Here is a 69,699-nt window from a genome sequence, read left to right on the forward strand (position 1 = left end):
GAGAAAGACATTATTGAATACAGTAAAAGCTATGAAAATAATTGGATCACCGGTCCAGTTGCACCTAATTAAGCAGCTAGCATTTTTCCATTTTCTGGATGACATAAAGCTGATGACATATTAGCAGATTCGAAACAAATTTACTGTCATGACGGATTTTTTATTGTATGATTTTTATGATTCAGAGTCAAAATTTGAGTTTGTATATCACATCTAGTATATTTCACTGTATATTAATGCCTTGATTTTCAAATTAGATGAAATGTCTAATTTGATTGATCATGATCATATTCACATTAGTGTTTTTTTTTTTTTTTTTTCTTTTGTCTGATGAACCCTGCTCTATGTTATTTCATTAATAGTAGTGTAATAGGGTATGCCATTAATTTCCGTAGCACTGGAATGATGATATTTTTATTTATATTTTTGTTAGAGCTGAGTTTAAAATTTGTAATGGGGGTGAGTTTTGTTTTTAGTTTGTTTATTTGTTTGAGTACGAAATTATAATGATTGAGTGTGTTTGTATGTGATGTGGGGTGAGTATATGCAATTGTTACACTTTTAGATCCCTTGTAATTTTTGTACTTTGAGTAGATAGAAAAGGTTTTGTAATTCGAACATAAATGAAAGAGATAAAATATGTCACTAACATAAATTTCCTTGGCTTGTTTCTCTAATAGGTTCACAATCTTTGAAGAATATTGATATAAATGTATACTTCGGTGGACCCGTTCACAATCCTGAAGGGATTGACGGATTCCCATTTAGAGGGGAGGGTATCGAATGCTACTACATGATGTTACGTCGTAAGTTGAAGACGTTGAATGATTTGAAGAGGAAAATAATGGACGAATTGAAATTGAATCCTGCTTGGTATGACATCAAGATTATTTATCGTTGCCCACAAGAAGTCCTTCATGAACGGATAAATTATGGGTATATGGCGATCAAAGAAGATAAACATGTAAAGATGATGTTTAATAGGATCCAGAAAATGCCCCAAGTAAATGCTGCTGAGTTGTATGTAAGTTTGGAGGCGCCTGCAGATAACACTACTGAGGTGGTGCAAGAAACAACTACGGCTTTACAATTTACAGCCCTAGATGATGGATGCACTACAATGGGAGGGTATACGATGGGAGGGTATACTACACAAGAAACAACGATGGGAGGTTATACGCTCCCATCTCAAGATCATGTTGCTAATACTAGTGAAACCCTCTATCGTGAAGAGACACATTTAGAGGAGGAAGACGAAGACGAAGATCATGTTGCGAATGATGGTGAAAATGTTGAGGTTGTGGATGAGTACGAAGAGAGGATTGAGCAAGGCGACTTTGAGAACGATGTGGATGAACATGAAGTCGTTCCCAATTTTGAAGAGGAAAATATGGAGGACCATGATGAAGGTGATGCAAATGATGATATTGGTGTCCAGTATAATAGAAATACGACCACTGGCTACAGACCTCCTGCTGAGTCATTCTACTCAAATACTTGGGAAGATATGGTTGATCCTTCACGTCTTCAAATACCATTTGTCTCTACTTGGGAAGATGGGATGCATTTTTCTAAAGGGTTGACTTTTGCAAATAAAGATGCGGTGAAGCATGCATTGATAATATACGCAGCAAAGGATAATAGAAATTTTATAATCCGGAGGTCGACCAAATCGAAATTGTGCGCCGCATGTGTTGATGACAACTGCATGTGGTATGTTGGGGCATACATGAAGACTAAATTCAATGGTATGTGGATGGTTACGTCTTATGTGGGTCCACACACTTGTATACCCTTTGGCCTAAAAAGAGATGGTAGAATGATGGATTCGCATTTTGTTGCATCAGAAATTGTGGGAAAATTGCAAAAAAATCACACTACACGTATTGATGACCTATGGGAGATCATACGTACTAAGTATAATCATGAGCTTTCTTACTATAAAGTATGGGACGCAAAACAAAAGGCAATTGCTAAGATATTTGGGGATTGGGAGGAGTCTTACCAAAAGTTGCGAAAGTTGTTGTTGGCATACTTGGATGAGGACTCAGGTACCCAGTACAGCTATCACACCATACCTAGGCCACACGAAGGTACTGCGTTACTACGCTATGTATATTGGGCATTCGCTCCATGCATTGCTGCATTCCAATATTGCAGGCCAGTGATTAGTATTGACGGGACTCATCTGTATGGTAAATACAAAGGGGTATTGATGATTGCAATGGCAACCGATGCTAACCAAAAGGTTTTGCCTCTCGCCTTCGCTGTTGTGGACAAGGAGTCAGGGGCTAGTTGGGGATGGTTTTTAGAGTGTCTCAGGATTTCCATAGAGCATGTCATACCTAACGATGGCATTTGTATTATTTCTGACCGACATAAAGGTATTAAATGTGCCATTCGAGAGTGGCCTAGACGTGAGGACGGAAGAGAACAGGTATATCATCGATATTGCCTTCGACATGTTGCTAGCAACTTCAACAGACACTTTGATAACCCGATTCTAAAGGCATTGGCCTTGAAAGCTGGATATGCGAGTAATGAAGCTAAATTTAAGTCCATAATGGAAACCATTAAGGAGGCCGAGATTAATTTACTGAGGGGTGTAGACCCTACTGATACGCGGATTGAACGTTATATGCCGTACACATATCTAGTGAGTGAGGATGTGGAGAAATGGACCCAGTCACATGATGGTGGAAGACGTTACGGGGCAATGACAACCAATATCTCCGAGTGCTTTAATGGGGTACTTAAAGGTGCCCGCGGTTTGCCCATTGCTGCAATGGTTCATTTCACTTGGTGCAAACTTGTTGCATATTTCCACGATCGACATAAACAAATTACTTCTGATCTCTCTCGAGGTAAGCTGTGGAGTGATTATGCAATGGAGATCTATAGCAGAAATGAGCAGAAAATTGCAGGACACACTGTGAGGAATTTTAATCATGCAGAGGGTGTATATCAGGTGGTTACCCCATACAATGACCATAGAGGTGGAGGGGGAAACCACAGTCATGAAGTGCGCATATTTGCTAGAACATGTGGTTGCAGAAAGTGGCAAAACTTGAAGATCCCTTGTTCACATGCAATTAAAGTTCTTCAAGATCTGCATCTCAATGCGACCAACTATATTGACCCATGTTACAGTTTGAACAACGCCATTCTCACATATTCACATAATTTTGTGGTACCAAAGTCAGAGTCTGAGTGGAGGGACGTTTCCGGACCACGATGGGTGCCTGACCCACTGCTGTTGCGGGGCACAGGTCGTCCTGTGAAGTCAAGAATAAGGAATGAAATGGATGGGGTACGGCGAGAACAGGGAAGCCGGAGGGAAGATCCGGACTTGAGGGAGACTCAACCGAGGCAACGATGCGGAGTGTGTCATCAAGAGGGGCATAACCGTAGAAGTTGTCCCAATTCCCGTGGGGCATCGACAAGTGGTACTGCTATAAACTAGGCAAGTGCCCTCACTGTTTTTATATAATATATTCAGAATTTCATTTTGTTATAGTTCTTTGCATTTGGAAACTAATGACCGTATTTTAATTTTTGGCAGGCAAGCGGAAACTCGATTTTGCTAAGTGACATTGTACGTGGGACTTGTGGTTATCTTCTGTATGGACAAGTGCTAGGTGACTATGTAGAGTCTGTTGTATCAGTATGGAGAAGTGCTTGGTGACTATGTAAAGTATGTTGTATCAGTATGGTTTAGTATGGACAAGTGGTAGGCAAATATGGGGACTATGTTGTATTTATTAGTTGTTATTTTGGTAATTATTGAATGTTGTTGTAATTGAACTATTTGCTGTCTATTGTACTTGTTACTATAGTTGCGTTGTGCAGCTTTTGCCTCTAATGCCAGCAATTATATTACGGCTGGCATTAGTAGCTACTACTTTAAAGCACATTCAACCACAGGGCCCTCCTTTGAAGCATTTTGTTGCTAGTATTGAATGTATTTTGTCCGTTAATAGGGAACCTATAATGGGTATGAATAGTAACTGTTTGAATCCAGTTGTTTGCATATGATGTACGAGCCATTTACCAGTATCATATGCTTTGTATCTACTTGTTTATCGCTGCTCATGTTATGTGTTCTGGATCTAGTTTACTGCTGCAGGGGAAGGGAAACCAATTATGGTTTACTGCTGCACGAGTGGGTGCCAACAACAAAAAAAACACAAAAAAACCCCAGTAGAAATCGACTCTATGATAGTCGATTTCCCATGAAAATCGACTCTCTGAGAGTCGATTTCCTATGGAAATCGACTATAAGATAGTCGACTTCCACTGGGGGATTTTTTTTTTTTTTTTTTTTTAATCCAGTTCGGAACTAATTTCAACAGGCAAGTCAATAGGATTGAAGTGGACTAAAATAGACTGAATGAACCTAATAGACCGAATTGGACTGCAGTGAACCGAATGAACCTAAATGGACGGAATGGACCTAGGTGGACCGAATTGGACCAAAATAGACCAAAACGACCAAATAGACTGAATTGGACCGAATTAACCAAAGTGGACCTAAGTGAACCAAATTAGACCGAAATGGACCCAAGTTGAAATCGACTATAAGATGGTCGACTTCCACTGGGGGATTTTTTTAAATTAGACCGAAATGGACCCAAGTTGAAATCGACTATAAGATGGTCGACTTCCACTGGGGGATTTTTTTTTTTTAAAATCCCAAGCATACACAATCAACAGGCAAGTGAATAGGATTGAAGTGGACTAAAATAGACTGAATGAACCTAATAGACCGAATTGGACTGCAGTGAACCGAATGAACCTAAATGGACGGAATGGACGTAAGTGGACCGAATTGGACCGAAATTGACCAAAAGGACCAAATAGACTGAATTGGACTGAATTAACCAAAGTGGACCTAAGTGAACCAAATTAGACCGAAATGGACCAAATGGGACTTAACATAAAGTCATAACCCTTGTAGGTCTTGCATGAAATACATATGCCAGATCAAACGAGCGCTAAAGTTGATGCCAAAGTTGGCACTTGTAAATAAAGTCATAACCCATGTGTTTATAGTTTTGATCTTCATGGCGGTCAACATGAGACCTATTATTCCCAACTATAAAATGCTCACTGCTTGTGACTAAAAATTAAAACTGGTTTTTCAAACACTTAGATAAACCATCTTGCTTGTACAAAACCATCAGTCACGAATTGCTGAAAATGAAGTCTGGAAATTTTCAAACACTATTTGAAAGAATCTTAACACAAGTTGATCGGACAAGTTCACAAAATATAAGCCAAACAATGTATAGAGGAAGTTCATACATCAAAAGGCACCATGCTATTCTCTCATAACTTGACCAATCAAAGACTTAAAAATAAAACGTATTATGCAGCTCTTATATTAGTTGCTGGGAAGCATAAGCAGGTCTCCTTCCATTAAGTTTACGCAGAATATGGTATCCTCAAGGCCATTCTTTGGGCAAGCCAAGGTCTTTCTGAATCTGGGTCAATGAAACGAGGCATGAGGAACTGTTCTGCTTCTTCGTCTATCAATTCTCTAGCCCATGCGACCCTCTTTGATGGGCAACTACCTGGCCCATAGCACCTGCATTTTTAATTGAAGCATTCCATACTTATTTAGTGTGCTATTAAGAATAAACTTTCATAAAGACAGCAGCATCCATTTCAGAAGAAAAGTCAAAGAAAAGAAAGTACAACCAACTCCACCAAAACAGTAATCCAACATGTTATCAATTCATTTTCATTTTCATCTCTACTCAGCATCAAAAAAAGGTTATCAATAAGCATCTGCACTTGTTACAAGCTACCAAATCATAATGGTAAAATTGCCGAAAATTTTATTGCAATTTATTAATTATATGGTAAAAAATGCGATGTTCATAATAAAGGCTTATGGTCATTAAGCACAGGAATTAGCAAGCAAATAATTTGAGAAGCATGGTGATGTGTGCTGGCAGCAGCCACACCAAATTGACTATGCTGGGATTGGACGCTTACCAAGTTAATTGAGTCATACTTTTCATCAGCATCTGTAAAACAAGAAAGGTATGTTGTAAGCACTTCACACACTAATGTAGAATGACAACAATTGAATTTAGCGGAAATTCATACAATCAATCTAGTATCAAGTAATTACATAATTTTTTAAGGTAAAATACAAGAAGCCCAACCTGCACTGTGCTTTCTGCTGCTTTTGATGCCAGGTACAACCAGGTTGGAGCCACAAGACGCGGATCATATTCTGTCATACTCTTTCTGAAAGCACAAAAAGAAGTTAAGCTTAGCAAGCAAAAGAGGTGATGCTATTTTTGTTTTTTGTTTTTGTTTTCTTGTTTTCACTTTCATCACTCACTTCATCAAATTCAGAATCCTCAGTGGCATGTTCACTTTCAGAGTCACTCAACACATACCTTGTTTTCTAACTTGGTTCACCCTTTGAGGTCTTGCTCTTGCTGGTGCAACTTCAATAGTTTCTTCAGTACTGGCAGAAGTAGAAGCAGAACCCGAATTTTCTTCATTTTCAGTCACTTGATTTACTTTACCAACCCTTCCCAACACAGAACCACTTTTCTTGTTGAATGGAGATGCCCTCATGTTTCTCACTTTCTTCTCCAGTGAAATCCTGGAATTTTCAGCAGGCTTTAACATGTCAGTTAAAAGCTTCTGGGCCAATGTCTGAGGCTGCTGCTTATTCGCTGCACCTCTCTTCTTTGCCGCTGCAGGGGCCTTAACTGCCTTAGCATTTGCAGCCAGTTTTCCCCGCCCTTTTTCCTCGCTTCTGGAGTAGCTACAACTTCTATCTCACTATCTTCATCATCATCATCATCATCATCATCATCAATGTCATTAAAGCCAGTTTAATCATCATCATCATCATCAGATATCTCCGAAACAGTTGCCAAGGGCTTCTTCTTCTGTGCAGCAGCAGCCCTTTTGCTAGGTTCTTTCTTCTTGGCTGGTACTTTGGGCACTTCAGTCTCCATGGCTGTCAGGCATAAAAACAAAGAGAAATTTACTGTGGGAATACTTACAGAAAAAACATTCCAACACATTCCCAATGATCACGGTAAAAGATCATGGAAAAATTCACAAGAGTAACCCATTATTTTTAGTGATGCTGAATCTCAAGTGGAAATTTTAGTTGGTGCTTGTAACATGGAAAATTTTTATCTATGTACATTACAGTATTTTCTTCTCTTATAATTGATTTTATGAAGAATATTGTCAGAAACACAATTTCTCACACAAGATCATATATTAACTGGTTTGCAAACAATATCCCCATATCATCCACTGTAATTTTTCTTACATTACAGCTGAGTTGTGTAAAGATCATAATAACACAACCTAATGAAATATAATAATATATATTTAACGGCTGATTGATCAGGAGATGCATCGAGGTTATAGGCAGCAAGTCGTTCTTTAAGCTCATCCTTTCCAAGGAAAAATAGAACATAGGAACAGAAACAGACCTTACCAGGAGCTTTCCTAGAGCCTGCTCTGTCTTTGGGTTTTGCTGCCTCAGGAGCTTTCTCTGGTAAATGAAGCAGAAGTAAACCAAAAATCAAACAAAAGAATCATATTCCCATATAATAAACATAATATTTTTTTACACTTACCAATTTCCCTTGCAGCCACAGATGACGAGACAGCTTCTGCAACAGATTCTGCATTATTTGCCTTCTTATTATTGTTCTTCCGTGGGTTCTTGGGTGCTTGTCTAGCAGACTTCATAGCAGCTTCACCCCTTGCTTTGCCTCTCATTTTCTTTCTTAACTCCTCTGACTCACATCACTTCTCTCTAGCTCCTAAATGACATAAAACTAAAAACAGTCAACAAATAGAAAGACAGAAAAATAAACAAATCATCACAAGGAATTGTTAATTTTTCAGTCATACATCGAGTTGCCCCTCCAAAGCATCAAGATCTGTCCTCCAAAAGGACTTTGGAGTTTCCTTTCTCAAATCATCAACCTCCTTATTGACCTTATCCCTTTCAGCGCATAACTCCTGAACCTTCTCAATGGTCAAGCTTCCAATTGCCATGGCCAGTAGATACTCATAATCACTTATCTGTACCCCATTACTACTGCTGTCAGCAGGAGATTTCACTTCTGTTTCTTCTGTATCATCAGTTGCACCAGCAACTTCTGCCTCAACAACTTTAGTTTTCTTTGGAAAAGGAGTGAAACCTTTTGTTTGCAGCTCAACAAACAGAGCAGCTCTCTTCCTATTACTTACAATGATCTCTCCCTTCACAACTGCAAGGATAAACCTAACCTTGTTTTCTAACTTCAACAACTCCATTTCACGTTTGTTCAGTAGAAATTTCTGCACAAAATACAAAAACTGCAATTAATAATTGTTTCCCTAATTTATGGCTGAAATTATTGAGTATCAGTGTTCTATTTGTGTTCACACAACAGGCCATGACATCAAAGGCAAAATAGACCCATTGTAATAAATTTGTTTTCACATACTCATTCTTCATCCCAACTATACACAAAACATTTTTTTTTTTTTTTTTAACAAGAAAGGTGTGTTCCAAATCACTCATCACTAATACATTGCCAATGCCAACTGCTCCACACCAACATTCTTTCAAATTTCCTCTCAAGATATAAATTCTATGAAGCAGCTTAACAAGCTTGCAATTTCTTAAAGCAACAAAGTTTTTCAGCAATTAGATTCTTCTGGAAAAAAAAAACAAAAAATAATAATAATAAACAAAATAGATTCCAATATGTTTGACTGTAAGTCTGCTATAAGATGCTTCCAAAAAGAGAATTTACTTACTACATTCAGGATTTCCTAGAGATTAATATTCATGGAGGAAAAAAATAAATAAAAATAGACCTATGTGGAATGTGGTCAACTTGTAAATAAAAATAATTCAGAATACTTGGGGATGTTGAACAAATTACTGGGAACTGTCAGCGGTAGAAGAAAAACATATGCTTGTCATGACGAATACCACCTCTATTTGGCAATAAAAATAAGTAGAGAAAAGAATGAAGCTGACATGGTAATCATCCATGTAATCACGACGGTCCTGCATAACAAATTAAACCTTGAACTTAGGACAAACTTTGAAACAATCATACAAGTCTTTTGAGTCCAAAAAATAGGGAGAGTTTTAGAGAGCCAGGTAGGGGGGGGGGGGGGAAGCTGTCTAAAACTCTCCCTATATGGAATGTGGTCAACTTGTAAATAAAACAATCATCAATCTGCATCAGTTTCCTATTATAAAATTCCATTAAAATATAGAACTGTTTCCATCAACTGATTGGCAGTACCATTCAACAGTATTTAGAAAAAAGGCCAAAACCTTCCAATGAAAATCTTCGTTGGACACAACCACAGAGGAAATTCATTGTATTATTATGACATCTTCACAAAAAAAAAATCTTGATATGAAAAATGTGTTTTGTCACGTCTGTAAAGAAGCCTTTGATGGGGAACAGCCATTAAATACACAGAAAATGCAACACAATCAATTAATTAATCACAGAAGACCAAAACTTTCCTAAAAAATTAAAGGATTGGCTGGCCCAAGCCTATGATAGGCTTTATCACTTTTATCATAAGGGTGATCATCAAACAACCAATCATAACCAGATGAAATCATAAAAAATTTAAAAGGAGTGATGCCAATTGTACAAACCCTTCTGTATCTGTCCTTATATCTATCCCTCTACCGTCGATCATAACCCCGCTCTCTTCTCCTCCTTTCACCTTCTTGTCTTGCTCTTTGAGCTTCCTGCATGATGTTTGAAGATTTACAATCACTTCGAATGAAATTCAAGTAAGACTAAAGAAATTGCAATCAGCAGTAAGTATCGTTAAGAACCTCTTCCTCTCGTGCTTTTCTCACTTTCTCTGCTTCCTCAAAGGCCTCTTTTTCAATCTGAAGTTACAGAAAAGATATGCAAATAAGGAACTGCTATTGATCTAGAATCTAAGAATAAAGTTTAAGGAGAAGGGCCACACCTCCCTGTTTGCAAATACTTCTTCCACAACTTGTGTTGCATAATCTGGGTCATCACAGATCAAAACATTGTCGTAAACTGACCCACCCTTTACCTGCATTATTTGACCCCATTAATCATATAGTTTATTCATAACAAGAGCAACATAATAATCAGTCTATCTAGCATAGTAGATTGAGACTTATGTCCTACCTGCCAAACCTCAATTCCTACATACTTAATTGGCTTAAGCCCATAAACATCAGGGTCATCTTCAAACTCTGGACATAGGAAAAAGGAAACCACTTAATGTCAACTTCAAATTTTTGTACCTGCGGTCCAAATTATTTTATATTTTATAATCAATGAAAAAAATTATATAGGTATGCTTCACAATACCTGGATTATCAATCCAAGGAGTCTTCCATTTTCCTTTATAATTGGGGTTCTTAATTTTCTGTCAACTCAAAAAAGCAAGCTCATGAGAAACTGCAAAGGAGAATCAAGCTTCAAGCATTTTTGTGTATCTCTTGAGCTCAATTGGCATACCTTGGGCTTCCATGGTCCTTTATACGCTGGATTAGGTACCTTTGGGGGTTTCCACGCACCATTCTCTTCATCATCCCAGTTATGAGGCTGATCAGGGAAACTAAATTATGAGATTTTTTCATCTTCTATCATATTTTTCGTTTTCTTTTATCTTTTCTATAGGCACCATATCACAAAATAGCAGCATTAAACAGCAAACTGGAAAATGGGAAATGAGGAGAGAAGTGGAACGTAAAGCAGCCTTTTGAAATATAGAGTGTACTGAAAAATAATGACAATTAGTAGTAGTGTTGGGTCCAACATCATTAAAGCCAGGCATTAATGATTATACATGGCTTTGCGTATGCATGGCTTCTTAAGCAATCAACTAACCTCTTTAGCTTTTGGGTCTGGAATTTCTTTTGGAATTGAATCATATCCCTGCAATACCAAGATAAACATTAATGGAAGCACATAATTTATATAGATACTAATGCCTGGCTTCAGTAGTTAGAAAGAAATATTTTTCGTTTTAATACCTCAGGTTTAACCTCACTAGGATCATCAATATATTCCCTATCCTCCCAGTCTGCAGGCTGTGAGATATGACAAATGACAGTCAAATTTCTAATGACAATTTCTAGAACTTGAATAGTTGTCATAAGAACAAGGTGAATCACAAACTATCGTAGGTCCACTTACAGATTTTCTGCTGTTGTTTCCAAAGTCCTCCAAGTCTTTAACAATTTCTTCATTCATCACACCATTGGCGCCAGCAGCATCACTATTCTTTTTCAAAAATTCATCCCTGTTCAACGAGCTGAAGATATCAAGTAATTTGCGTTCTCGAAACTTGTCCTCCTTCTCACGAACCTTCTTATGCAGCCAATCAGGATGTACTACCCTCTAGGGACGGGATTCGCAACCTGTTATAATCAACTCATCTTACTTCAGATCACACAAAAGAAAAAGGGAGATATACAAAGGAAAAAAATAACAATGAACAAGCAACAAAACCTGAAGCATTGCTGCAGGAATGGTAATAACTTTCTGAATTGCTGAACTAAGCCTTTGCTTGTAATAAGACCAGTCAATAATGGATCGAATGCCCACATCTGAGTATTACTTGCACCATCTCCGCACAAAAAGAAACCATTATTTCTGTGAATTCAAATGTGTACATGCTTTCTTTAGTACATAAACAAGAAGCAAATGAAATTACAGAAAACCATGGCAGAACTTTACCAGCATCAGTTTCAAATATTGCAACAGGAACAGCACGCTCACTTAAGAAAACCTTGGATGATGCATTTAAATTTGGCTACATGCAAGTGGTATAATTAAAATAAATGTCAGATAATTGATGAGGATTTTGACAGTTGACATAAAAAAAACAAACACCAATATGTCACTTTATAAAGCATGAAGAGCAGAATCGTACTTGGTTTTGAAAGTAAAGTTCCCCGGAAAAGATCCAGGGAGCACACACCAGATACCATCTCTATCTAATTCAAGTGGTTTTCCAATTTTTTCAACCAATACGCGAGCATTCTGAATTATTTTTGCTCCTCTATACGTAACTACTCCAGCCATTTCCATTGAGTACCATCTTGCACCCCTGGAAGAAATAAATGTTTGAGAGATAACACAAACACAGAAGCCACTGTAACAACAGGCTCCATGCAATTAATACATTAAACCAAATGGAAATCACCAAACTCAGTTGCGCATGACGTAACCATAGAAGGAATTCAGTATACACTTATGGGCAAGTTGTAATGAATCATAAAGCACTACCATATCCTGCAAAAACAATACGAGACTTTGTAACTCATCATCACAAATTGACTATATTCCAATTGTTCCAAAAGCTGATGAATACAACAACCACCTTGTGCTTCCTGGATTTTTATAGAATTTCCACTAGCCTTGGCTTCTGACAACTTCCCTTTCCAAACCTTGTGAAGTCCTTTGTATTCATACCTTCTGTCCCGAAAGCTTGAACAAGATCAAAAGAAATGCGACTTAGTGAAAAGAAAATGTAATTCAGGAATACACAGACGCACACAAAAGGACTTTCCTTTTGAATATTACAAATTCAGAATTTATAGCATACCAAAATTTTGAAACCCAAACGATTCTTTGTTAGTCACTACTACACATAGAAGCTTTTCTGGGCTGGAACTCTTTCAAGCTGACTTAGGTTTTCTATTATTTGCAAATCATATTGTAAAAGGGAAAATAATAATAAAGTTACCATAATCCATCTAGGAAAACACTATTTATTGGCCAAAAGTATTTAGCACAAATGCAAATATACGTTTCATTTTCTCTTCAATTCACCCCATCTGATTGCTCTAGTACAAAGTTGCTCCACCCTCTTGTGCAGAGCATGTGATTTTCCTGCAATCACATTACATCGTTAATTAACCCTTAAGAAAGAGGGCATCTGAGATAGAGTGTACTGAATTTGATGGGAAACAAGACAAGGCAACAATAAAACTACTTCAGCTCGTGTAATAAAACCATTTAAAATAAAATGTAATTTATGGTTAAGTATATGTGAATCTGTACTTGTTTTCAGAAGTAAATACTGCACTTGATTTAAAAAGCTGAGGAAGCTTTTGGTTTTTTCCTGAGAGCATTTCCAAGGTGATGACTTAACTATAATCAGACTATATAAGCAATAACAATAAAATGAAATTCCAACAACAATAGAAATAATTGATAAGGAAGATATACTTGCCTGTTCTAGGATCCCGACCGGCAAAAACAATGGGCTCCATGCCTCCATCTAGCTCTGGCAGAGCAACTTGCAAAGCTACCTGAATTGGGTGAAGCCCCAAGGTACTATTCAACCATTCCTCAGTTGTCTGAAATACCAGAGGCAATGCAACAATATAAGGCACATCAAGCTTCCTCAGTGCCTCAACAGCCCTGGGATGATCCTGCCTGGCTGGCCCCCCGACAAGTGCAAAACCAGTAAGTGATATCACTAAATGCACAAACGACTTCTTCGTGATTGGATCAATCAAATACCTCTCCACAGGCCCTAAAAAGTCAAGCCCACTGGCGAAAATTGGAATCACTTTAGCCCCTTTTGCCTCCAATTCCATAATCACAGCCACATAGTGACTCTCATCCCCAGTAACAATGTGACTCCTCTGCAAAATCAGACCAACAATTGGTGCATTTGGACCCTTAAGCTTCTCATTAGCATCCTTTTCTAGTATCATACCAATTCAAATACTCCTTCACATCCTCATACATACAAGGAGCCAAAGGATGACAAACCCCACTATCCAAATATAAAACCGGGTCCGAATACTCAATCTTGATCCCCTTCAGGGCAGGCACATAAGACCCAGAAATCATTTTCAAGAAAGTTTGCAGGTTATCAGGTGAGGCTCCTAGCCAAAACTGCAAAGTAAGTATATAAACCCTAGCATCCTGCGCCTTATCAGTAGGCAAATATTTCAAAACCTTAGGCAAAGTCCTTTCAAACTAAGTTAACATACTCTCTGCAAACCCAGCAGACTGCTTCTTTCTCTTAAAGAGCTGGAAAAAGGGGCTCTTTGACTGTCCCAGCTGTGACATACTGAAAGACCCCAGCTTGTTGAGTCTCATTACCTCAGGCATTGAACGAAACACCAACACTGCATCAAGTCTTTCCCTTTCTTTCTCCACAGCATCCTTAACCTTCAAAGCAAGCTCCTCTACAAAAATGAAAGACCCAATAAAGATATTGGCATCCTCAAGGTCTTTACAGAAGGCTTTATATGTTGATTCATCACGAAGCTCTTCAACCAAGTAATCAACAACTTGAAAGGAAGCGTTCCTCTGGTTTTGGTTGAGAGCCTGAACTGCGGCTGTGAGTGATGATTGGTATTGTGCTAGGGAGTACAACTGCAGAAAGAAAACAATAACCTTTTCACTGAAAGGGCAATAATGGCTGGTTCAACGCAAATGGAACCTGAATGAAGAATACAGCCTTACCTTTTCCCTGCTATAATGGACTCATATGCTTCTGCAGCATCAAATTTTGCCTGGTTTCTTTGAACGACATGCAATAGGTCACTCTTCACATTCATTAATTGTTGAACCGTGTCAAAAGATAGCTTCAAATAAGGTTTGTGCAAGCCAGAGAAATGGTTTTTCTGTCCAGAAGCATACAAAGATATCAGAATGCATATATAGGGATACAGAATTAAAATTGGACAGAAGAATAAATAATGATAATGATGTGCAAGGATATGACAATTAAATAACCAATCATAACAAGCCCACTATAGTAAATTAAGTCTGCAGGTGAATGATATAGATTATAAAATTATCTGCAACAATTATTTTACCATGGTACGACCTAACACTCCAAAAAAGATGATTAGCAAGAAAATGGGTTGAATAGACAACTATACACCCTAACTGCAAATTTGATGATTTCTTTTGCTTGACAAAGAATATTTAATCATGAAGCATACAAGGAAAGATAACAAAAAGGTGGAATGATATAGTTTAAATATTCTTTGTCAATCATAAATAAATCATCATATCCTATGCATACTTCCAGAATTTCTACAATTTAATGATAGGCTAACAAGAAAAGGCTAATGACCAAAAAGCAGAGCATAAGCCCAACTTCTGCATGAAGTACAAATTCAAGCAATAAAGATTAATTACCTGAGCCGCAGAAGTTGCACCATGCCGTTTTGACAGCTTACTCCGATCAGGTGCAATAATTGGATTCTCAAAGTTACTCACCAGTTCATCTTTCGGAGGTTCATATGGAGACACGTTTTCAAGTTCTGCTTTACAAGCAGCAAGAAAAAGTTAGCTGTAATGATTCTTTGTTACCGAGATTCTTCTTGCAACCTCACGTGTTCCACTTCTTTATATTTCTTTCTAATACCCCTTAGGAAAAAATATAAAGAAATGGAAGACCTGAGGAAGCAAGAAGAATATCGGAAACATAGAATCATTAAAACTAACTTTATCTTGCTGCTGCTGAAGCAGGACTTGAAAACATGCCTCCATATGAAGCTCCAAAAGATGAACTTGTGAGTAACTTTGAGAACCCAATTATTGATTTATGCCTCAGGTTGTGGGTTATGACGTGAACCCACGACCTGAAGCTTGAAGCCCATTTTGACGAAAATACTTTTCAGTAAAAAAAGATTAGAAACCTATTAGAAATAAGTCATGCCATGGAAAACAACACACCCACGAACCATTTACAAATTTAATTGTATGAAGTAACCAACCTCAGTATTAATCCTTGCTTTGGATATGGCATCATCCTTGAGCAACTTCTTCAATACCTGCACAAAGTTCACTAACCATTAGCATCAGAAGTTGAAAATCTCTATACACTGCCAATAACCAAAAAACCTGACAACATAGTCACTTGCCTTACGAAATGGAGAAACTATAAACCCAAAGGGTGACCCTCGAAGCTTTTTCTTGGACTCCTCAAGACACAACTTTTACATTTCTTGTATAAATATAGCTGAAAATAGAGCAGGAAAATTCTTTGTATCATCAAGGGACAATATTTCATTAATGTACAATGAAATAAGTCAAGATTCAAAAAAATAAAAAAAATCATTAATAAAAGAAATAATTTAGATTCATATGTTGCAAAGAAAGATTAATATGTCCAGAAAACTAACAACCAAGCAACATATAACCCAAAATTACAACGTACATCCTTTTTGTCAACTCGATGCTGTTCCGGAGGTTGGCAAAAGAAATCAGCATCAGCACGCATAGGCCAACCCAGCCGGAAACAATCATCTGACCTACAATTCACGCCAACATAACTTTTAATATACTACATTCTGTACATACGAAACTCATATAAACAAAGAAACACATAGTACCAGAAATATTCATTTAAATCATCATAATTTCTCCACTGAGAAAGCTTTGCTTTTCCTTCTTTGCTTCTTTTAGCTTCCTGTAAATCACAAAACAAATGGTAAGACAAAGCAGTCATATATCAATATAATAACATGCATTTTTATATACCCAAAAGAATGTGCAGAAGCAACACCTTTGCTATCGTCAAGAAAGGTATGGGAGTTACCACCTTCTTTAGAAAATACTCATCGTCACCACCATAGGCGGATGAAGATTGGTGATCGTCATGACCTTCTTGATGTATTCCTTGATAACCGAGTTACTATACTATATGAATGGCTTCTTTCATCAACAGGCTGGAAAGATACTTTACTATCAATGATTACTTTGCTCAACGAACCTAAACAACAATATCATTTTTACCTGAAAAATAGAAGAGTGGAAGACCTTGAGGAGAATATAAATGAAGGAAAATCTAAAAATGCAAATAATAGATAGGAATCAAGGGAGGGAGGCTGATGATCAATCCGCCAAAGACAAGAAGAGCAAGAAAATTCTGAAGAAAGTTATCACTCAAACCTTAAATGAAAACAAAAACAAGAAAAGACAGAAACAGATATAAATAGTTCGATCCTCATCATAATAACAAATGCTTCTTCGTATTCTATTGATTTATTTAATTTTTTAAATTACATATGGAAAATCAGGGTAACAGTTTTATCCTTATCAGCCAATCCTTATACATGTACATACAATGTAGAGACACAGTAAATGAACTTATGAAAATTTTGGAGACCGATATAAATAGTCCAATAGTCAAAATGGAACTACATCAAGACTAAGTTATAAACGAACCATGCACAAAAACAGGCAGTAACAACAGCAGTTACCGTCTTGAGTAACGATCTACAAGTGCCTTAGCTTTCTCTGGTGCAAAGAACCGTGCCTGCACATAGGCCATAGATACTAGCTTACATCCTTGATGTGTGCAATGTGTGTACGTTCTATATAAACATAATATAAGTGCCAAGGTTCCACAAAAGCATGATAATCATTGCAATTACATAAAAAGATACAAAACGAGGTGACCCCTTCCCAAAGAGATCCATGGTTTTAAACTTCAACTTGTACCCAATCAACCAAGCTTATACAAAGAGGAGTCAAAAGTCGTGAGGCTTTGCATTTGAGATACAATTATTCCATCAAAGTCCCTTAAAATATTTTAGTTGCAAATTAGGAAAATTCAACACTTCAACAGTTGCTCTAAACTTCAAGCCCTCCCATGTTAGTTCAAAAGAGGAGAGTTCAAAAATAAATAAATAAATAATTTTGAGTAGAATAGAAAATATATGCACAGGCATGCTCATTACCTGTCAACATAAGCTGTAATCTCCCCAACTCTTTTACCATTATATACTTGGAAAATAGTCAGCATGGATCCACAATTACACAACAAAACAACCATAACAATAATAAAGAAAAGAAAAGAAAATAATGCATCCACAAAACATAGAAAGCTGTAGTGCCTATTGTAGCTTGCTGGTATTACTTGTGCGATTGAGGTAGAAGAATGCGCATATGAACATAGACACATACATGATTACATGTATATTGACACAAAAATATACATATATGCATTTCAAAAGACACTATTATCGATGCATACATACATGTGTACATGAATTTCCATATACATGCATATGCCAATAAATATTCACATACTCACCTGAATAAACATCCTCTCTGCATCTCCAACTTTACCGTTTTCTTTGAAAATGATTCCCTGCAGAAGAATAATACCGACAAAATTTATATGCAAGTTCAGTTCATCTCAAAATATCTAAACTAGAAGCATAACCATCAACCAGAGGGAAAGAGGGAATCAAAACCAATAAAGAACAATGACGGATTGTGAAGAACAATGTCAGTAACCATTTTGCATGCATTTTTTGGACTGTGCACTCCATTCAATCAGTAACCAGTTCTTATTTTTCCATTGGCAATTTCCTCCATATTCTTGAAAGATTCTATTCTCACATATCATGCATTATTCAAACAGTAGTCACACAAATCTGAATATGCTTTACCAAGAAGTAATTCAACCTGAAATAATTCTCATTGCAAAGAAAAAAATGGCAAAGACAACCAAGAAAAAAGCCACTGAAAATCAGATTTCATTTAAGAGAAAGCAATTAAAGGATGTCTGATGATGAAAAACATTAAAAAAAAAATTGTCAAAATTTTAAATAAAAAAAACATTAAGGAACCTGAAAGATTCAGTTAGCAAATAATTTGGTGCATGTATTCTTGAGATATTTTTCACATGTACTCTTATATATCCACGGAAAAAAGGATTTAAAAATTGAGGATACAACAAATATAAAAAAGGAAAGGCATGTTTGAACATCACATATAAAGGAGCTCTAGATTTATTTTCTAGAATAGGTTAAAAAGAATTCCTTTTGCAAGCTTTCAAATTAGATTGGAGTGACAAACAAAGAGAAAGCAGAAAATTAGAGAAAGTAGCTAACTTGTCTGTACACAAATAATACAAAATGTCAAATAAAAAAGATTGAGATGCATTCCCTCTTTTTTTTTCCTCCCACAGCTATTAAGGCTTTCTTTATAGAGAGAATAAGAGAGGAGATGAAATGTTGTCTTTCCCCATACTATTTTAAAATTTTAATATCATTAGTATTTCTTTTTTTGAGAATCAAATTTGAATACCATTATTATTATACATTTTCAATGATATCATTCCTGAGGCTGCTTCTTTAGCTAAAATAAACAGAGGTTTTGAGCCCTTGTCACAGCCCCAAAGGACCTCACTTCTGAGGAGGCACACAATGGAAAAGAATTCGGATCTTACTATAGATGAGTTTTTAAAAATAAAAGAGTAATAATCAATTTTTTGTTTTAATAATAGGGTTGATGACTTGGTCTTACTCCTTTGTTATTCAGTAGCCTTTCACTTGCTAATTAGTAAGTATTATAAACTAAAAACACGATCACATAATAACATGATTCTTGGCTGCATTTAACAAAGAAAACTAATGTAAAAAATTGAATGCATAAATGCTGTTTCACATATATGACTTATCATTGTCATATATATGGTATCTTATTATTACTCCATAAGTATTAAAAGAGATGATGACAGCATTTTTGTGAAGGCATGCTTTCTAAAAACATTATCCACATAAAACCAAAGTCATTTTCATTGGTTGAACAAATGTAATACTTTAGTGAATCTAAAGGGCTAAAACCTTAGTATTGTAAGTTCTCTAGAACACTCCCTGAAAGGCAAATCAATTATGATGCAACATATTTTAAAAGGCTACACCCAAATCATAATCAAATTTCCTTCAAGTTGCTGATTTATGATGCTTAAAATCCTCCCTTTTCCTTTTACTTTTGTAATTTTGGAATCTTAGAAGTGTAATCTGTGATTGAGAAACTACAACTCACTTGATTGAGAAACTACAACTCACTTTCGCTGCTGCACTACAACACTGTTGAATTGTTGGTAACCTGCCAATTAAAAAAACCATAAAGTTAGAGCATGAAAGAGAATAGACAATACACGAACTGTGAACAATAAGGTGCTTTTAAGTACCAACTACAGCAGAAGGAAGCAGCAGTGTAGCACTGTACATGAATATCTACCTCCAGCTAATGTCCCAGCTGTACCTTTCACCTAGTTCAAATAATGTACATTAAAACCATTTCGGCCACAAAAATAATTTCATGAACTTTTCAACACCAGCTTGAAATGTCCAGTTAAAGGAATAAGGTATGATTTCAGTTACCTTTTTTGAACCTTACGCTTTCTCGTATAATAAGGAGGAGGTCTTGCATGTCCTTCGTCAGATGCCTCCGGCCCAGCATTGTGTCCATGTTTGTGCCCCCCTGTCCCACATAGAGGTGCCTTAGATATGCGTTTTGGCCGACCTTCTGCCGCTGCAGCTAACCCAACAGGCTGCTCAGACTGAACATGGGGTGGGTCAACGGCTGAAGAAGGGCCAGTGGACGTACTGTGGGAAGGTGGGAGGGGTTGCAAGTCAGGAGGGGTTTGATCAAGACCCAGGTCAAATGATGGAATAGGTGATAGCTCAGGAAATGACCGTGGGGTGGGTGGAGGGATGGTGGGACTAGGGGACTCATGTGGGGTGGGTGGAGGGATGGTGGGACTAGGGGACTCATGTGGAGTGGCTAAAGGGATGGTGGGGGTAGGGGATGGATGTGAGGTGGGTGAAGGGATGGTGGGGCTAACGGATGGATGTGGGGTGGGTGAAGGGATGGTGGGGCTAAGGGATGGATGTGCGGTGGATGGAGAGGGATCGAGGGTAGGGAGAACCTGAGGGGTAGCAACAGGCGGACGAGAGCAACGTCCGGTAGGAGCTGTGCTCGTGCTTGGGCTCTCAGTAGTGCTTGGCCTCTGAGTAGGCGCTGCCGCAGGAGTAGCTGCCGGTTCGTTCGGGCCCTCAGGTTCCCGAGGTCGTACACGGCCAATCTCATGCACTGCCTCCAGCACATTAATAATGTCATTGTGGGCCTCCGTACCCACTGGGTGACGACGCATCATACGGACATATCCTTCAATCTGCACATAGAAAAACCAAATATATTAATAATGCAATATCAAAATGAAGAAAGGCAATCAATAGATTAATATAGGCCGCAAGGTGAAGGTTAGTTAACTTCTTGATTTCTTTAGGACATGGAGATTGAGCTATGTACAGAAAGGTTGTAATGTAGTTGCTTTAAGGTTAGTTACATTTTCTACTAAAATGAAAGAGTGAGGGTGTAGTTGGATGAGACCCCTGCCTTTGTGTGCCAGGTGGTGGATACGGATATAATAAGAATAGTTTCTATGAATAAATTATGATATTTCTTATACAGAAAAAAGGGATTGAAAAAGTTAGTTTAGGGGTGTTTGTGCAACTAGAATAAAGTTCCTCAGGATATCAACGCATTTTATCCTTGCTTGATCATATCAAAGTTATCTAAAGAGATGAAATAGTATTTCATGGTTCCCTATTAGAAATGACTAACACTATGTAGATAAATAGTTCTAACACATCATAGGCAGGATTCATAATCCATAACATTTTATTCAATGTACATTCATGATAAAACCAGAAAACAAGATCTAGTACACTATCTTTGCCAACAATTCTTTCTCGTCTCTTGAACAACATGAACCTGTGTGACTCAGTGAAATATATGACAAAGACCTGCAATCATCAATAATAGTGCATGACAACCTAGCTTAACTTCAAATCAAATTGTCCCTACTGAAATTCTTAGAATTCTGTTAAGCCCAGCACAACTTTGATTTTGTACTCATATTTTTTTGATGATGTATGTAAATGAGAAGAAAAAAAAAATTATGCTTAATATAAAACCACTCTAGTTCTATCAATGGTATTCCCTTGACTCCAGCCCCCCAAGCCTTTCTAAATGAAATCTGTACTTATCAATAAATTATTTTAGAGCCAATGAGCTAGTTGCACAATTAGATTGAGTCTGAATTAAATCATGTATTAAAATTTGGAGACTATAAATAATAAATCAGTAATTCCCTAATCCCCTACTCTAACTGATTGATACAGTAACCACTAGCCAACTCTCACACCCAACTCACAGCTACCAATAACTGCCAGTAATTGTCACTAACTGATTTCCCTTCTTCTCATTATAATACAATAGCAATACAGTCCCTAACAGTTGTTGCCACTGCCATTGCTAGTACCACTACCATCACTTGGCAGTGTCACAGCCATCACCACTGCCACAACTAGCACTCATCGGCATTACCACTACGACCACCACAATCATCACCACTGCTAACATTATGTTACCATATGATCATCAAATGACACATTCCCTACGGAATTTGAACTTGGGATTTGGATACTTGATTCCAAGTTCAAAATTCTGCAGGATTTTGGGATTACCTTTCTTGTTAACACAAGCAAAGGAAACCAATATTGGGAACTATCAAGTTACAACTTTGAGTACAATTTCACCTCAAACTTCCTCATCTAAACACAATTTTTTTGAGAATTTCGAAATTCTTCTAAAAATATAAACCCATGATAGGTTCAAGTAAACTGATTTTCAATGATTTAGTACAGAAGTTATGTTGAGTATATTGGGAGCTTTCAACCTTGTAATCTAATCTAAGATTAACAACAGAATTAATTAGAGATGAAACAAGAGGTTAAGCATGAGCATAGTGTAAACTATGAACCACAGAAAGAAAGATTATTGTTTGTCTATAAGCAATCTTACGCAGACAACAATTTAAAAGGGAGGTTTGATGCTAAGCAAACATTGGACCACATAAGAAGAGTTCTCTAAACAGTGGTAAACTAAGTAACAAGTACGGTAAAATGTAGAACACGTGGAGAAGTTACCATTACAATGAATCTAGCACCGGGGATATCGATAAACCTTCGAGTTATCCTTGTGAACCAATCGAAGTACTGGTGCTGTAGAGGCATATCACCAAGCACTGCTTCACAACGATGTTGAAGGCGATGACCCCACTCCGTGAGATGCATAGCATGTCTCCGCATCCAATCAACACCCATCTTCCCCCTCAAATCAATGGCATGAAGCACCGGGTCCGTGTTAACATGGCGGGGAATTTCTTGGATCATCCCAAATTGCCGAACGACATGATCCGGTGTATGTTTCTCTACTAGATGGAAACATACAAGCGGCACCATTGCCGTCCACACTGCCCTCCCTGCAACGCACCACGGCGGAAGGTTCTCGTATTCATCTTCATACGGCTGCCACACCACCTACAACAGCCCAAAAACAAATATGCAACACATTAGGCAACTATCTTTCTATTTCAAAGTTCAGCAAATATATATCTTCTTGTTGAACATGTTGAACAAAGCATTTTCATACCTGGTTTGGCAACATTAACGCTATTTGCTCCCGATACCTGTCCCTAAAGACCTGGGCGGGCCTATTTTTCTTGTTTGGGACCCACACCCACCTACAATCAAGAACAGGGGATCAATATCTACAACTTCCCAAGTAAGATAATATTATGATTAAAACTATAATGTAATCAGATATAACTACTAATAGAATCTTATAGAAATTTACTCAATTAATAATATCACTAGAATAAAAAAAGTCCTTAAGCCAAACAAAGCACATACAAGCCACATGACAATGACAAAAAATTAGAGTATATTAACGTATAGTTATATATTGAAACTCTGTTTAACATTTTTAAATGTTGACATAAATGTTTTCACATACCGTTTAAAAAAAAAATGAAAATTTATATTTTAAGTTACATGATTGTAAGCTTAGGTAATGATCACATATTGTAAATGAAGTTACTAAGGTACAGACTTACTTAAGGGACAGTGGACCACGCACTGGAGGACCATAAGCACCCACTGGTGGGCCACGCTCAACTGCCGGGCACAAAAAGGGGAATCTGGCCCACGCCCAATACTGGACCAACAGTAAACACCCACCAATCTGACTGGCTCTCTTATCGCTTGCCCTGCATAACTGTCGGTACAGCCATGCAAGGCAAGCACTTCCCCAACTATACCTTCGTGGGTTGCGAAGGTCTTCCAACTGCTGCACCCACATTAGATGCACCCTATCACCGGATTTGTCCATGAAGATTGTGTCCCCCAATAGTGCTAGGATGTAGCATCGTGCGTACCTATGCACTTCATCGTCTTCAGCATTAGGCGGCAGTGGATTGGCAACTTGCTCCAAAAGCCATTTGATGAGAATCCTCTGGCCAGTACATTCCAGATGGTCTTCATTGGCAGGTCGAAAGCCAAGGTACTCATCGCACACAGTCTCCCATATTTTTTGTGTGCTCCCTGTTATAGCGTCACCATCAACAGGAAGTCCAAGAAGAACCTCCACATCCTGCAATGTGATGGTGACCTCACCATGCGGCATGTGGAATGTGTGAGTCTCGGGCCGCCATCGCTCCACTAAGGCCGTTATCAGGCCATGATCAATCTCTCTACCCGGAGTCCTGAGAAGTCCCTCCAAACCAAGTGCCTTAATGATGTCAATCACTCGATCATCCACCATTGGCTCTCGATTCGAGAACTCTTCACTACGGGCACGACATTTAAGGGACCCTGGATCCTGCACATAAGAAAACCATGGATTAACATATGACAGCAAATTGAGTGCAATAGAAGTTGTTTATTATTTTTAACTTTGAAAATTGAAATGATACTTTAGAGTAACCCGAAATCGACTGTCAGAAACTCGAGATGTTACTAACCCAATTTCTTTCAAAACCGGACCTATTAACTAGATAGTTGGGAAATTAGGCCTATTTTCCAATTTCGTTCATTTTCACTCAACCAAAGGCATAAAGTAGACAAATGGTAGGAAGAAAATTCATGGGTGTTAACTGTTGGAGTGAAAATATATATTTATATTTATAGATAGTAAACATAATATAACAACAACCCAGTCTCAACATTCTCTAATCTTGTTGGGAAGCAAGTAGGAGTAGGTGACCGCCCGGCCACCTTTGTCCCATACTGCCATACATAGTATACTATAGGGTCTAATTCCCACAACATACCCCTATACTACACATAATATAGGACTGCATTTGATGTAGAACTGCTTGAAGTACTTCAAGCACAAAGTATAGGGTCTAGTTTCCCGAACATACCCACTTTTCTACACATAAATAGTATGGCATTCGATGAAGAACTGATTGAGGCCTTGAAGTACTTTAAGCACAATTGCAAAACTTGGGTGTTAGAGGTTGTAATTTCGGATTTTTAATTAAATTCAATCATGTATCAATGAATTACAAAAAAAAAAAAAAAAAAATTCAATAAGAATTAAATTCAATTGTGTAGTTTATTGATCAATACAACTATATATTTAAACAATTGTCCTTTTGTTTATACAATAAAAAGATTATGGTTTTTTTCTTCCTTAAGGGCATTCAAAGTACTTGTATCTTCGTTTAAACCTTAAATGTTTCTATTGAAAACGCTAGGAGATGTCAATTAATTTCCAAATTACAAGACTCTTGACAATATACTTATATCCTTGTCACTATAAAGAATCACAACTAACATAATAGACAATGCAATTTAATCACTTATTTAGTTGTTTGATATGATTTTTTTATTTAGATTATTTTATTTAAAAAAAATATTTGATGTAAGGTTTTAAAAAGTTATATATATAAATGAAATAAGTTGAAAATAAATAAATCAATCAAACAAACACGTCTCCTTGTTCATAAAAGACACTATAATTCACAAAATGGCAGAATTTTGATAACTTGCCCAATTCAAAATTTTCAGCTGCTAGACCTAATATTTCCAACCTTTACCAGGATCAATCTTTTTTTTTTTTTTTTTTTGAGAATTACCAGGATCAATCTTTACCACCCCATTTTTCCTTCAATCAATATATGGACCTTACTTGAAATTTGCGTCACTAGTAGTTATTGGCAGTGATAAAAACCATGTTGCAAAAGTTTCATATAGTATTAGCTGTCTCACAAATGCCTAATCCAACTCAAGACACTTTTTGACCAATGTATATTATCATACATCCAATATATTTCTTTTCTTGCTAATAAAGCTTAATGGCCGTTTAAACTAATAACGCCTATGTTTATGAGAATCATTACTTTATCAACTTTTTTTTCAATCAACTATTTGGTATGATGACAAATATATGTATCTAGTACAAATATATAAAGATGAACATGATTAATTTGTTTTAATTTGGGAATCCACCTGTTAAATCATAATATATCCAATTCAAAGCAGACTATTAAATAATAATAATGAGTAAAAAAACAGTATATCAAAACTGGATTATATTCCACCATGATTCATTTACAAAAGGGGGTCACCTCAAAAGGGATGAAAGGTGACTAAGGTGAGGTATAAAGGAGACATTGGATACTTAAAAGGAAATGAGGTTTCGTGGGGGGGTTTTTTCCCTTTGTCTCTATAAATCTCTGTTTGAAGAAATTAAAGAGATACCCAAAAATTGTCCTAGTATCCAAAGAGACTTAACGTTTGTCAAAGAATCCACCATATAAAAATACTATAATTACTTCTATGGCGTGACCTTTTCCAAGACCAATACAAAAGAAAAGGGTGACCTTTAGAGTAATACCTTTTTTCTATATATATATAAAAAAAAAAGAATCATACCTCAAACCTTAAAAAAAAAAAATCCGAATATATAAAACTATATAATTTTTATTTATTTATTTTGGTGTCTAATGATTGCTAATTTGCTATTTAAATAATTTTATAATAATATTGCTATGAAGTGACTTACAAATATATCCAAGCCAACAAAAGTAACTGTAGAAGCATCCAAATATATATTAAAACAAAATGAACGGTAGAAGCATCCAACTATATATTAAAACAAAATCAACGGCCAAATATTGACGTGCTTTTTTGCAATTCATTAAAGTCAACACATGAAAACTTTTTCTGCAAAAAAAAAAAAAAACCAGACTTTGTGTGCATGCTCTTCATTTTAAAATATTTGATTAGTGTTTTTAATGAAAAATATTTTATTAGTTGATTTAATAGGTTTAATCTTTTATCAATTATCATGGATTTTAATATTAAGGTTGTGTTTGACATTCATTGAAAAAAGCAATTTTTTTATTCTATTCAACTTATTTTTTACTACTATTTCGGAGTCCCATTGCATATTGGAGTCCCATTGCATATTTTGGTATTATTTATGGGTCTCATTGTATTATTTCAGCTAATTGTTAGTTTTATCTATAGTACGTTCAGTAAAAAAAATTTCAGTTTTAGTTAAATAAGTTGTTCTCAAACAAACTCTAAGTGTTTGTTTGGGAACAACTTATTACTAACAAAAATTAAAAACTTTAAGATCACTTACATTAGGAGAGAATAATTTAAAGAGTGAAAAAAGTTTTTATTTTATTGGTAGTAGAGATTGAAAGAAGTTATCTCCCAAGTATGGTCAATAAATTAATATATATATATATATATATATTCATTTTATCATATTTATAAACTACCATTTTTATACTTGGGAAGTTCATAATTTTATAATTTAATAGTTGAGATGAGGGATTTGAATTCTGGATATCTAGAATTAAAAGACCAAAAAATACCAACTAGTTGAGTTACAACTCTAAACTTATGCATATTGGTTTGAATTATGTAACAAAAATAAAGTAACCCAATAAAAGCAATCATCCAAGCATGAAACATTCCACCCAACCTCAAAACGAAGATAAAGTTAAAGAATTTTCACCATATTCTTTTTTGCTTTTAATTGATATACTACGAACAAAAAGAAAAGAAAAGAAAAGCAAAATAGAATTACATAAAAAGGTATACAATTAATACAATATGTTATATTAAGTCCCATAATTTTATTTTATCAATTAAAGTTTCAAAAATATAAAATCATTTCAATTTGAAGTATATGTCTATCTCCATTATTAAATTTATAATCTGGATAAAACTATATAGAGCAAGAAAAGGCAAAAGTTTATCAATTAAAGCTGCATTTCTCTTATGATTTGTTTATAAATTAATTTGGCAGCAACTAAATAGAAATAATATAGAGAGAAAACTCAAAATAAAGAAAGTTTCACTTAGATTAAGAGAGTGAGTATTAGAAAATGGTTTGGCAAAAAAATTTTAAAAATTGAAATTAGAAGAGATGGTAAAATATATAATTTATTAACAGTTTTAATTTTTTTTTTCCTGTTTCATTATTGGCCAAAAGAATGTAATTATGAAAATGAATAGTGGAAAGGACAGTTTATGATAAGTTTAAAACCTTAATGGACAAAATGAAAAATTACTACAATAAATTAAGAGGTCGATTAAAGACATAATGACCACGTTTACAAACCAGCAGGACTATGATGTGGGCAAAATAGTAATTTCGCCACCACAAATGAAATTTATTTATGTATTTTTTGATAACATAAATGAAATTTATTATTCGTACACGAGCGCAAACTTACTTTAATATATTAAAAAAAAATATTTATATTTTTTCAATTTTGGTTTTACGGGTTTCACATTCAAAGATCCAAGAAATTTCCAAACTGTAAAAGGAAAAGGAAAAATAGAAAATACAAGAGAATTGGAATATAGTTCTCACATTTCTCACATTGATTCTTCACTGTGATTCTCTGTGCTTTTTTTTTTTTTTTTTTTTACACTACTCATATAATTTTCAACTACTTATACCTGAATTGGGTATGTTTTATTCCGAACTAATTTCACAGCGTTTGGTCACCAATATACTCTTAAATTCACAACCTTTATGTGAGTTCATTTTTTGTTTTTTGGGTTTTCTTTTATCTGAGTGATTTCAGGGTCTGATTTATGCGAAAGATTGAAGATTTTTTCTGGGTTTGATTGGAAAAGAAGTCTGGAAAGTGGGGTTCATACAACTTCTGAGCTACCGATGCTAGATAACCGGCAGGTTCAGAAGAATGCTATGCGTAATCAATCCGCAAACAACATTGAAGGTAGGACTGAGTTTTCGTGCACCCTTTGAGGTGTACGGAGATCTGATTATAGTTTTGTTTTAAGGAATATGTTTTATGGTTTTTGGTGTTTGGTTTTGATCATGGTGGTTTTGTTTTAACTATTGTCAACTTTTCTTTTTTGTATTTATGGTTTTAAGTTTGAGATGGTTGTGTTTTGTATTAAGTGGGGGGGTTGTTGTTTTGATGAAGTTTGATCCATGGTACAATGCATATTGAGGTTTGGAAGATTCTGGTTTTTGTTTTTGGTTATAATGAATTAAGTGGTATTTTGCCTTGTTTAACGGGTTGTGGGTTTTGAGTTTGATGAACATATGTGGTTGAAATGAATGTTGACGCTACTTATCTTGTTTTTGTTGTGATCAATGGTTAAATATATGTATTTTAAGTTTGAAGTCTATATAGAGATTGTTTGGAATTAGTTCGCTGGCCTTATCCTTCTATGACTGATGATGACATGTCGGTTTGTGGTTTTGAGGAAATTTAATAACACCCAATTAATTTATAACACCCACCATGGATTAACATAACCATGGAATAACATACAACTTATAAACATACAACTTATTATTAATTTCTAAAAGCTAGTTAATGACTTCATGCTAACTAAGAAAATTACACTTTAAAAATATTTAGGTCATAAAATCTCTTATTGGCATCAATGTTAAACATTCGTTTTTTCTAAATAAACATGTAATATTCATAGAAAGAAAAGACTTAGAAACAAATCACAGGGGGAGGGAATTAATCCCTTCTCTATCTTGTGATTTAAAACGAAAATTTAGTGAGGAAGAGATAGTGTTAAAATGTAGACACAAACCCGATTATGTATGTGCAATTTTGGAAATTGACCATATTATAGATGCATGCAGAAGTACCTTAGAGAGTAAAGAAAGGATTTGAAGTGCTGCACTTGTACTTCTGCACAGTTTTAATATATATACATGTTTGTAAGTAAGAATCGTTGGAAGCCCATGTGTTTGTACTACATGCAAGGCAAGTGCACTAAGGTAAGCCTTAACTCCTAACCCACCAACCCCATCACTCTTAAACCCCCATTTTTTGCTGCATTTGATGTTTATCTATCTCTCTAGCTTCAGCTTTTGGTTCTTCTATCGTGTACATGTGTTTTTTTTGTGATTGAATAGCCTTTATGTACTATTGTTGTGAAACAATAATATTTTTTTCTTTGTTCTCTATTTTGTCTTTTGGGTTATCAAACTTGGCTTATAATTGACCATGTCGTATTCAATACATATGTCAAGAACTATTGAAGTATGTGACTGTATAAAAACAGGTACATAGATAATAAAAAGGATGGAAAGAAAAAAGGGAAAAAAGGAAAATTTTTGGATATGGTGATTGGTGAAGTCATTAGTTGAAGACCCTCTAGAATTTCAGTTATTTGTAAACGCATGTTGAAACCAATAGCTTTATCTTAAGTAAAGGCAAAACAAAAGGTGCAACTATGACTATGGTTCTAGTTTCAAATTATGAAAGTGTTGTTGTCTTCTAAGAATTAGGGACACTTCATTTGGGATGCCGTGTACGTTTGGGACACTTCTGCACCCGTGTCCCTGTCGTATCATTTTTTTTTTTTAAATTGTGGGTCACGAGAGATATACTTATCTTTTATTTTTTTTAGTTTTAATCTTGAACACTTATATACTCTTATATTCTCATTATATTCTGCATGATATTGGTGATGGGTCGAGCGGTTGAAGTTTTGGCAAGACTGTTGTTGTGGGGAGACACCTCTTGCTGTCAACTTTCTTCAATTGTTTAGATTTTTCCTAGATAAGGAGGCAAGTGTGGCTGAATGAAGTTCAGTAATGGGGTCTTTTTTGGGATGTTAGTTTCTTTTGTTGGGGGGGGGGGGGGGGTGGTTTCATGTTCAGGAATTGCAGGCTGTGTTGAGCTTCATGTATACCATATATGGCTCTCCAGTAAGGGGGTTTGGGGAGGATAAAATGAGCTGGAAACCAATATCATACAAAGATAGCTTTCCATACAAAGAAAGTTACCCTTTTTGGGGCCTTCATCTTCCAAACACTCTTCCAAGGGAAAGGAGAACCTGCCCTAGAGCTCAAAGCCGTATAGAAAGTTTTGGCTTAAAAACCATGACCTGTGTAAGGGACCCTACATAATTTGTTTTCACCAGTCTACCTAGTTTTGGCAGAATAAATAGTATGAAAGAAAGAAATAATGTTTGGTTTAACTACGGGTCTAGAACAGAAAGTTCTTTTCCTCCTTGAGACATATATCAATGCAGCTTTTGTGGTGTTCCTTGATGCAAATAAGACTAAGAGCTGCGTGGAAATTTTGAGCATCTCCCATGGTCTAACATAGTTACTATTTCTTCTTCTTAGCTTTCATCTGCAGGGTTTATTCGCTTGCCAAGGTTTGACATGGCAATGGCTAAATCTGAGGCTAACAGTAAGCCTGTCCTAGCTGCTGAAGATATCAATATTGTCACTGTGTAGGTTCTTTTGAACACACTGTCTAGGTTCTTACTGTTTAATTTCTCCTGCTAATATATTCAAATTGTTCCCTAAAGTCAAATATTTAATAATTGTCACTGTTCACTGCTATGGTAGAATATACTGCTTGCAAGTTGATAGAGTTGCGATGCTCCTCCACTCATATAGGTTTTACCGTGATGCTGTCATACAACAGGTAAGTTCTTGCCCAATTATTTTCCAGTCCTTTGATTCACTCAAGTTGGATTTTCAATCCATTAGTGGCAGACTAGCTGGATTCGTTTAAATAATTATCATGCCTTTAAAGCACATTTGAAAACCAATTTAGGATGTTGGTTATAGAGTATACAGACAGGCTTTATTACAATTTCTAAATGATAGAGTTGAACATGCATGAGTTTATTTTGTGATATGTTCATCATTTTGGTAAATTTATTTGACATTGTTCAACTAATGTATGGTTTTATTTTTTTTAATGAATCATAGCCTTCAAATGCTACTAGTAGGAGTGAGCACTTGAGCCGGCCCACCCAAAAACCGACCCGACCCAAACCGACCCGATAGGTTTTGGGCGGGTCTGAGAATATTCGGGTCGGGTTTCGGGTTATATTTTCGGGTTATTATCGGGTTAGGGTCGGTTTCGGGTCATATAAATACCCTATGTCTGAACCCGATTTTTGTGTTTGTGAAAAAAAACCCTACGTGGTCTCTATGCAATCTCCGCCTCCCTCATCTCTCTCTTTATTCCTCAAAGCCTTACAAGCCAATTTCAAGCTATTTGCTCCATTTGTCTCTGTGTAAGTCATAGAATAAATAGCTAAACCTATTTCTTGTTATCTCTGTTTCTTGTTAATAGAGTTGGGTTTTTAATACTTTCGGATTTTGGGGTTTTTTTCTATGTGAATATTCTGTTTGGGTTTGATTTTCTTGCGTTTTGTGATGTGGGTTTTGGCTTGAATCGTTTTTTTTAAGGACCCATTTTGATTTTTTTTCAGGTTTTAAACTAAAGAGCTCTTCTGCCTCTCTTTGGGGTTTCACTATTTTGCATTTTCGCCAAGGCAAAAGACCTCTGCCACTCCCATCTTTGAAAGCTTTACTCTGTTTCTCTGTTGGATTCGTGTACTTTTTAAGTGTTCTGTTTGCTTTATTTTCTTAAACCAAAGAACCCATGTCCTTTAAGTATGTCATGTTTTTTGCTGTTATATTCACATGTAATGGTTTTGATTTTAGCTAAAAATTCTATTTATTGACATTTGCATATAAATTATGAAAGGGGAAACTATATGTATACCTTTTATTTATTCATCCAAAGAATAAACAAACTTGGAAACTGTCAGAACAGGGTTCTTTGAGCTAATTGAGGAGTTATTTCAACTGTTTTTAAAGATTAAGACGTTGTATCTGCTGTGGTGCAGTCACTGTTTTGTGTAGTTTTCTGTGTTGGCAGAGTTGTTACCAAGTTTGTTGCATGTTCTATTTCAATGTTTGGTGTTGTTAGTTTGCTATGTTGATGCAACTTTTGATGCTCTTGTTCCACCCATTTCGATTATTTCTTATCCATGTGTGAAAATGTCTGCATTGAGCAGTAAAACTAGCACATGTTAATGACTGCTAGCAAATATCCGTCATGGGCATATATACACATTAAACTACCCATTTTGCATCCTTAAATGCTTATGTATCAGAAATATCGACATGACAAGTAGTTGGAGTAAATAGGTTGACCCACCTATATAATGCTCTAGCGTGTACACAACTGTGTTATAAATAGAAATAGTTGATTTCCATATGCTCTCATGTACCACTTGGTTTATTGGGTAAAGCTTTAAGCTAATAGGTCCGCATCTTTCTGATATGCTAATTATAGTACAAATATACACAGGCAATATAGTAGAAGTGCAAGTGCAAGTGCAAATGTCTTTTTAATTGTTTAGTTGTACATTTTTTTGTGCAATATGTTTTTGGAATATCAGGTGGAAGTTATTTTTAAGCTCTGTCCAAACTTAGAGGAGCTCTCTCATTCATCATCCAATGTTGTTGATTCTATTTGAACAAATTGCCTTAACTTTGCATTGGTCCTTTGTTTATCTAGCTTTTGGTGATGATTAAAATAAAAAGTTGTATTCGTATCCCTTGTTTTTTTCTTCTTTTTGGGCAGTCGCTAGCTGAACTTAGAGAGGAGGAAAGTTTGCTATTGACGGAAAGGATAAATTTGAAAAATGTATGTTTCTTTGACTTCTTTTCCTGGGATATCTTCTTGTTTCTCCTATGTTGTTTCCTTAATCTAAATGTCTTATTGGAGATACCTAAATACTGAAATATTAATAATTTACTAATTCATTGAGCAGGAACTGCCAGCTTTGTGTCTCACTCTTGAGAAACAAAGAGCTACAAATGACAGTTTGAAGAGAATTAAGGTTAGTTTGCCTCTCTAATCAATTTCTTTGTCGTTTCTTTGATTAAAGGTGTTAGTACCAATTATAGCATCCATTCATAATTTAAAAGAATATTTCTTTTTTGCAGCAACCCCATGTGTATGAAGCCAAGTTTAATGTTGGAGCTTGAAGAAGTGCTTACATGCAGGATTACTGAAAAGAAACTTTTTTTTGACAACTAAGCATTCTGCCCAGCAATGGATTGCTGTAATCTGTTTCACGACTAAGCATTTTGTTGTAATGTAAAGCTTTAGATATCTTGCCATAGTTTTTCATTTCCGGCTCTTTAGTGCTTGTGTTGGTTTGTATGCATTTGTTTTGCTCTCTCAAAGTTCTGACACTGTTTGGAGAGTTCACAACAGAATGAAATGAATTAGAGTGGATAGGTTATAAATGAATGGAATGTGGAGGACTATATTATTTTCTTTTGTTTGGTGTGTTTTGGAGTTGCATAAGAGAAGGAATGGAAAGAAGAGATATCATACTTGCACCTCAGATGGTTCAGTGAAGATATTGTTGGTTTTGTGTTTTTATTGTGTGTATCCATTTAATAGTCATAAATGTGGCTTGCTAAGGAGATTTTAGCTTTTATTTTCATAAATTTTTTTTTTAAATGATTTCATATTGGATATTTTTTAAATAGTATAATTTTTTTTTAAAAATGATTTGATATTGGATTTTTTTTTTTTAATGAGATTATTATTACAAAAAAGAATATAGTAACTAAATGCTCATGGAAACCAACAAGCAGCAGCAGCAAAAAAAAAAAAAAAAAAACCAACCCGTGACCCGGAAAACCGACCCGATTTCAGACCCGATTTTCCGGGTCGGATCGGGTTTCAGACAGACAACCCCGATTTCTGTCGGGTCGGGTTTCGGGTCATAGTAAACCCGACCCAATATCAGTCCTAGCTACTAGTCACCTCATCAGAAAAAGCTCAACTGATGTATCTATTACATGCCGCATTTTTTGTCTAAATATTCAAAACTCATTGCAAAGAAGAGTAGAATACCCAAAATTTTGTTGCTAGACTCTGTATGGTTTGATGCTATATAAACCTAGGCAAGAAGTGCCTGGTAGAGTATCTATATCATGATAAACTATCACTAGCACCAAAAGCTTGAACAAATAAGAAATGCTGAATTTAATTAATCTCTTTGGGGGAAGATTTTTTACTTGTGATAATCTCATCGAGCGAGGTTTCTACTTAGCTGGTTGGTGTTACATGTGCCAGTGTAGTGGGGAGACGGTAGATCATTTGTTGATCCCTAGTGATATTGCATATGCTTTATGGATCTAGTATTTAGAGCATTTGGGATTTAATGGGTGTTACCAAGAAGGGTAGTTGATCTCTTGTTCACTTGGAGGAATTAGTTCAGGGAGCACTTATCAAATATTTGTAACTTTTCCCGTTATGTTTGATGTGGCTATGGTGGAAGGACTAAGATAGTCGTATTTTTTAAGATTCAGAATAATTAAAGGTCTAGTTGGAATCATTGCTAATTTGAACTCATGTTTGATTGGTCTAGAGCGTCGGGTCTTACATGTAGTAACTCCCTTCTAGAAATTAATAAACTGAGAAACTATTACTTACAATTCACTAGCCATCAATAAAACAATATAACAAGAGCAACAGCCTATGATTCGTTTTTTCTAAATAAACATGTAATATTCATAGAAAGAAAAGACTTAGAAACAAACTAAAGTCCAGGTTCAAAAAACAAAATTCACCACACACAAAAAAAAGTGAAATCTTTAGTGGTGTGTTTTACCTGCCCATTCCAAATGGCTTCTGATCGATGGTTGGGCTGCAACGTCAACACTGACGTGTCAATGGGGCCAGGCTGCGCATGGTTAATCTCTCCAGCATTTGCAGCAGCCATACTGCACAAAAATGATAAGCAATTAGTACTAGACATTATTGAAAACAAAAACAAAAACAACCTAAAACATATTGTCAATAATAATACATAATGAAACCACAAAATACAAAATATAAACCAGCATATAATGTATCCGTGAACTTATCATAAGACATTGCAGAAAATCTACTAAATATACATAACCATTGGATACATTTTACAGGAGACAAGATTTAACACATATCTCAGATGAATCTGATGCATGTGTGTTATCTGCAATCAAATACCCAAATTCATCCCCTTCAAAGCTACACCACATGTCATGCCATTTTTTTGTCCTCCTTCATCACAATAATATACTCAAACAAAAAGAAATAAAAAAATACTGATGTTATCTAAATGGGTCTTCGAAATTTGTCTTAAGAACATAAAATTCGAATCTAAAAAACTAAGTGAGAAATGGCATACTTGAAAAATGGGAACGAATTGAAGCAACAATCTGGGAATGAAGAAGAATGCTTCTTATACAAAAAAAAAAAAAAAAAAAAAAAATACAAACAAACAAACAAAACGAACTGACTCACCTTTTTTTCTTCTATTTCTTTCAGATACCGCGTAGGTGAGCGAGAGAGTGACTGAGGCTGGGTCGGTGAGGCTGAGAGGGTGAGTGGGTTGGGGCCGGCGTCGGCGACGGTGACGCTGAGAGAGTGAGAGGAGGAGAGGGTGACTGACAGTGTCGGTTTGCTGAGAGGGTGAGTGAGGCGTTTGACTGATGAGGGAGAGTGAGTGGGTGGGTGAGTGGGTTGGGCTGGCGTCGGCGACGGTGACGGTGACGCTGAGAGAGTGAGAGAAGGAGAGGGTGAGTGAGGGTGAGCGAGAGTCTGTAGAGGCGTTTGACTGATGAGGGAGAGTGAGTGGGTGGACGACTGAAAGAGAGCCTTAAATTCAAAAATATCCTATTAGAAATCGACCTTCACACACTCGGTTTCCAGGTCGTGCTCCACGTCAGTCCACGTCAATGGCACGTGACACCAACATGGAAATCGACTCTCTGATGGTCGATTTTTAGATGGCTGCCACCTGGCAATTTTGCCACATCAGATGTCACGGACAACCAAAACCGACTCTGTGAGAGTCGATTTACAAGGCCTAAAATCGACTGTCAGAAAGTCGAGATGTTACTGACCCAATTTGTTTCAAAACCGGACCTATTAACTAGATAGTTGGGAAATTAGGCCTATTTTCCAATTTCGTTCAATATATTTCATGCTCATGCTCTCATGTAAGTTGGGTGAGTGTGGACCCAAGCGGTGGCTCAAAGGATTCAATGCCCAATGGACTTCATTGAATATTTGAGTATGTGAGAGGACAAAATATTCTGCTTTAATAAACAAAATGAGGTACAAAGCTAACAGCACCTCCCACACTGACACTGAGAACCAAGCTCAGAGTTGGACTCCTTTCCTTAGACACACAGCAAATGAGAGAAAACTACTTCTCTTGACCATTTGGTTTAAGCTTGCAGAGTTTTTTCTTGAAGCTGAGAGGCTTTTCTCGGACTTGACATTAGAAGAAAAGAAGCTGAGAGAGAATGCGGGGTGACAAGGAGGCAGGGGCAGTAAATGTTCTGGTGTCTCTGACACTGATCTGCACTTTCGTTTATGTTTACTCTGATATTGATGTATACTGTCTTTATCTTTCTCTGTGAGTGTGTACATGTGAATGGTTGTGCTTGCATTTTTTGTAATGCTTATGTAATGATGAACTGTGTAGGTTCTAAATGAGAAACTCCATAAGATTCTATGTTGGTGTGCGGTTGCTCTTGCAAGTGTGCTTCTGAAGGATGTTCTCCAGTCACGGATGGATGTTTTTCGTGATTTAAGCAGTGAATTATGTCATAGATTTGTGAGTGCACTAATCTTTTTCAGATTATTTGAGCAGTATGATAGGTAATACATAATCAGATTTCACTTGCATTATGTTATCTAACTCTTGATTGGCCATTCATCTTTTGATTCTTTTTCACCCCAATGTTTCTGTTGGTGACGGTTCTCCTTACACGGTAGTAAATTGTAACGAATTAATGATGTAAATTGAATAATTTTATGTTGTGATGACATGCTTCTTCTTGATTTCCCATAGAGGATTTAACCAACTCAAATAATTTATAGTATTAACTATGATTTTTACTTGATTGCTTAATTGTTGGTTTTAATACAGGTGATTCGAATTTCTTTGAATACTATGTTCTTTCATCACAGTCCCATATCAACTGGGAGAGCTAGGCTTAGTTCACTAATGAGAACCCTCCTATGTGGATACTACATATTCCAATTATATATATAATTTCAATTTTGTTAGAATAATGGTTAAATGATTAAATTCACCATTCTTAGCTGCTTAAACTTTTGGAACAAACTGTAATTGATCAAGGATAAGAGCAGGTAGTAGTTTAAGCCTTAATTTCAAGTTTTTAACATTTGACACTTTCTTCATCAATCCATTAATGCATATTACAATTCTAATCCATCATTACCATATAAAGGTATAGTAGCTCTTTTTTAACTGTTTAGTTACTTAACCCATAATTCACAATTCAGAATTCTGGCATCAAAGGATTATTGGTTCCTCCAAAGCGGAAACGTGATTTGGTAAAAAGAATCAATGATGGGGTGTATCAAGTCAATGTAGAGAACATAGGCCATGTCATATATAATGCTGCACCCAGAGGTGATGCATTAAGTAGAGAATCGTACAATTTGGCAGTTGCATGCTCTAATGAGTTTGTTTTGAAGAATATTTGTTGCTTCAATCAGAACTGTAACCAAGTTTGCTATGTAATGGAGCACTATGAACACAATTTCAAACAATGGTTACAAGAGAATGCACTCTCTGATCAACAAGGCAAAAATCTGAATCCAGAATTTCTTCAAATTCTTAGGTAATATATATTTAATTCCTTTGTCTTCATTAAAACTCAGATTGTCACTTGTTTCTTGATTATGTGATAGGGATGTTTTAAGGGGCATTGGTTATCTTCATCATGTAAAAAAGAGATGTCATGGCAATTTAAGTGAGACAAATATTGTGATCGTGAATGGTCGGGCGAAGGTTATGGGAATGGTAAATGATATTTCTAAGACTAGTCTAGATGATTATTCAGATTATTTGCACTTGGCCACCATTATTAGAAGATCCTTTGGAACCAAGCAACATGTCATTCCAACAGAACTTGAGTTGTTTGTTACCTACATTTCAACAGAAAAGCCCAGCCGGTATGCAAGTAAACTTTACACACACACACACATTGACTTTAAAATATCTCACTTATACTTGTCATTATGGTTCAGGTTGCTCAATATCGAAAATCATCCAATTTTTCTATCCCCTTTACAAAGATTGAGCTACAGGGTGATTGCTCATACAATCTTGTATTTTGGGAAGTCAAAAAAGTCCTTTGTGTTGGCGCTAAATAAAAAGCTTGGTAAATGTAAATGGAAGCACAATGTCAAGACATTTCATATGGTGCTTAATCGTTATAAGACCCTGCGAAATTTGTCTAGCAAACAAAGGAAAAATTTTCAATATAAGCAGTCTGCCATATCTTATATGAGGTTTTGCAGAAATGTTGTGGTGCACCTTAAGGACAATAATTTTAATCGAGATGTAAGTTCATAAAAACTTTTACGAACAAAATTCAGCAAAAGAAGTAAACTTTTTTTATTTTAAGAATGTTTTCATTGGTGAGATAGCCAGGGAGTAAGAAATTGACTGCAAAGGAAGTCGAGGAAGAGCTTAATGGATACTGGCCTCAGTTCATGCCCATTTTACATGAAATCCTTCTTGACCATGGCCATCTTATGGTTGTTCACGATGCGTATGATCAAACTCAGTTTACTAGATTTTTTTTTCTTCTGGCTTGTCAACTATGTGGCTCACTTGTATTATGATCTTTTTGCAGGGTTCTCAAGTGAAATCATTGGGCTGTTTCTCACAAATGGATATGAGAGGTTTGGTTCTTAATGTACCATTCCTTTGATTATTACCATTACAAGTTCTTTCATTTATTTTTCAGAATACAGTTACCAGGGGATGCAAATCTTAACTTTTAGTCTACTTCTCAACATATCAATCAACCCTGGAATACTACATTATACTAGCAGTTGTAGAATATACTAGTCGCTAATATGTACTTTGATCTATATATATATATATATATTTGTGTGTGTGTGAATATCCATAAATAGAAAAGCCAAACAAGAGAATTGTTAAAAAGATGCAAGGTATATTGTTAATGAGGTGAGTGGTCCAGACTTCAGTGACAAAGACTTACTCCAATGTGGTTTGAATGAGGATAATGTCTTGAGTTTGAATCCTCTGAATTTAGTTCTCAGGACGCCCTCTTGATACCCTATAGACTAGAACTGCCCACCCACGCTATGCTATTACAAGCAAACATTACTACGTTGTAGAAGACACAGGTGGTGTGACAATGAATTTGTTTAGTAATGAGTTGTTTTATTCTTATTAATACTGAGTTCTGATAAAAAAAACCAACTTAAACTATATGCAAAATCAAATGTAATTTAACCATAATTTATTTTTAGTGATGATTTTCTAATAAAAACAATGAGTTCTAAATTTCTAATTGGTTTTGACTAGCGTGTAACAAAAAAAAGAAAAAGAAAAAAGACTATATATTTATAAAGAAAAGATGCAATAAATTACAAAAAGATAAAACGTAATTTAATATGAATTTGTTTAATGATGAGTGTTTTTTTATTTCTTTATATTCTAATATAAATAATGAGTTCTATTTGAAATAGTTTTAACTTTTTAAGTGACATGCATAGTAGTAGTAATAATAATAATGGCTTCTAATTTATGTGACAGCAAAAGTAAAAATCTACAAAATGTCAAATAAAACCATTTCATAGCATATGATCTATTTGCTAACACATTCTTGAAACTATTTTTGATAAATTGTTAACCAACACGAAAGTATGCATGTTTTTCCTATCAAGAAGAAGAACAAGTCATGGATACTTCTATAACATTCTTTAATTCTTGACCTGTAGTAAATGCACTACGAATGATTGGGAGACCTTCAAGGAGGTTCTATATTTTATAATTTTCCTTAGAAAACCATATATAAGAACGAACTGGATGAATTTGTTGCTAGAAGTCTGGGACAGAACTTCCTTATGAGCAAAAGATAGCCCAGTTCTGGTAATTAAGGCATGTATGACTATGTATTATTTTGGTACAACCACCTGAAGTTCGTTCAATATTGATTTAATTTATAATTTATAGTCTTTTATGCTTTGGTAAAAGATGAATTAGAAATGTATTTCTAATAGTTTTTCCTTTGTTTCAGATAGTAGTAAATTTGCAAGTGATCAATGTGTTACTCTTCAAGGGTACGGAAGAGCTGATTTTTCTGCTGGCTTGTTAAGGGACTGTGTACAGAAACAACTTTTGAACTTGTATATACATATAGACGTGCTATGCAAGGGTTTTTCTTTTGGATATAGAAGACTGTGTGTATAAATGAACTTCCAACAATTTCCACACTATCTTATCAACTAAAAAAAAAAAAAAAAAAAAAAAACCCTATTTCCACACTTTTCTCGTGACATATTCAACAAAATGCTTGTGATAAATATCTAGTAGGGCAAGACTTAGGTACAGTACTTAAGTGCTATTCTTTAGGTTCTTCTATTAAAATTCTGCCACGTGACTACTTAATTAAAAAAATAAAAATTTTTCACATAAATAAAAGTGTATTTTTTAGTTAAATAAACATATAACAGAATTTTAAGAAGTGAACATAAAGAACAATACTTAAAGTACTATATATAAGTTTTGTACTATGTAGTGTACCCACCCCTTGTTCATTTGGGGTGGATATTTATTCGCCATTCCTGTTTGTTATGAAGTTGGGCCCGACGTAGGGTTCTTGGGCTCCCTTCTTTATTTGGGATGAGAATGGACTCTATGCGGCGACTAATGGGCCTTTATAGAGATGTGATAGAGGTGGGTCAATCCTCAATTCCTCATCAATGGTTTTATTTGGTCTGTGGCATGCTAGATTTAAAAAGTTGTACATTAGCAAATAAACTAAAAAAAGACTAAATGTAAAAATTGATGAAAATTTTCATGATTTAGTTCATAACAAGAAAATAAGTGAAATTCATTTAATTGGTGGGCCTGGTGGGTTGTGGAGCCAGAATTTTTTGACATGGTCACCATGACTTAAATGTAAGAAATGTTTCTATTAGAATATCTTAGGCATTTGGGCTTATTATAAACGTTAACCACATTTACTCTAAAAAGAATTGCCAAGTTACAAGTAGGGTTTCTTATAATCTAATATAGCATAGTTTGACCTTGTAATCATTTAATGTGAGACTCAGACTGAGTCACTCAACCTAAACTTTCACCAATCTAATTCAATATACAAAATTTTGGGTATCACAATTATTCATTTTATGTAAAAATATAAATCACACTCTTCAAGTTTAGTAAATTGTCATTTTTGTCCTCTAAGTTTCATTTTCATCATTTTGGTCCATAAATTTCACATTTGTTGCCAATTTTTTTTAATACTATAAATTATTAAATTTTATTTTAAACAAAGTCTAAAAAAAAATTAAAACCCTTGAGGTTTGTGCTAATGCAAACTAGGTTTAAGACTTTTCAAAACTGACTAACTTAATCTTTAAACCCAACTAGGACCCTAAAACGTTACTCATTTTTCTCATCTCTCTCACAGTGATTAGGGACTAAGTTTGTTAGTTTGAAAAGTCATGGACCTGATTGTCATTAACTCAAACCTTAGGGATGTTAACTGTATTTTACCCTTAAACAAAAATAGAATCTAAAATTCTATAAGAAAACACTAATTCAAGCTCCATCAATGGCGCACCAGCCACAAGAAGAAGAAAAAAAATCATAAAATCAAAGAAATGCCCACATAAAATGTAAAATCAAACCAAACATAGCAATCCCAAATTGCAAAGGTAAGTAACAAAATTTTGACTTTCCTTCGGTTTCTCAGGACCCAGTTAGAATAAAATTAAGGGTCTGTTTGATAATATTGTTTTAATAACGTTGTTTGTATTTTTTGAAATACGTATGGATGAAAAAGTATATAGAAATATATGTATTGTTATTTAAAAACTGAAAACAAATATTTAAACACATGTACCAAATAGACTCTAAATAATTAGAAAATGAAATCCAGCTCACAACAAATGAAGTCACACCCAAACATACGGTAAATGAAGCCACACAACCAAACCACATGCATCTCCCCAAGATCGTCCAAATTAAGCTCTCGAGTATGTGGTGTTGAAGGTCCTCCATATTCAATCGGCAATGGGGTGTTGAAGGTTGTGTTAAATTATTGTTACTAAATAAATATTTTGCTAGTAGCCTAATAATTTTAATATAATTAAAAAAAAACGTTGGACATTTTTTATTATTAAAAAAAAGAATAAATCATTAAAACTTTAATAAAAATAAAATAAATAGACTTTGACCAGTCGAAAAACCTTCTGAATTCTTTTACAGTTGGCTCCACAACGGTTAAAAATAATTTGATAGTTAATCAATGGGTTTTTCTAGGTTTTTTTTTTTTTTTTTTTTTTTTTTGGGAGAAGGAATGGGTTTTTTCTAGTTAATATACTTCAGTTTGATACTTTGTGTTCTAGGATATAATATAATTATAATTTTTTATTAAATTTTATAAGTACTGAAAGCTCTCATAGATAGAACTTGATGCTAAATCAGTGGTGGACCTCCTGAACAGCAACATTGCCTCTATTGCTGTTTATGCCCCCTTTGGTTGATGACTACAAGAACTTAATGAACCAAATTCCCAGGTGGAAGCTGAAGCATTACTTTAGAGAAGCAAATGCCTGTGCCGATTAGCTTGCAAGAATGACAGTTCATCTCCAGCAGTCTTTTGTCATTTTAGACACTCTACCTATGGAGTTGTCCTGATCTCTTTTATTATATGACCTTATTGGTCTTAGATGTAATAGACTATATACTAATATTGGCCCTTGGTTGGGTAGTTCTGCTTCTGTTATATATTCCCTATTACCCAAAAAAAAAAAAAAAAAACCCAAAACAAAACGCTCTCATAAGTAGCCCATTAAGCCCAACTTGTTAAAGACAAAATGTACATAATCTTCATTGACTCAACTCGTTGACCTATGAATAGGTTATGCCCATGGGTTGAGTATAAACAGGCTCGACTAGTCTTACAGACGTGGCAAAGCGGGCGGGTCAATCGGGTTACGAGTCGGGTCAAGTTGACCCGTATTTTTCAAACAAGTTTTTTTTTTTTTTTAATTACAAAAACAAATCAATGAAAACCTGTTTAGAGAGAATGAATAAAATCAATTAAGCAAATGAATTGCACTTAATGCCACTTGTTAATATTTTTCTAATTCTGACAGTTTTAAGCATGACAAAAATTATTTATAGTCATAAATTCATTATGGAAAAAGTTTTCAATGTTAATAGTTTATTGTCAAAATGCATATAATTATAAGTTTACATCTTCAAAAAAAGATAGATCTTAAAACAAACAAAACAAGTAAACCAGCAAAGTAACAACTTGTTAATATTCTTTCTTTTGGATGTTTTTATGGTTTTTTGAAGCATGAAATTCTTTTATTTTATTATTAAGATTTGGATCTTTTGGGGGTGATAGATTGTGAGCAAAGGAGAAATTCTTTGTAATTCGTAATGGCCACTATTCATTGGCTTCTAAGAAACCCAAAACACTTATTCAACTATCATAGATTTTACCAATTGAGCTAACCACTAAGTTTAGTCAATTTGAATGTGTATGTTATAACTTATAAACACATGCTAATTTAATTTATTTAGTTAGCTAGTTAAATATTATTATATAAGTGATGAATAAATTAGTCATTAGTTGAATATATTCAAAATTTATAATGAATATACCCTTTGGATATGTATACCTATAGTTTTTTTTTTTTTTTTTTTTTAATAATCTCTATATATTAAGACGATTCAAATAGTTAGTTATGGCTTCAAAAATGTCAAAAATACTCCTAATCTAATTAGATAATCCTTATTCCTAAAAAATAAAAAAGGGGTTAAAATTGTTATTCAACAAAATTCAAAAACAAAAAAAACTACTAGAGAAACTTTTTTTTCCTAAAAATTAGCACACTTTCTATAAATATATCTCACATACGTTTGATGCATTTTTTCCTAAAAAGTTACAAACACTAAACTAGCAGTTTACTCCATTTCAAATTCTAAATTTTAGTTTCTTAAAAATTTCTTCATGTGTAAATTCACTAACAATAGATAAATTCGAATTGAAAAATTACTTTAACTCAAAAAAAAAAAAAAAAAAGGCTCATCGCACGTACAGAGCGCGTATGATGACGCTAGTTTTTATTAAGAGTTTGTGATTCTTATTATATACTATACAAAAAAAAAACTAAAAATTCGATTCACAACATAATTCACGTTTTGACAATTATGCTTGCAATTATTATACCGAAGTAAATCCAAAGTTAGCTTTTTTTATTTTTTTATTTTTTTTTATTTAGAAAAAAAAATATAAAATTAGCTAATTGTCTATACTATAAAAGCTTGGCATAGTGCATGAATACCATGCACCCACCTAAGCCAAGTCAACAAAACATTTAAAGCATCTCCTCAAAAGGAAGGAGCTAATCCTTGTAATTTATTACCATTTTTTGACCCTGGACAAAACTTATCACCATCTATAGCTGGTATTAATTGATTCTATTGAATGAGTTTTTTTTTTTTTTTTTTTTTTTTTTTTTTTTTTTTTTTGCGTAAATGCATTTTTAGTCCTTACATTTTGACTTTTTTCCATTTTAGTCCTTACATTTTATTTTTACCACTTTTAGTTCCTAAACCAATTAACGCAGGACATTTGAGTATTTGAAACACCATTTCGTCACCAAACTAACGGGAAAGCTGACGTGGCTGACGGATCAATTAAAATTTTTTTTTTTTAAATTATCCTTTTAATTCTTATTCTTTTTCATTAACCTTAATTCTTTTTCTTTTTCTTTTAACCTCATCAGTGATCATACCTAAACTCTAAACTCTCTCTATCTCTAATTCTCTCTTTCTCTCTTCACCCTCGACGAAATCTCTCTCAGGCCCAATCTCTCTCAAAATCTCATCTCCGCCGATTTGCCAAACTCCAATCTGACCCAAACTCTCTCAAATCTCAGTGATGAGGTCGCCGCCGTCGAACTCATTCATTCGTCGATCTGCCAAACTCTAATCTGACCCAAACTCTCTCTAATCTTAGTGATGACGCCTTTTCTGGTGATTATGGAAAATGGGAAATGACATTTAAGATTCGGTTGGGGGGGGGGGGGGTAACTTGTTTTTTGTGGCTTGTTTTTTGGATCGATGGTTGGGTTCGCTGATGATTTTGGTTTGGGTTGTGATCTAGGTTTCGTTTGCGTTTGATCTCTATTTGTGATCTGGGTCTGTGTTTGTGTTTGATCTCCGTTTCTTTTTTTTTTCATTTGTGTTGCTGTGATATGGGTTTGAGTTATTGGTTACAGGGTTTGATTGGGAAGAACACGAAGAACAAGTTGTAATAGTCTTATGAAAATTAATAATGATAAGTAATATTTTTTTTAATTAAATTAGATTTAAGGTTTTTAAAAAAAAAATTAATTTCTTTTTTTATATAAATTTTCTGACATGGCTTTGTTTAAAAAAAATTTAAATGCTGACATGTCATGTAAAATAATGATTTTTTTAATTGACGGAATGGTGCTTCAAGGACTTAAATGTCTTGCGTTAATTGGTTTAGGGACTAAAAGTGGTAAAAATAAAATGTAAGGACTAAAATAGAAAAAAGTCAAAATGTAAGGATTAAAAGTGCATTTACATTTTTTTTTTAATGGTTGTCTTGACAACCTTGAGCCTTGTGTTGTCTTGTCTCTTATGTCACTCATATCCGTGATTTGTGAGCTCTTATTGGTTGTGATGAAATAGTCTTCAACGAAAAAAAAAAAAAAAAAAAAAAAACCTCAAATAATCATTCTCTCATGTCATGTCTTGACTTGTTTATAACTTTATATCTATAATATATTGACTATTAGTTTTGATACTTTGTGTTTTATTCACTTAGTATCATGACGTAGTTTAAATATATTTTTTAGCGAATTTTTTTAACGGGTCGGGTCATGGGTTATCTGAGTTGGGTCGGGTCACGAGTCAAACTGTTTTTACTTTGAATAAAAAAAATCGGGTTCGAGTCAGATATTTTTCGGTTCGGGTCAGAAGATTCTGACCGTATTGCCATGTCTAGTCCTACCCGTTGCCGACCTTGAGCATAGTGGGAAAATTACAATACAGCGGAACTTTGAAGATAGATCCAACTATGATAATTGCTACCTGCCTTATTGTGATCCATCAATGATTTCCTCTGTGGTGCTTTACTCAATGAAAACTTCCAATGGTAAACTTCTAGGTAGCTTCCTCCAGTTACAAACAGGAAAGTCTAGATAAATCCATATATACTACAGTTATATACGGTCCCATACCAACAAAACATCCAACAAATATAGGCATTATTTATGGCACAATTTTTTGGGGCTATTAAGCCTTGTCACTCCAAGAGTGGACTTAGTTGAACCGTGAGGTCTTGTACAAAGGCACATGCTTGCTGCGCGTCCACTACCCTCTATTTATGATTTAAATAGAGCTTGAATCTTAAATATTCTATTTGATGATAAATTTTTTTACCAATTTAGTTAACTGAAATTCGTTTCTCTTTGCATTTCTATTTCTAACATATAATACATCAAAATTTAAATATTAAATTTGCACTTTCAGTTTTTTTTTTTGCATTTCTATTTCTAACATATAATACATCAAAATTTAAATATTAAATTTGCACTTTCAGTTTTTTTTTTCCTCATTTTCTTGGCAAAAGCAAAAGTACAGGATAAGCATTCTAACACAGTCCATGCCACTGCCATAACCAAAGGATTTTATATGTTTTCCACTATTTGCATCAGCATATGTAATATATATAAATAATTGAACATTTTTAATGGAAAAGTCCAATATACTACACAAAATTATGACTTATGAGGAGGACGGCTTCAACTCTTAACTAATTGTTATTAATAATATTTTTATTTTTGTTGTTGTTGTTTTGACACCTCAAAGGCGACTTTCTAGGAAGCTTCATTTCCATTTACAAGACCTAGCTATTTATATATATCCAGTACAAAATGTCAAAACCCCCGTATTTGTTATTTGTAATATCCTAATATGACCAGAATTGTAGTGCATGAATTTTTATAAAGTAGGGGAAAAATATATCTATTTTCGTTTATCATGAGGCCATTTCTACCTAACCATCGTACCGTACACCTTCCTGTTCCCGAGTGAAGGATTTGATTCGGAAACTATAATTTTCTACCAACAAAATATCCAACAAAGGAAGAAATAGTTTTCCTTTAATAATGGTTATCCGGGCAATGGTTCTCCTCTTCTATTTATCTGTTTATTAATTTTTATATATGTGGTGAGTCTCAACAATGCGCTTGAAGTAGCACTAAGTGTCTGTTTGGGAATAGTTTAATTAGCTGAAACTAGAATTTTTTTTTTTTTTGTTAAAAGTACTATAGATAAATCTAAAAAATATTTGAAATAATACAATAAAACTCATAAATAGTACTAAAAAAAAACTAAATAGAAAAAAAAAAAAAACTTGTTTTTTAAGCCGATGTCAAACGCACACTAAGCCTTCTTTTTATTATTACATTCTAAAAGGAAATGTTTTTTGGTATTTAAAAAACCTGTAAGTAATAGCCAAATGTCTTGTAATTTAACACACCTCTTGATATTTCTAATAGAGATATTAAAAATTAAATTATTTCTTCCCTAATTATCAAATTATGATTAAAAAAAAGAAAAGAAACAGTTATAGCTATCTAGGAAGCTTCCCATAATTCATAAATACCTCCCAGCTTGCCAGGTATTATGCATCATATAGCTTTTCATGCCACTCCACTAGACAATTAACAAACAATTACGTGAAAAATGAGGCACTTTTCTTACTTCCTCTCTTTCTGCCTCTTCAATTTTCTGGTCATCCCTCATGGAAAAAGCTCCAACACTAGTGCAGTATGTGTTGATATAATCAACCAAACCTGCAAAACATGTGCAGATGAATCTGCATCGTTTAACTACAACTTTTGCTTAACCTCACTCCAAACGGTTCCAGTCAGCCACGCCACGAATCTTCAAGGACTAGCATTAGTTGCAATGGAGTTGGCTCTACAAAATGCATCCAACACGGTATCAAGCATAAAAGAGTTGTTGACTAACACAACGTCTTTTGATCCTTTTGCCTTCGCCTGCTTAGAGGATTGCATGGAACTGTATTTGGGTGCGGTCTTGACCATTGTAGACTCCGTTGGAGCCTTTTTGTCTGAGCATTATATCAATGCTAAGTTGTGGTTGAGCTTGGTTGTGGAATCAGCAACAACATGTGAGGAAGGATTTGCAGAGAAGAAAGGTGAAGTGTCCCCATTGACAAAGAAGAATCACGATCTCATTCAACTATGTAACACTGCATTATGCATCATCCACTTGCTAACTCATGCTATTCCTTCTTAGTTCGGGAATTTATATTAATTTTTCCACTTAATTAGAACATTTAGTCCAGTTGTTAATTAACATTAACCATTCTTTCATAACTTCCCTAACCCATGTGATCTTGGTGTTTGCTCTGCACATAGTAATAGTACTTTCTCATTGAAATATGTAAAAGACAATGGCAAAAACTTGTTTAATGTACACACTTTTACATACACGCGAAAAAGCAATTGAAATTATGACATCAATAAACACTATTAAAAAACATCATTTAATATCAAGATTACATAGTTAACATTTTCTTCAAATATAATATGTAGTTTTGTTATACGTATAACAAAATTACTGTAAGGGCGGATTTTGGGGCCCAGGCCCAGTGAGCAGGCTACTCTGGCCCAAAAGACCCTCAACAATGAATTTGTAGAGAGTGGGTCGAAGAACTAGGTCAAGACAGAGTGCACATAATTGTCAGTAAGCCATGCAACCATGTAAACGTGGGAACGTCTTATTAAGCTTCTTGGGATAGCAGTTCATGAAACAACAACTTGAACTTTTCTTATAGAACTTCTCTCTTTTCCTCTCTCTTTTCCTTACTTTTTGCTCTCTGGCTTCCGATCCCCTGATCATGGGGGTTTTCTTCTCTTATATAGCATCATTCGAATGATAATGGCCCTACACTTGTTGATCATCTGGGCCTCTACTTGAGTGCCTGTCCCATAAGACATCATCCTCCTTTTCTGTGAGTTGCACTGGCCAAGATAGTACTGTTCTCCTGTCCTCTCCACATTAATGCGGCTGAAAAAGTAGCTTCCTTGCATTTAATGTGGCAGTTGTGGTTGCCCCCCTGTGCGTCCAGCAATTTCCTTCGATTTGAGACGATTTCCCACTATGTGTAGGGTTTGTGTTGGAGTCCTATTTGATGCGTCCGAGGAGATGTTCCTCCTCGGACGCCTCTTAAACGGGCCTGGCCTGGCCCAACAGGGTTGGGCTGGAAGCCCTCTGGCCATGTCCTCACTTCTTGTCATGATTGGGCCCTGCATGGGTGCCAAGGCCTACTGTTGACTGGTAAACTTTACCCCCACAATTACAATACATTTTTTTTTTTTTTAGGATGAAACTGGATATTGGCATACAACTGAGAACAAAAGAGAGAAATGTACAAATTAACAATACCTTGAGTGTAGTACATTAGATTTTCTAATTAAATTCAAAACTTGGGTGGATTAAATTTAAATTATCATTAGAAAAGACAACATGTTCGGATTTTATTGTCAATGTAACCAAATGTTGAATTTAATTGATAAATCTAACATAGTTTCAAGTGTGCAAGAACCGGGCCTTCTAGCTCAGGTGGTACCCGGTCTCCTAGTGACCTAACAACTCTGGAGTTCTATCTCCTGCATAAACACTTATCCAGTCAAAAAAAAAGTGTGCAAGAAATTTTCTTTATTTAAGTTTTATACTTTTATCCCATAATAAAAGTGCAGAATCATAGGCCAAGTATGTTATAGGACCAAAAAGGACTTTAAAGCCTACACAGGTTCGGCCCTTTTTATCCATTTTCCACTATATTGGGTCCAAATCACCACACGAGTTGGACTCGATAACCCAAAACTTGTCACGATACGGATGGGCATAAAAGCCCAAATGTTCTTGCCGCACTCAATTGGAGCTGAAGGGTCCCAAAGAAAAACTTTAATAGTTTCACGTTATGGGCCCAAAAAGGCCCAAAGTTTCCCATCGCACAGATAGGGTTTAGACCCCATTGCACCATTTGATTAAACCAAGTGATCATTCAAAAATGGGCCACTCAAAGAATTAAATAGCCCACCCAAGAACTAAGCTACTCATGCATTTCAAGCACAAAGGAAATTGAGCCCAACCCAAAAGTGAAAAAAATGGAAAGAATACCATTGAGTCTGTTTGGAACCAACGGAAAAAGCCAAACCAAGTTTTACATTATGTTTGGTTGGGGTGAAAAGAGGAAAAAGGGAAAAGGGTAAAGAAACTGGGAGAGAAAATACGAGTTTCCATTCTTTGGTTGAGGAGAAAAAAAGAAGAAAAACGGGACTTAATAATATGCTGAAAAGTGGTTGAAAAGTCAAATATTACAGCTACTGTTCACTCTTTTTTATTGTTCATATGCCTTGGTGCACTGTTCCCATGAACAGTGCACCAGGTGCTGGTCTTAAAAAAAAAAAGAAAAAAAAAAGAGAAAATGCGTAAACGTGAACGCGCAAACGTGAAAACGCTGAATCCAAACAGTCATATAGTAAATCCAAATAAACTATCTTTTCTATTATTTCATTTTTTCCTCAACCAAACAAAGAAAATATATATATACATTTTACATTATCTAAACATAGATGGTAGAAAACTTTTTTTTTTCTCGCTTCCTATCCCCCAAATTTTTCCATCCTCCTACCTAAATAGAGTTTTAGAGCCGCTAATACTATAGGACAAAGGAAAGGAACAAAAGAAGAACAACAGTGGAACATGTGTACAATAAATTTCTCTCAATATAATATATATATATATATATATATATATGTGTGTGTACATGTGTGTGTTTATTATAGTTCTATAAAATATAAATTTCCTGACATGTCCATAACCCCTTGCATGGATCTGTGGTCAGTATGGTGACTTAAGCCAACTTGGCATTCCAAGAATCTGGTGCTCTGATATCTCAGCCAAAGACCAAACTCTTCGAATTAGAAATATCGTTCTTCAATAACATGTTATGATAATTATAGTAGTACTAATTTTCTATTTTTTATTTTTTTTTGAAAAATAAACACACATACATGCACAAAATGGAGGAAATAAAGTTATAATACAAAGATACACTACTATTCTACCCAAAATCACTAGATTCACTACTACTTGGGAACAACTATTGCTCCACCAAAACTATGATTCCTTGCTCTTCTAGAACTTATGCTCTTTCAACTAAGGGGCGACCTTCACGAACAAAGCTTACGTAAGTTAAAAACACCTTCTAAACATAAATTACACGTGTATTAAAAAATTATTGACATATTTAACTTGGTGCCCCTATATATATATATATATATATATATATGGATCTGGTTAAGGCACACATTAAACTTTCTATTTTTGGAAACATTTTCTTGGGAATTGAAAAAACTGCCATTACTTTTTCAATTCTCGAGAAATTTTTCTCCAAAAATGAAAATTTATGTGTGCTCTAAGGGCACACATTAGTAAAATCCTATATATATATATATATATATATTTTTTTTTTTTTTATCGGGCTAGGTTGGAAGTAAAAACCCTAACTCATGGGTAATGTACATTATGTCATTAACAGACTGGGCTACTAGGTTAAGTTTAATATATATGTTACTTGTGACGTGGTGAATATTCTCTTAGTAATTAGTTTTTGTAGAAATCTTTGTACATTTCACATTGCCTACAGATTGAGGCTGCAATGTTATCATAGAAGACATTAATTCATGATTTATGATTGTGTTCTATAATGGTCAAATTGTCATCTTGGAGCTATTCATTCATTGTCTAATCTATGTATCACTTCACTCGTTTAGGTGTGGTCTTTCCTTGCACTCCCATTCAAAAAGCTTCTTCGTGCATGATTGACCTAAATAATTGACAACTTTCTTTCTTCTTTTCTTAGCACTTAAAAGGCCGATAACTAAGGTGGGGCACTCCTTTAGGTAAAGAAAGCTTTGAAAAATGAAGCCTAGATTTTCGGAAATCCCACTATAATTTTGAGGAAACGATATCTAGAAAAGTTTCTTTGTTCTTTGGTGGAAAAAGAGGTGGATCTCCACCATTTCATGCATTGTGTTAAAATAAACGTTAGTAGTGCTATTACTATATTGGCTTTTATATATGCTCTACTTTAAAACACCCTTTTCTTTGTTTTCAGTGATTAAATGGGTAAACTTTAGACAGGATTGGGTTGCCAATCGGATTTGAATATTTATATTTTGATTTAATTATAACTATATGCTGTAAAATCAGGTGTAGTTCTGTGTATATTATGAATATCCCCTAGTACACAATGGGTTGTCACAATTTAATCCTTACATTTTTCTATAAAAGTGTGGATCGGAGGCAGTTGTATTGTATAGCCAGCAAAGCCAAAGCTTTATTATAACCTTAGTTTTTTCAGTAGACTTTTTCGTAAGACTCTTACAAAGTCTAAAAGGGTGCTGATATAGTTTTTAAGTTTTTACCACATACTATCAGGTGCAACATAAGGGCCACGTAGCAAATCATGGCAGAGCAATTGGAACTTGCACCCATCAATACTGGAGGAACAAGCTTCCTAAGAAGTTGCTTCAACGGAATTAATGCTTTGACAGGTTCTTGTTATTCTCTCTTTCTTTCTTAGGGCTAAAGCTATTTTCCTGTTGATGCACGACACATATTTATAACTTGTTAGGGTTTGTGCCCTAAAATCCAATTTATTGGCATGTTATAAATAATTAAATTATTTTAATTATATGAGACTATTTATAAATGAACTAATGAGACATTGTCATAGCTAGTCCTTAAAATGTATTGTATGTGATTTATGTGATTTAATTACAGAAAATATAAATCACAAGTTCTTTATAAACTCAAAATATAGTTTGTAGTTGGTGATAAAATTTGGCGTTTTATTTATGAAGACTATAACTCATCAACTAAAATAGTTTGTTTTGATCATGGAAGTAGAGACTTCTAATTGATGTGTTGATATGTCTTAAGTGTGTAAGACATATTGAACTGGACCGCTGTGAGATTAATTAATCAATTAACAACTTTCACTTGAATAATTAATCTCACGACTTCTAATTTCATAGACTCTCAATCCTGAGAGGATAGTGAACCTGATTATGAAATGTAGGATACTTTGATATATCAGGAGTGAAATCTAATTTAACTGCCAAATCTCAGTATACTGGGTAACCACACGAGTGTTGAGGGAACACATATTCTCAAGATGAAATCTATAATCTCTTTCTATAGAAATACGAAATATCCCATTGAGATAAGTTTAATGGGAACTAGTTATTTAGGGCTAGCAATTTTAGTAAAGAGTTACTAAAGTTTATATTTATGAAATTAGATTTCATAAATATGAATAACTAAAAGATTAAACTGGGTACTCAAGGAATAAAATAGTAGTTTATAAAAAGACAGTTTATTATGACTTTGTTCACTATGGATATTTTATGGAGGGGTCAAATGATATCATATTAGAGTCTTGAGATATAATTTATTAATAAGGCCTAGAGTGCAATTATATTTCCATAGTGATACTTGTTATATAATTAATGGTAACTTTGAGTTTGTCAAGAGTTGACAGATAAGTCTAAGGCCCATTGGAACTAGAGCCTTATTAGTCCATTTGGTCCCATCTCAAGCTACACAGTTAAGTCCAATTGGGTTGGCCCAAAAAATAACCCAATTAGATAATTAGTTATTTATTTAATAAAAGTTATTAAATAAAGTAACTGTCAAGGTAGTTAAAACATATGTATGATTAAAAGGAAGAGAAAACAGTTTTTCTCTATAGAATCTTAGAAATACACTTTTCCAAAAGGGAAAATTAACGTACGTAAGAACTGATTTAGAGATCACTCATCTTGGACACCAAGTGGAATTGGGATGAAGATTGAAGGTATTCTCAAGTCTTGTTTTTTAATTTTATTGCACCAAGGTACGTTTTCTTTTCTTTGTTCTAGAATTCAAGGTTACATGTTATCTATCATGAATAAAGTAGATTCTTGTGATGTTTCTGCGATGGGTTTTGTATGAGATACAAAATCAGTTTTTTCCAACATAACTCACATGGTTTCAAATTTCCAGGGATTGGCCTAATAACAATTCCTTATACACTTTCACAAGCCGGATGGTTTGGCCTCTGCCTTCTTCTTGCAATGGCATTTACTACATGCTATACTGGCTTACTACTTCAACGATGCTTGGAGTCAAATCCATCAATTAAAACCTACCCTGACATAGGCTATCATGCTTTTGGACGTAAAGGAAGAATTATTGTTTCAATTTTCACGTATCTAGAGCTCTATCTAGTCCCAACAGGAATTTTAATACTAGAAGGCGATCATTTGTTCAAGTTATTTCCAAATGTTAGCATGGAAGTAGCAGGAATTTACATTGGAGGAAAAGAAATTTTTGTAATAGGTTCAGGGCTTGTGATTTTACCTACAATGTGGTTAAAGGACTTGCGGTTGCTTTCATTTGTATCAGCGGGTGGTATCTTGTCGTGTGCTATTGTCATCACCTCCATTTTGTGGGTTGGTGCTGTTGATGGAGTTGGGTTCTCTAGTAAAGGAAAGCTATTTGAATTGGCTGGAATTCCAACTGCTATGAGCTTGTATGCCTTTTGCTATGGTGCTCATCCAGTGTTCCCAACCTTATACTCTTCTATGAAAGATAAAAGCCAATTTTCTAAGGTAATTCATATATATGTGGGTTAAAATCTTTACAATTTTCAAATAGAAAAAGTTTGATTAGCCAATTATACAATTCAAAACAAATGTAATTAACTAATGGTTGAATTCATTATAGGTCTTGTTCATCAGCTTCAGTCTTAGTACTCTCAGCTACATATTAATGGCAGTCCTTGGTTACTTAATGTTTGGCCAGGATGTACTGCCTCAAGTGACATTAAACCTACCCACAAGCCAAGTGAGTTCAAAGATAGCAATATACACGACTTTAGTTGGTCCACTTGCCAAGTATGCTCTAATAGTTATGCCTATTGCAAATGCTATTGAAAGTCGATTACCTCGATACTACAATAGCAAGCTCATTTGCATCTTCTTAAGAACACTGTTACTGGTTAGCACAATCATTGTTGCTCTGGTTTTTCCATTTTTTGGGACACTAATGGCACTTGTTGGGGCAATTCTTAATATCACCGTTTCCATTATTCTTCCATGCTTATGTTTCCTGAAGATTTCTGGAGGTTATCAAAAGTGGGGTTTTGAAGTTTTGATTATTGTGGTAATCATGATTAATGCCGTTTCGATTGGGGTTATAGGCACATACTTTTCTCTAAAAGATGTAATAAAAAAACTTTAGGATTTAATTTCTTTCTCAAAAGCTAGGACATGTAATGAGACAAATGATTAGATGCAGGTAACTTGAGAAAAAAGAACCTCATATTTCTGTACTGATGACAAACAGCCACTTGTTGGAATTTCTACTTTGTAGTAATATTTTTACTGTCTTGTCTTATTGAAATGTATAAACTATATTTTCATTGTGTCCAATCTTGCTAAGACACAGGAAACTGTCCATCTGAAAGATTCTACAAAAGGTTTGGCTACAAAATAGTTTGTAGTCAAATGGTTAAAACTCTACTTAATATCTTTTTATTGAATGTGAATTTCGACAATTCATCTTTGAATTATATTTTATTCTTATATCTTTTATATTTGCAAAATTTTCAGAAAATTAAAATAAATGGTTATATCATCAATCAAATATTTGTTTAAATTTTAAGTTTTGTAGTATAAAATTATGCATAAAAAAAATAAGTTCGCGGATCGAATAGTAAATAACATTTGATTAACACGAAATCTAACGTGTGTGTTAAGAATATAAAAAACATGCAATTCAACAATCAAATATTCAAAATATGTTATCATGTTAATTTTTAGTAAGAGTTATAGCCAAATTGTGTTTTTTTATTTGAGGTTAATCTATATTTTGGTCTCTTAAGTTCAGGAATTTTCATTTTGATCTACCAAGTTTGATTCCGTTTTCAAAATGAATCTTTTATCTATCTCCACCTTGACTGATCTAGCCATTAAGTGTCAACAAAACAATATCATAATCTCATTTAGTTATTTTTCCTCTTTCTTAACAGTCATATTAGTCACGGGTATAGAAGGAATCACTGAAAGAGCATTTGAAAAGGAAAAATGTTTGGCTCCAACTACTAATAGAAAGATGACATGTGTTCTCTTACAATACATATAACTCACTTGGTTAATTGGGTTAAATTGGTCATGTGCAACATGTTGAATACAAATGTCATCTTTTCATTGGTGGGTTGGAACCAAACTCTATCCATTTGAAAATAAAATCAAATTTGATAAAACAAGTCAAAAAAATCTTTAAGAGACTAAAATGGAAAAATATTCCAAACTCCATGGATAAAAAGTGTAATCTTATCTTTCTCTAATCAACCTTATGCTCTTTGTAAGGACTATGATTGTGGCCCAGGCCCACTTAGAGCAATGTGACCCAATACAACAAGCCCAAAACAATAGATTTGTAAGAGAATGAGTTCTATGAGCCAACTATAATGCAGTGCAATTCCAGACTTGAGATAATTGGGCTGGTGCGATTATTATAAGTGCAAGAGACACAAATTTAGCATAAAAATCTTCCTCGGGCAAGTCCAAGGAGGAGTTGTTCACTAAAAGTTAATACTTTTGTGTGTGTGTGTGTGTGTTAACTTGTGTTCACCAAAAGTTAATTATGCTTTTTTTTTTTTATATAGTCTGTCCCATTGCATCTTAGTCCTCCATTTGTACGTTTCAGGGAGGATTGTCTGGATTCTTGTTCCATCAAGACCATTCTAGAGGTAGTGGAGAGATTTGTGAGCTGTTGAGTTACTGTTCAAGTGTCTTTTCCTCATAAATGCGGCCAGCTTAGTTGGTACAGATCATTGAATGTGGAGGTGATAGTCACCTTTCCAAATATTTCCCTTTTCCGTTGCTTGCATGATTCTAATGTCTTCCATAGTGCTTCATTTTCTAGTGCAAGGAACCAAATAAGGTTCTCCCAAGGTGCACTTGCTCCTCGAGCTTCTTGGACGACAGGTCATCCAGTCTTTTTCCTTTAGGCCTCTTACCTTAAATTTTAGCCCAGTTCCACATGGTCTTGATGCCCTCTATCCTCAATCCAGGCCCAAATGCCAAACTTGGGTTAACACATGTATGGGCCTTTGATCATCCTCGATTAGGGCTTAGGAGCAATAGTTTATATCAGAGCATGTTTAGTGGAAATTAAGCAATAGTAATGGCCGTCATTGTACCGTATATACAAATTCATCAGCAAAACCAATGGCATGGATGAGTCTCTACGTGATCAATATATTGTCAGTTTGTCACTCAAATCCTGATATGCAATAATGACGCTAGTTTTTCAAGTTTTATTTTTTGTTTTTTAGAAACATATTCAAGTTTTATAGACAAATATGATGCACAAACTGGCACAATGCTACACTAGTTCATATCTATTATTTTTTACACATTTACAATTGATATGGAAATATGATGCCCTCTATCCTCAATCCAGGCCCAAATGCCAAACTTGGCTTAACACATGTATGGGCCTTTGATCATCCTCGATTAGGGCTTAGGAGCAATAGTTTATATCAGAGCTTGTTTAGTGGAAATTAAGCAATAGTAATGGCCGTCATTATACCGTATATACAGATTCATCAGCAAAACCAATGGCATGGATGAGTCTCTACGTGATCAATATATTGTCAGTTTGTCACTCAAATCCTGATATGCAATAATGACGCTAGTTTTTCAAGTTTTATTTTTTGTTTTTTAGAAACATATTCAAGTTTTATAGACAAATATGATGCACAAACTGGCACAATGCTACACTAGTTCATATCTATTATTTTTTACACATTTACAATTGATATGGAAATATCTATATCTTAAAAATGTCAGTATTTTAACACATACATAAAAATAAATGTAAAAAAAAGAAAGAAAGTGAAATAGTAAATGTATGAGAATTAAAACCCAAATGATTGAACCCATATACGCAAATTCATATAGGCAATGTAATGGAGCTAAAAAATAATTCTAGGACCAAGTTTAAATATATTAAAAGTCTTTAAATTCAAAAAACAATTATATATATATATATATATATATTGTTTGTAATATGTTTTGATATATGTTATCTTATCAAATATAACACAAAAAAAAAAAAAAAAAAAAAATCAGATTATTCTTTACATAACTCCGTATATGGTGTTTTTCATCAAGTCAATTTAGAAATATTATTTAAATCCAATTTATCAAATTAATATTCTCTTTATTATAGGTAAAGTTATTAAATTAATATTCTTCAAAAATTTTATATCAAGACATAATAGTGGGAGTGGTTTGCGTTCACTATTAAGCCTACGCATGCCCATTCATTTCAAGCTTGGTTCCACCCTTGGATTCATTATGTTTGTTGACTGGACTTATTGGCTTCGTGTTTTAAATAAACTAATTGCTAATCCGTGCGATGCATAAGATTATATAAGTGTTTTAAATAAACTAATCGCTAATCTGTGCGATATACAAAATTATATAACTCTGTCTGTACATGATTGGGGAGGATTCAAACTACTGGAATGAGAGTTTTCCATTGCCATTGGCGTCAAAGCGATATGTTCACAGGTACCTTCTGCATTTCATAAAATTCTTAATTTACTCGAGAAACCCTAGTGCCGTGAAACTTTTTGCCTACCTTAGGTAGGCCACCTTTTCTCCTACGGGTAGAATTTTCATACAATTTTCTCTACACAACTATGGAGGACATCATTGGTAGGTGGGCCAACTTGTCTCTGAACAGCAAAGAGAGTCATACCGTGGACTTGGTAACCCCAGACACTGATAACACCAACAACAAGGTATTAGTGGCAAAGTTTTTTACCAAGAGACGACCAAATATGGACGCCATTACTCGAACACTGAGGAGCATGTGGAGATCAGGAGATAACTTTGAGATCAGGGATCTTGGGGCAAACACAATTCTACTGCTATTTGATCATGAAACAGATGTTAACCGTATTCTAATGCAAGGACCTTGGACTTTTGACAAGTATTTAATAGGGCTTTTCAAGCCTGGGGTGGAGGCCAGCGTTGAAGATGCTAAATTTGACAGAGCCTCTTTTTGGGTTCAAATCCATGGATTACAACTGAGGTGTATTCGAAGGGAGAACACTGAGGCTATAGGAAAGACGCTAGGGACAGTTGAAGCCGTTGATGTTTCTGCTACAGGGGACTGCAGGGGTAAGTGTATTCGTGTAAGAATTAATATTGACATTACTCAACCATTGTGCAGAGGAAGGATGGTGAATATTGGAGGGCCTCAACCATAATGGGTTTCCTTTCAGTATGAGCGTATGCCGATTTTTTGCTATTGGTGTGGAGTGTTGAACCATGATTAAAAGGATTGTAAGCTTTGGCTCAACAGCAAGGGTAGCCTTCGGAGAGAGGAACAACAATATGGGGTATGGATGCATGCAACAATGGAAAGGTTTTACAAGTCTTAACCTGTGACTTACCATGGGGGAACTCAGAATGCTTTAGTTGATACTCCACCACAGAGGACTACGCAATCACTCTGGATTATAGAAGTGGTTGATTGTGGGGCACATACGGTGGCGACAACATTGGGGATGGTGAATGACCCATGCAAGGAAAACCCAATAAATGTGGAAGAGATAATACAACCCGGTCCTTCAAATACGAAAATTCTTAACAATCAAGATTTTTTCCAAACGCATCTTGAGGAGATTGATTGTGACTTGGGAACTTTGCCAACTGTAACGGGGGAGGTTTCAATAGAGACTATGCATGGGAAAGACGTTCTTCACACTGATACTAGAAGGTCACAGGTGGAAGAAACTGTTGTGACTAAAACTGTGGGGACAGTCCAAAACCGTAGTACTGTACACATACAAGAGGCGCCTGGAGTTAAAGGACAAGAGCATACCCTTGGTACGTGGAAAAGGATAACGGACAAGATTAGGCCAATGGACACTAGGGAGTCATCTAGTGCGAAGTCAGGGCCAAAGCAAAAAAGTGATCAGTTGCAGGAGGAAGATGGGATGGATTATGAGAAGAGGATGAAGATGGATGAAGAGACTTGGGCTCTAGGTTAGTTAATGGCACACGATTTTGGATCGGCGGTGGCTGCTATGCAGCATCGCCGAGTCCACTGAGTACCCTTAGTTGGAACTGTCGGGGGCTTGGGAATCGGCCGACAGTCCTAGCTCTAAAACGAGCATTGCGTGTGGAAGCTCCCAGGTTTGTCTTTCTCATAGAGACAAAACTTTCTAGTGATAGTATGAATGCATTGAAGAATGAACTAGGGTATAGTCAAGGGGTTGCAATCTCTAATGTTGGTTCTAGTGGCGGTCTAGCTTTACTTTGGAAACCAGAATCAACAGTGGGGATTAAGGGTATTACGAGATGGTACATTGATGTTGTAGTTGACAGTGATAGCAATGGGGATGCCTGGAGGTTAACTAGTTTCTACGGTCACCCTGAAACGAGTAAGCGAGAAGAGACATGGCAACTATTTGAGTCACTCAGTCATGTTAATGCACTTCCATGGCTATGCATTGGTGATTTCAATGAAATAACCAATGCCACAGAGAAAGCAGGAGGTAATGTCAAACCGGCAAGGCAAATGACTCAGTTTCGCGATGTAATACACTACTGTGGTTTTCATGACCTTGGCTTTCATGGTGTACCGTACACTTGGTTTAAGAACCAACCTAATGAGGGGCGCTTAAGGATTCGGCTGGATAAAGCTCTAGCAAACCATGCATGGAAGTCAAAGTTTGTTGGAGCTGAAGTTCACCATGTTCCTATGTCTACTTCGGATCATTCATTGTTGACACTAAGGTTACCAAAAGAAGAGGAGGACAGAACTCGTAGAAGGCAAAGGATGTTCAGATTTGAGGCTATGTGGTTGCGTGATCCACAGTGTGACGAGGTAGTACAGGAAGCTTGGTATGAGGGATTATGTAAACCGGGTGGATTTCCCTTTACAAACTGTATCAACAATTGTAGGTCAAGGCTACAGGTGTGGAACAAAATGGAGTTTGGCCATGTTGGTAGAAAGATTGCCGGTTTAGAGAAGCAATTAAAGAGGCTAGAGCTAATGCATGGGTCAAAGGAGATTGATGATGAGATTATGGAGGTTTGGAAAGCTTTAAATATATGGCTTGATACTGAGAGTACAATGTGGCAACAAAGATCCAGGAATTTATGGCTGACTTGTGGAGATCAAAACACTAGTTTTTCCATGCTAAAGCATCCAATAGATTTCAACGGAACACCATCCGTGGGTTATGTGATGAAACGGGTACTTGGAAGGAGGATGACCGAAGAATAGAACAAACCACACTCAATTATTTTTCAATGATTTTTCGATCTAATGGGCCTACTGATCACAGCAAGGTAGTAGAGGCAATTCAACCAAGGATATCTACTGCTATGAATGAATCCTTATTGCACGCGTTCATGGCTGGGGAAGTGTCAAAGGCTCTAAAGCAAATGCATCCAAAGAAAGCACAAGGTCCTGATGGTATGCCTCCTTTCTTTTACCAACATTTTTGGCCTCTAGTGAGTAATTGTGTCATTAAAACTGTACTTGATTTCCTTAATCATGGTTTACTTCTGCCTAATTTTAATGACACTCATATTTTACTAATCTCAAAAGTGAAGAATCCAACTAAGATCAACCAGTATCGGCCTATTAGTCTTAGTAATGTTGCTTCTAGACTTGCTTCTAAGGTCTTGGCTAATAGGCTAAAGCGGTTATTTCCACAAATTATTAGTGAAAATCAGAGCGCTTTTATGTCTAACAGTCTCATTACAGATAATGTGTTGGTTGCTTTTGAGACAATGCATCACATAAGCCAAAAGAGAAGTGGTAAGGTGGGGGAGATGGCCTTAAAGCTAGACATGAGTAAGGCTTATGATAGGGTGGAATGGGGTTGTTTGGAAGGTATTATGAGGAAGATGGGCTTTGCTAAAGAATGGGCGACTATTATGATGAGGTGTGTTAGTACTGTAAAGTACTCCATAAAAATTAATGGGAAACCCCGAGGTTGTATCACTCCTACCAGGGGTCTACGCCAAGGGGATCTTCTGTCTCCTTATCTCTTTTTGATTTGTGCAGAAGGACTCTCAACTTTACTTAAGCAATCTGTGGACCAAGGCTCTTTAAAAGGAATTGCAGCTTGCCAAGGTGCACCGGAGATATCACACTTTTTCTTTGCAGATGACAGCCTTATCTTCTGCAGAGCCACTAGGGAGAACTGTATGGCCTTGGAACAGGTGTTGGAGACATATGAGCATACTTTTGGGCAATAATTGAATAAAGATAAAACCTCCCTTTTCTTTAGCCACAACACTCCCCAAGACATTCAGGATGAGATCAAAAACAGGTTTGGTGCAAAAGTCATTCAACAGCATGAGAAATATTTGGGCCTCCCATCCTTGGTGGGAAAGAATAAACGTAACACATTCCGACAGCTCACTGAAAGACTAAACAATAAGCTCTCTGGTTGGAAAGAAAAACTCCTCTCACGGGCTGGAAAGGAAATACTCATTAAGACTGTGGCTCAAGCAGTTCCCACATATACAATGAGTGTTTTCAAGTTACCAGCTACTTTATGTGATGAGATGACTGCTATGGTTCGAAAGTTTTGGTGGGGTCAATCAAATGAAAGAAACAAGATGGCTTGGCTAAGCTGGGATAAGATGTGTCTTCCAAAAGAGGAGGGGGGTCTCGGCTTCAGGGATTTAAAGGCCTTTAATTTGGCACTGTTGACAAAACAAGGTTGGCGACTGCAAACATGTCACAATACTCTTCTGTATAAGGTGTACAAAGCTCGTTATTTCCCCTAGGGTGACTTCCTTACAGCTGAAGTTGGGAATAATCCATCCTTTGCATGGCAGAGTATCTTCTCAACTCAAAGTATTGTGCGTAAAGGGTATCGGTGGCAGGTTAGGAATGGAGCGTCAATTGATATCAGAAGGGATAAATGGCTGCCTAGTCCGGACACTTTCAAACTCATCTGCCCTCCATTGGCGCTACAAATGGGAATGACAGTTAACAACTTAATTGACCCACACCATGGCACTTGGCAGAGAGATTTGATTCGGCACACCTTTTCTCCAGATGATGCACGGTCAATTATGAGCATTCCATTGAGCTTTAGGCTACCCCCAGATCGGCTAATATGGGCATACACTTCCAAAGGCAATTTTACGGTTCGAAGTACTTATAAGATTGCCTTATCTTCTTCTTCGGATCAGAGACCGGCTAGTTCCAGCAGTGGAAATCGTAGTAGCTTTTAGAAAAATCTCTGGCGATTAAATGTCCCAAATAAAGTTAAGTCATTTGCTTGGCGAGTGAGTCGTAATATTTTACCTACTAAGGACAATTTGTGTCATCGAAAAGTCCTTAATGATTCGATTTGCGAAGCATGTGGGTTAGGCGCTGAATCCGGTGGTCATCTATTCTAGAGTTGTGACCGAGCTTAAGAAGTTTGGAAGTTATCAAGAATTTCGTTTGATAATTGTGGGGTACACTTTCGAGACTTCATTGATCTATTGTGGCATCTACAATTCTCTCAGCGGGTGGGTAATGAATTGTTGGAACTTGTAATAACAGTTGCCTGGAGTATGTGGTTTAACAGGAATGCAGTACGACAAGGAAAAGCGCGACAAACGGCAGCAACGATTCTGCAGAAGGCACGACTGTTGCTTGAGGAGTTTCAGCTTGCCAACTTCCAACCTTCACAGTGGTGATGCATGATAGGGAACAGTGGACCAACCCTTCTCCGCCATGGTACAAGGTCAACGTCAATGGAGCAGTTTTAAGGCCCAACAGGCATCGGCTATGGGGGTCATCATCAGAGACCATGGTGGCCTGGTAGCAGCAGCCTTGAGCAAGAAGGTGTTCTGTCCTTTGGGTCCTTTAAAAGCTGAGGCTAAAGCTCTGGAGGAAGCTGTGAACTTCGCTTGGAATGTTGGTATAAGGGATGCTCATTTTGAATGTGATTCAAAAATGATCGTAGATGCTGTTCTCGGTGCTAGCTGTCCTCAAGCATCCATCTATAACGTCATTACAAGCATTGGTCAGAAGGTACTGGCATTCAGGTCTTTCCAGTTTTCACACATTAAGCGAACAGGGAACTGACCAGCTCACATATTGGCTCAACATGCCAAGAATATTGACAATTATGTAACGTGGATAGAGGAAAATCCAGACTTTATTGAGTCCGTTTTGGCTCAAGATGTACTGCTTTTATCTTTTTCTTAATAAAGTTACTGTCTTTTCATCAAAAAAAAAAAAAAAAAAAAAGCTGATTGCAAAGCAGCAATAATTTCATATAAAAACGTGCAATATACATGCACTACCATAAGGGTAAAGGAAACTAAAAATGCAATATACATACACACTTGACACTACCACAAGTGCAAAGCAAACTAACTACACATGAGTAATTTTTTGAGCATCCTTTTAGGAGGCACAGATCCTAGCGGTCCAAATGATCTCTGCCACAGCAATGACCTTGGTTAAATTAATTCGTTCCGTATTCTCCAAATACTGATATATAAAGTTGGGGAGAACATAAGTTAGGCGCTTGGGAGAACATAAGTGTCTTTTTGTCTTTGACAACCTCCCTGATGTAGACCGTATCATCAAAAATCAGCCTTGGAGCTTCGACAAATACCTAGTTGTTATTCAAAGGTATGATGGTGAATCCCCGGTGCGTGAATTAATCTTTAATAAGGTTACGTTTTGGGTGCAGGTTCATGACATCCCATACAGGTATATGACGAAGCATATGGCTGAATGTTTATGTGATATTATCGGTGAAGTGCAAAAATCTTCTGGGGCAGTCGATGATGATGGGGGTCAGTTCATGAGAGTTCGAGTTACTCTTGATATTAACTTACCGCTATGCCGGGGCCGTGTTATTACCCTTGAAGGAGGGGGCAAGTCTTGGGTTTCCTTCAAGTATGAGCGCCTTCCGAATTTGTGTTACTGGTGTGGTGGTCTAAGCCATGATGAAAAAAATTGTGAATTATGGATTAGCAGTAAGGGTACTCTCAAGACTGAAAATCAACAATTTGGGCCATGTTTAAGAGCCGCTCCGTACACCTCTGCAGGGAGAGACGTTATCTACGTTCCGGGGTATTATGAGAACCGGTTCTCGAAGCCGGATAATCTGTCACAGTGTCCGGTGGATGCAGCGGCTATGGAGGTGGGAATTAATTCAGAGGCGCCGATGGAGCATTCAGTTAAGGGAAAGGCGCATGTTGAGGAGCTAGTTAATGCAGTATCCGTTTCAAATCCAAACTCATCTGCTGGGATGGATGGAGTAACGCATGACAAACTTAATAGCTCTATTCCAAAAATTACGGTAGCAGTATCCCAGCCAGTTTTGGAAATTCCAACGGGTCAGAAACAGAGTAATGACAGGGATTTATTCTCGGAAACTCTTAAGGAGATTGACGCCGAAATTTCCAAATTTGATTCCCCTAGCCACGTGGATGTAAGCAACGAGTCTCAAGGCAATTGTTCTGTCAGTAGTGATCCTTGCCCCACGCCCCAAGCACGTGACTCACTTAAGCAGCCCAGCTCTTTCCAGTTACAGAATTCGACCCTCACTGACGTCCCTGTTTTGACCGATACCTCTGTTCCATATTCAGGTACCTGGAAAAGATTTTCTCGCCCACTTCAGGGGGCAGCCTCTTCGCAAGTCCAAAACTCATCCTTAAAAAGGCCCTTTTCTCTACTCCATGAATCAAATGAGTTACCTAACAAAAAACGTTTGGTTTCTCAGGCGAAGTCAGGAAGTATTACTCAATTGGCAGAGACTGATATTCAGTCCTGCCAGGAGCCATGAGTGTCCTAGTTTGGAATTGTCGTGGGCTTGGGAACCCACAGACAATTCGAGAGCTCGGGAATTTGGTCCGGGCACAAGATCCTGCGGTTGTGTTCTTGGCCGAGACATGGCTGACAGAAGATAGGCTGAAGTTTCTTTTGCGGAATTTTGTTTGTGATCAGAAGTTTGTTGTTTCAAAAATAAGTCAGGGGGGCGGTCTTGCTCTTCTGTGGAGGTCTGATTTTGACGTTAAGGTAGTGTCTTCTTCAATAAATCATATTGATGCTGTGATTAATTCAGGGAAGGAAAACTCTTGGAGGTTTACCGGTTTCTACGGTAATCCCGAGACTCACAAACATCATGAGTCTTGGGCTGTCCTAAAAAATCTGAACCGAAATTCTTCCTTGCCTTGGCTTTGTTCGGGTGATTTTAATGAGATTTTAAGGTCTCATGAAAAGAAAGGTGGTAGAGCGAGACCGGAGGTGCAGATGCGGGACTTCCGGGACACATTGGATGAATGTGGTTTTGCCGACTTGGGGTTTAGTGGCCAAAAATTCACTTGGTGTAAAAGGTTGGCAGGAGGTGTTATGGTTTGGGAGCGTCTTGATAGGGCGGTGGCTAATCAAGAATGGATTTCTATGTTTCCGGGATACTCAGTAACTCATCTTGACACGGTCTTCTCGGACCATAAACCCTTAAGTATTTATATGGAGGGGTTTCAAATCCGAAATCAAAGACCATGGAGGTTTGAACAAGTTTGGTTGAATGATGAGGCGTGTCGTTCTACGGTGGAAGCCGCTTGGGAGAGCCCTTTTTTCTCTCCCAACCCGATGTCGGTGGTTGAGACTAACGTGGAAAATTGTCAGAGGCATTTAAAAAAATGGAGTAAGGAATCTTTTGGTAATATATCTCGGGCTCTTGTGGAAAAAAAAAAAACAAATCAAAGTGGCGGAGGGGGAGGCGGTGAGAAGTGGAAATGGGGACCGGTTACATGCCTTGAAGGTTGAATTAAGGGAACTTCTTATTAAGGAAGAAAAGCTTTGGCAGCAGCGTTCCAAGTTGCATTGGCTTAAAGAAGGGGATCAAAATACACGTTACTTCCATGGTAAAGCTTCTCAGAGGTATAGGAAAAATTGTATCAAACGCTTAAGAAACAAAAATGGGGAGTGGGTTGATGGGGAGGACCAAATTGCTCAATTATTTATTGACTATTACAGTGAGCTTTTCACAACTTCAAATCCTTCTCATTTGGAGGAGGTATTGGAGAATATTCCGCAGGTTGTCTCAGATTCTATGAATGCGGATTTGGTGAAACCTTTTGTTAAGCAAGAGGTGGATGTGGCTCTTAAGCAGATGGCACCTCTGAAAGCGCTAGGCCCGGATGGCATGCCCCCCATTTTCTATCAACACTATTGGGACTCCATTGGTGATGACGTGTCTTGTGCTGTTCTTTCCTGCCTTAATTCAGGTTCTATCCCAGCTAGTCTTAATCATACTCATATCACCCTTATCCCCAAAATAAAAAATCCCGAAAGTGTTTCTGATTTTAGGCCTATATCTTTATGTAACATTCTGTATAAGTTAATTTCTAAGGTGTTGGCTAACCGTTTGAAAACTCTGTTGCCATATGTTGTATCAGAATCCCAGAGTGCCTTTCAATCCGATAAGGCTATCTCGGATAATATTTTGGTAGCTTTTGAAACATTACATCATATGAAGATCAAAAAAACGGGGAAGGAGGGGTTTATGGCTATGAAATTGGATATGAGTAAGGCTTACGATAGGGTTGAGTGGATTTTTTTGGAGAAGTTGATGCGAAAGTTGGGTTTCCATGAGAGATGGGTTGATATGGTTATGGCTACAATCAAATCCGTGTCTTACTCTTTCTTGATCAATGGGTTCCCTCGAGGATTCATTAAGCCTACTAGGGGGATTCGTCAAGGCGACCCCCTATCCCGTTATCTTTTCTTGTTGTGTTCGGAAGGATTAAATGGGTTGCTCAATAAAGCCGTGGCTAGGAGTGATTTAAGGGGCTTCTCGCTTTGTAAGAATGGCCCACAAATCTCACACTTATTCTTTGCCGATGATAGCTTGATTTTTTGTCGGGCAAGGATGGGTGATGTGCAAGCAATCCAAGTGGCGTTATCCCTATATGAGAGAGCATCCGGGCAAAAAATAAATGGCTCAAAAACAAATCTTTTTTTTGGTAAATCTGTCCTTGAGAGCACCAAATTAGATTTGATGAACTACCTAGGGGTGCCGGAGGTAAAGGAGTATGAAAAGTACCTAGGATTGCCGGCTATGGTGGGTAGGAAGAAAAAGGAGAGTTTTATCTATATTAAGGAGAGGATTTGGGGAAAACTTCAAGGGTGGAAGGAGAAACTTTTGTCACAAGCCGGTAGGGAGGTGTTATTGAAAGCTATTGTGCAAGCAATCCCATCTTTTGCTATGAGTTGTTTTCTTTTACCGGTGAACCTTTGCCATGAGATTGAGGTTATGATAAAAAAAAATTTTTGGGGTCAACGTGGAGAGAGAAGAAAGATTCATTGGAAAAATTGGGAGTCTTTGTTTATGCCAAAAAATGAAGGCGGAATGGGTTTCAAGGAACTTAGGAAGTTCAACGAAGCCATGTTAGCTAAGCAAGTTTGGCGGCTGGTTC

At 36.0% G+C, this 69,699-nt stretch overlaps 9 protein-coding genes and 3 long non-coding RNA genes across 14 annotated transcripts in view; 6 read left to right on the forward strand and 6 right to left on the reverse strand.

Moving 5' to 3' along the window:
• Nucleotides 1-681: 681 nt before the first annotated feature.
• On the forward strand, nt 682-3,776 carry LOC126710547 (uncharacterized). The gene is made up of 2 exons (XM_050411070.1): nt 682-3,463; nt 3,563-3,776. The coding sequence occupies exon 1, from the start codon at nt 794-796 to the stop codon at nt 3,461-3,463; it is 2,670 nt and encodes an 889-aa protein (XP_050267027.1). The 5' UTR covers nt 682-793; the 3' UTR covers nt 3,563-3,776.
• A 1,253-nt stretch (nt 3,777-5,029) lies between these two features.
• Nucleotides 5,030-7,783, reverse strand: LOC126710555 (uncharacterized). 2 transcript variants are annotated; one of them, XR_007649687.1, is made up of 6 exons: nt 7,626-7,783; nt 7,484-7,540; nt 6,414-6,988; nt 6,140-6,258; nt 6,001-6,032; nt 5,030-5,587 (listed from the first exon to the last, which is right to left on the reverse strand). It is a non-coding gene; the product is annotated as an uncharacterized LOC126710555 (long non-coding RNA). The 2 variants fall into 2 exon arrangements; XR_007649686.1 differs by having other exon boundaries at nt 6,174-6,258; nt 7,479-7,540.
• A 421-nt stretch (nt 7,784-8,204) lies between these two features.
• Nucleotides 8,205-12,515, reverse strand: LOC126710553 (calreticulin-3-like). Of its 2 annotated transcripts, XR_007649685.1 has the most exons (16): nt 12,394-12,515; nt 12,217-12,305; nt 11,944-12,120; nt 11,748-11,823; nt 11,520-11,663; nt 11,205-11,428; nt 11,042-11,098; nt 10,896-10,943; nt 10,524-10,610; nt 10,374-10,431; nt 10,188-10,255; nt 9,997-10,089; nt 9,857-9,913; nt 9,671-9,766; nt 9,029-9,058; nt 8,226-8,337 (listed from the first exon to the last, which is right to left on the reverse strand). XR_007649685.1 is itself a non-coding variant. In XM_050411079.1 (15 exons), exons 6-14 carry the CDS (start codon nt 11,259-11,261, stop codon nt 9,701-9,703), a joined length of 591 nt encoding a protein of 196 aa, XP_050267036.1. In that variant the 5' UTR covers nt 11,262-11,428; nt 11,520-11,663; nt 11,748-11,823; nt 11,944-12,120; nt 12,217-12,305; nt 12,394-12,515; the 3' UTR covers nt 8,205-8,337; nt 9,671-9,700. The 2 variants fall into 2 exon arrangements, 1 of the variants encoding a protein (XP_050267036.1); XM_050411079.1 differs by lacking the exon at nt 9,029-9,058 and having other exon boundaries at nt 8,205-8,337.
• Nucleotides 12,516-12,808: 293 nt separating this feature from the next.
• LOC126710554 (magnesium-chelatase subunit ChlH, chloroplastic-like) lies at nt 12,809-13,753 on the reverse strand. Its single transcript, XM_050411080.1, has 2 exons — nt 13,249-13,753; nt 12,809-12,905 (listed from the first exon to the last, which is right to left on the reverse strand). The coding sequence occupies exons 1-2, from the start codon at nt 13,736-13,738 to the stop codon at nt 12,826-12,828; spliced, it is 570 nt and encodes a 189-aa protein (XP_050267037.1). The 5' UTR covers nt 13,739-13,753; the 3' UTR covers nt 12,809-12,825.
• A 3,380-nt stretch (nt 13,754-17,133) lies between these two features.
• LOC126710556 (uncharacterized) lies at nt 17,134-18,134 on the reverse strand. Its single transcript, XR_007649688.1, has 2 exons — nt 18,088-18,134; nt 17,134-17,307 (listed from the first exon to the last, which is right to left on the reverse strand). It is a non-coding gene; the product is annotated as an uncharacterized LOC126710556 (long non-coding RNA).
• Nucleotides 18,135-19,841: 1,707 nt separating this feature from the next.
• Nucleotides 19,842-23,033, reverse strand: LOC126710550 (extensin-like). The gene is made up of 4 exons (XM_050411074.1): nt 22,784-23,033; nt 20,171-20,964; nt 19,978-20,058; nt 19,842-19,892 (listed from the first exon to the last, which is right to left on the reverse strand). Exons 1-3 carry the CDS (start codon nt 23,027-23,029, stop codon nt 20,055-20,057), a joined length of 1,044 nt encoding a protein of 347 aa, XP_050267031.1. The 5' UTR covers nt 23,030-23,033; the 3' UTR covers nt 19,842-19,892; nt 19,978-20,054.
• A 714-nt stretch (nt 23,034-23,747) lies between these two features.
• Nucleotides 23,748-36,023, reverse strand: LOC126708458 (serine/threonine-protein phosphatase 7 long form homolog). Its single transcript, XM_050408251.1, has 3 exons — nt 35,926-36,023; nt 35,615-35,726; nt 23,748-24,515 (listed from the first exon to the last, which is right to left on the reverse strand). Exons 1-3 carry the CDS (start codon nt 36,021-36,023, stop codon nt 23,748-23,750), a joined length of 978 nt encoding a protein of 325 aa, XP_050264208.1.
• Nucleotides 32,106-34,352, forward strand: LOC126710558 (uncharacterized). The gene is made up of 4 exons (XR_007649689.1): nt 32,106-32,203; nt 33,565-33,627; nt 33,755-33,823; nt 33,930-34,352. It is a non-coding gene; the product is annotated as an uncharacterized LOC126710558 (long non-coding RNA).
• A 1,023-nt stretch (nt 36,024-37,046) lies between the features above and the next one.
• On the forward strand, nt 37,047-41,269 carry LOC126710548 (uncharacterized). Its single transcript, XM_050411071.1, has 8 exons — nt 37,047-37,385; nt 37,478-37,609; nt 38,305-38,645; nt 38,716-38,979; nt 39,055-39,370; nt 39,457-39,567; nt 39,666-39,714; nt 41,082-41,269. The coding sequence occupies exons 1-8, from the start codon at nt 37,296-37,298 to the stop codon at nt 41,252-41,254; spliced, it is 1,476 nt and encodes a 491-aa protein (XP_050267028.1). The 5' UTR covers nt 37,047-37,295; the 3' UTR covers nt 41,255-41,269.
• Nucleotides 41,270-48,749: 7,480 nt separating this feature from the next.
• Nucleotides 48,750-49,433, forward strand: LOC126708945 (putative invertase inhibitor). Its single transcript, XM_050408974.1, has one exon. The coding sequence runs from the start codon at nt 48,812-48,814 to the stop codon at nt 49,388-49,390; it is 579 nt and encodes a 192-aa protein (XP_050264931.1). The 5' UTR covers nt 48,750-48,811; the 3' UTR covers nt 49,391-49,433.
• A 3,999-nt stretch (nt 49,434-53,432) lies between these two features.
• Nucleotides 53,433-56,582, forward strand: LOC126710351 (amino acid transporter AVT1I-like). The gene is made up of 3 exons (XM_050410768.1): nt 53,433-53,721; nt 55,214-55,821; nt 55,937-56,582. Exons 1-3 carry the CDS (start codon nt 53,634-53,636, stop codon nt 56,450-56,452), a joined length of 1,212 nt encoding a protein of 403 aa, XP_050266725.1. The 5' UTR covers nt 53,433-53,633; the 3' UTR covers nt 56,453-56,582.
• A 10,475-nt stretch (nt 56,583-67,057) lies between these two features.
• LOC126708459 (uncharacterized) overlaps nt 67,058-69,699 on the forward strand; it is a 4,096-nt gene continuing 1,454 nt past the window's right edge. The window contains exons 1-3 of the mRNA XM_050408253.1: nt 67,058-67,696; nt 68,043-69,492; nt 69,628-69,699. The exon at nt 69,628-69,699 is cut by the window's right edge and continues 1,454 nt beyond it. Coding sequence (XP_050264210.1) covers nt 67,058-67,696; nt 68,043-69,492; nt 69,628-69,699 — 2,161 coding nt within the window. The remainder of the gene's footprint in view (nt 67,697-68,042; nt 69,493-69,627) is intronic.

Source organism: Quercus robur, chromosome 12 (genome assembly GCF_932294415.1).
Source record: "Quercus robur chromosome 12, dhQueRobu3.1, whole genome shotgun sequence".
Taxonomy (NCBI): domain Eukaryota; kingdom Viridiplantae; phylum Streptophyta; class Magnoliopsida; order Fagales; family Fagaceae; genus Quercus; species Quercus robur.

Coding starts and splice junctions, on each gene's coding strand:
- LOC126710553 (XM_050411079.1), bottom strand. CDS start 11,261: ATGAATGAAGAAATTGTTAAAGACTTGGAGGACTTTGGAAACAACAGC. Junction 10,432..10,523: donor AAGGACCATGGAAGCCCAAG/GTATGCCAATTG, acceptor TTGAGTTGACAG/AAAATTAAGAACCCCAATTA. Junction 9,767..9,856: donor GAAAAGCACGAGAGGAAGAG/GTTCTTAACGAT, acceptor AACATCATGCAG/GAAGCTCAAAGAGCAAGACA.
- LOC126708945 (XM_050408974.1), top strand. CDS start 48,812: ATGAGGCACTTTTCTTACTTCCTCTCTTTCTGCCTCTTCAATTTTCTG.
- LOC126710550 (XM_050411074.1), bottom strand. CDS start 23,029: ATGATCCAAGAAATTCCCCGCCATGTTAACACGGACCCGGTGCTTCAT. Junction 20,965..22,783: donor GTGCTAGATTCATTGTAATG/GTAACTTCTCCA, acceptor TTCTATGTGCAG/ATTGAAGGATATGTCCGTAT.
- LOC126710548 (XM_050411071.1), top strand. CDS start 37,296: ATGCGGGGTGACAAGGAGGCAGGGGCAGTAAATGTTCTGGTGTCTCTG. Junction 37,610..38,304: donor GTGAATTATGTCATAGATTT/GTGAGTGCACTA, acceptor TTCACAATTCAG/AATTCTGGCATCAAAGGATT. Junction 38,646..38,715: donor GAATTTCTTCAAATTCTTAG/GTAATATATATT, acceptor ATTATGTGATAG/GGATGTTTTAAGGGGCATTG.
- LOC126710547 (XM_050411070.1), top strand. CDS start 794: ATGATGTTACGTCGTAAGTTGAAGACGTTGAATGATTTGAAGAGGAAA.
- LOC126708458 (XM_050408251.1), bottom strand. CDS start 36,023: ATGTGGTGTAGCTTTGAAGGGGATGAATTTGGGTATTTGATTGCAGAT. Junction 35,727..35,925: donor TGTGTTAAATCTTGTCTCCT/GTAAAATGTATC, acceptor ATTTTTGTGCAG/TATGGCTGCTGCAAATGCTG. Junction 24,516..35,614: donor AAGCCATTTGGAATGGGCAG/GTAAAACACACC, acceptor TCTTATGTGCAG/GATCCAGGGTCCCTTAAATG.
- LOC126710554 (XM_050411080.1), bottom strand. CDS start 13,738: ATGATACTAGAAAAGGATGCTAATGAGAAGCTTAAGGGTCCAAATGCA. Junction 12,906..13,248: donor CGGTCGGGATCCTAGAACAG/GCAAGTATATCT, acceptor ATGTGATTGCAG/GAAAATCACATGCTCTGCAC.
- LOC126710351 (XM_050410768.1), top strand. CDS start 53,634: ATGGCAGAGCAATTGGAACTTGCACCCATCAATACTGGAGGAACAAGC. Junction 53,722..55,213: donor CGGAATTAATGCTTTGACAG/GTTCTTGTTATT, acceptor TCAAATTTCCAG/GGATTGGCCTAATAACAATT. Junction 55,822..55,936: donor ATAAAAGCCAATTTTCTAAG/GTAATTCATATA, acceptor AATTCATTATAG/GTCTTGTTCATCAGCTTCAG.